At 39.1% G+C, this 72,089-nt stretch overlaps 1 pseudogene across 1 annotated transcript; it reads right to left on the reverse strand.

Moving 5' to 3' along the window:
* Positions 1-38,306: 38,306 nt before the first annotated feature.
* LOC148019240 (putative glycosyltransferase STELLO1) lies at positions 38,307-41,998 on the reverse strand (annotated as a pseudogene). The gene is made up of 4 exons (XR_015687552.1): positions 41,394-41,998; positions 41,083-41,211; positions 40,714-40,806; positions 38,307-40,083 (listed from the first exon to the last, which is right to left on the reverse strand). The product of XR_015687552.1 is annotated as a putative glycosyltransferase STELLO1 (transcript).
* Between the last annotated feature and the right edge of the window lie 30,091 nt (positions 41,999-72,089).

The following is a 72,089-nucleotide window of genomic DNA, read 5'->3' on the forward strand; positions in this document are numbered from 1 at the left end:
TCACTTTATTCTTCTTATCATTGACACAGCATGCAGCTCATCTTGTGGCATGTGAGATCTCAAACCTCAAAATCATGAGGAAATTCAATATTATATTTCCTTGAATGTCTTTTTACTAATTGATTATTTCATTGATATCAATTGGAAAACACCTTATAAACCTTTTCATACTTGCATACCAAAAACCTTTGCGAGGTTCATATGACACTATTCTTCAAACTAATGTCAAAACCATTCATACTCACCAACAATTTCCATAAACTAATGTGAGTACAAAGTTTTTGCTAAATGAAGACTTAAAATTGTGGGTAGATGCATGGTATATGTGCAAAAAAATGCCATGTCTAGGACATATAGCTTATTAGTGCCTAGTGTTAATTGAAAATATAATTTTAATTTTATTATTTCATAAAATTAAGGTGGTTGATTGCATCACTACAAGTGATGAAGAAAATTCCAATTCGAGTTTTCAAAAAAAAGTGCAACATCAATATAGGTGCTAATGTGAGCATCGAAACATGCATCGGTATTATCATTGGTATTTTAGCATGTAAGTACAAGTAATTATACCTTCGCAAAATTTAAAATAATTCTCGATAGAGAAATCAATGAACATACCAATGCTTATTCCAATAATGGAAAAAAAACACCTACACCCAATAATTTCCCATTTTTCTTCATTTTGGCACTACCAAGTTTCAATGTAAGTGCCTAAACCCTACTTTGTTTGCTTTACCCACTTCTTTATCTAATTAGAGCTAGATTAATGTATATCCATAATGTAGATTGTAGAAAGTAGAAATATTACAATTTTTTGTGCTTTTCTGGTAGAGAGAGAGAGGGAGAGGCATGGAAGGAGGGAGAGGAGAGAGAGAGAGAGAGAGAGAAGAGGGGGAGTGAGAGGAGGAGGGACAAAGAAGAGGGAGAGAGAACATAGGAGAGACAAGAGAAGTGAGAAGAGAGACAAGAGACAAGAGGAGAGGAGAGAGAAAGAGAGGAAAAGAGAAGGAGAGAGAAGTAAGAATAGAGAGGAAAGAGAAGAGGGAGAGAGAGAGAGAGAGAGAGAGAGAGCATTTGTTGTAGAAACTAAAGAGAGAGTACAATAGGATAGAGTAGAGTGTGTGTGTGTGTGTGTGTGTATATATATATATAGTGTATGTGTGTGTGTGTGTGTGTGTGTGTGTCCCGAGGGGCTTCAGCTTATAGAATGCGAAAGATACCACATGAGAGAGTGTGTGTATGTGTGTGTGTGTGCGTGTGTCCTGAGGAGATTCACATTATAGAACATGTAAGATACCACGTGAGTTCAAATTTAGAAAGAGTATTATATTTGGTAAAATTAATAGGATTATATTTATAAAAGGGGTTTTTAAATTGCAATTAGAAAAAAAATTGTAAGTTTAGTAAAGTAAAAGGGTTCATTTTAAGGCTTTATAGCATGTAAAAAAGGGTATTTCTTAATATCCTTGGAATGCACGTTATATAAATGATTCCTTATAGGTGGACATCTTAGGGGAGATGTGTGTGTGCACGTGTGTGTGTGTGTGTGTGAGTGCACGTGTGTGTGTGTGTGTGAGAAATAGAAACTAAAGAGCGAGTATAATAGAATAGAGTAGATTTTACACACACACACACACATTACTATGGACTTCATTACCGGCCTACCGTGACAAAAAAAGGATGGAACATCATTTATGTAGTTGTGGATAGACTCACCAAGGCAGCCCATTTCATTCCTACAAAGACTCAATATAATGCTTCTCAAGTAGCCAGTCAATTCATGGAACATGTTTTTAGGTTGCATGGCTTACCATAGGTCACAGTGCATGGCTGGGATGCTAAGTTCATGAGTAACTTTTGGTAGGTAGTTTTCAGCTCTATGGGCACTCAATTAGCCTTTTCCACTGCTTACCATCCACAGACTGATATGGCCAGACAAAGAGAGTTAACAAGTGGCTGGAAACTTACTTGAGACATTTTTGTCATGATGTCTAGCATGCTTGGGACTCATGGTTGCATTTGGCTGAGTTTTCCTATAATAACTCTACACACTCTAGCATTGGAGTTTCACCTTTTGACGCATTGTATGACTATAGGATGGCCCTTCCCATGGTTATCTTCAATGATAAGATAAACCCACAAAGCAAGGAGGAGTTGGATAGAATGCAAGCCTTACTTCAGCAGTGTAAAGTCTACTTGAAAGCTCGGGATCAAATGAAGCTTTATACTGATGAATAAAAGAAGGGATGCTGAGTTCCAAGAAGGGGATTTGGTGCTTTAAAAGGTGTCCAAGTCCAGATATGCCACCCTTAAGGATGGGTTCATCAACAAGTTAGCTCACAGGTTCTATGGGCCATACCGAATTGTCAAAAGAGTGGGAGACTTGGCATATCAGTTGGCATTGCCCCATCCATGAAGATTTATAATGTCTTCCATGTGAGTCAATTGAAGCCCTTGATTGGATCATCAGTGGATTATGTTGAGGAGCTACCACCGATAGATGAAGAAGGCATCATTCAATACATACCCGAGCAATTCATAGGACAAAGGGAAAAGTAGCTTCGCTCTCGCTCCATCATTGAATACTTGATTAAGTTGAGGTTTACCACTTGAGAAAGCTTAATTACAAGATATAGGCCTTATACTGATGTTAAAAGTGACAAAAATGTAAATAACAAAATTTTCCCCTGTCGTCGCAAAAAGAGTTCTTATTGGCGACGCCATAGAACAGTCGCTATCAACGTTGTTATTTGCATCGATATCAGTGTCGCAAATGCGACGTTGATATCGACGCAATATTTGCAACGTTGACACCGACACAAATAACGATGCTCATATCGATGCAAATAACGACACTGATACCGGCGCTCTGCACGCAAATAACGATTCAAACAATGATGCGTGCAGTAAATTTGCGATGCTAATAGCGACCGTAATGGGAATTTTTTTTTGTGGCAAGCTGTCCTGCCACCACATATGGCACTGTGTGCTTTATTTGGGCCATACAAAATAGTTTCTGCATTGTGTATAATGCTCATGTGAAAAAAAACAAAGTATACTGAAATCATAACATTGATACATGAAATGAATACATAATCGCATAATGAAAGTGACTGGTACAATCATGACAAGATATCACTACTACATAGAAAATGTCTACACAGATTAGGCGACCAAAAAAGAAAGGTGTATGAGCTCCAGGGATCCAAGGGCAAGCTACATATCCTCGCCATCTGAAAGCTCATCCCGTCGCAAAGAAGCATTGAACGGACTCTGCAAAAAAAGAAACAACAACACGTTAGTCCACTATATAATAATGCATTCTAATTAAACATGGTAACTATGGACAATAAAGATGAGTGACTTACAGGGCCGCCGCATCTATACAACCGGTCGATCAATGAATGGGACCGTGCCTCTCTGTATATCGAGTCTCAAGGCCGGTCGAATCGCGATTTGTAATGGAGTGTTGCAAAGAAAACAAAATACTAACTGTTAGAAACATGATTTTCAGTACAAATGATATTGCAAAAAAATAAGTAAACAAAACAAAAGAAAAACTTACAAAGTCCTCCAGATATGTCTTGTGGCCGCCACTCCCAAGATGATGGATCACTCTGACCTCTAGTCGTACCCTCACCGCCTCGCGTTACTGACTCCAATGTCCTAGAGAATCTGTAGCCTCCTCCCTCAGTCAGCGCCAGTCGTTCGCGCCTAGCCACTCGAGCTTTGCAGCCCCACTCTTGAGTACCTTGCGTGCGTTCGATCGTCTGTGTGACATATATGCATGCATGAAGTCCATCATTCAGCCCGTAAAAATCTATCTACTGAGGTTGGAACTAGAAACTCCTCATGCAAGGGTGCTACTATGTAGTCCTTACTCTCCTCCGGTATGTTTTTCCAATTATCTAAGACATTGTGCCGAAAAACTTGTTGGCACAACTCTCTCATGTGAGCCATCACCCTCCTCTCATCATTCATGATGATGGCTCCTGATCTATCATCGACAAGATATGCATATCCCCTGGGGTATGCCTAAGATGGGTCCTCTCCCACTTGTGTCCACGCTCCTGGGCATATCCAGGAGACCCCTGTGCATTCAGTGTATCTACTGGGGTAATATCTATCGGAATGACACCCATAGGGGTGCCACCTGTAGACGGCTGAGCAAAAGTCAGAGTAACTAGAGTAGACGTCCCCACAGGTGATAAATCCTGGAGATGATGCAACTCCAGCAGAATGACGAGATGGAGACATCGCGTCCGTGCCTCCACAGCATCCACCTAAGCCACGCTCCCTAGAACCGCCACGAGAGTGAGGAGTCGCACCTATATCCCATGTCGACCGTGGGTTCACTGCCTCCATATCTCTATAGCATCCCCCTGAGCTTGAAGCACTCTCTTCCTCTGGCCCAAGTTTGGAGCGTTGACCTCGTCTACTCGAAGCTGAAGCATCTGATCGCGCCGAAGTGGATCTATAGAGCGGCTTGACAATGCCCGAGACAGATCCTAGTCTACTATGTCTCTAAATCTCACGATCTGATCTGGAGACATGTGCGTGAAGATATCCTGCAACTCCTCATCGCTCATCCCTCGACTCACCTTAAAAATGTCACTTGTACAAACAAAAAATGATGTCAGCATAATCAATTTAAATCATACAAAGCACGATAATATAAATCCTAAAAAAATGATCTCACTTAAAATGCATATTTTATGTACTCTTATAAGCGATTAGTCAATGAATTGAGTAAATGTCACTTGCACAAACAAAAAATGATGTTAGCATAATCAATTTAAATCATACAAAGCACGATAATATAAATCCTTAAAAAATGATCTCACTTAAAATGCATATTTTATGTACCCTTATAAGCGATTCGTCAATGAATTGGGTAAATGGATGTTCCAAGTATGAAGTATCCTATGGTCCCATGTCAATCTCCTGACACAACTCCGCATACATTGGAAGGTCGATAGACATGTCACCACAAAAGGATGAGTCCACCTCGTTCTCAAAGAATTATTGGACTCCTGTATTTCCATCATTGTTAGCCAATGCTGGCTCCTCTACATGCTCCAAGTTTTCGGTGGCCTCTACCCCTTGCAATATCGACCCTTCTGTTTGCATATTATCCTTATCTATGCTCAGAACATATTTTTTATCATATATTCTCACACTTTGGGGAGTTGAAGGTATAACATACCATCATCGAGGTTGTCAAGGGTTTGGATAGAAGATTACATGTTCCAACACCATGTACAAGAGAGATTAAACTATTGTGACATGTACCATATCGTAATACAATTAACAAACAAATGAGTTCATGCACCTGTTTACAATGGGCAGGCAATAAAAAGGTGTCGCGCAAATTCGTCCATTTTTTTTCAGAATCTATTTCGAGAAATCCAGATGGACCTCGTCGAACTATTGCTCCAACTCCTTCAAGTACCACTTTGAACCATTGCATATCGAATAATATCATGGAGAGGCTAGGTAATCCACCGTAACAATACTTTGCAAGTTCCCAAAATACTCAATCTCATCTATAACCGTATTTGGATCCGTTGCTCGTCGCGTCACTAGCTCTCCTGCTCGAACCTTGCCATGATACCACAGTCCATTGTGGAGTGCATTTTTTCAATACGCTCCATGCGAAATGCCGTCCGCGTGACCATGCTGCACTATATATTTTGTACTGTACATTGAAACACTCAAATTAGTTGTCGCATATAAAATATATATACGACAAATCCTAAACACCTTATCACCTTTGGACTACATCCCCTCAAGAATAGATTGGGTAGTGCCTTACAAGTGGTCTGAAAGGCTGCATGTCTCCTCTAGTATTGACGGTATAGATTGGGTAGTGCCTTGCAAGTGGTGGATTGGCTCATGCACTCCATCCATTGTACGCCTATGAACTCTTCTAATTGACTGCAAAGGGTGCACTCCTCCTTGGGATGAGACGTCACCTCCTTGGATAGAAAATTTGCCAGCCACACCCAATCTTCTTGTATATGGTATTCAATTAGCTTGCGAGTACAATGCATGATTGATATTAACTTTTCTTACCATTTGCTAAAAATTCACAATTGCCTGATCAATGATCTCAGATTGAAACTCGCCGAATCGTCGTACGTGTTCTATAGACAATTGACGTTTTCATCTAATTGCCAGCTTGCATTGAGAGCAAGGACATGGGACACAATGATTAAGATACGCCTCACGATCTTGAACAACAAGACCTTCATCGTTTTCCATTTTTTCTACATTACGACAAACAATTTGTTTTTGTTATCATAAATTGTTCTCATCTCCTTCCATCTCTCTCTCTTTTTCTCTTTCTTTATTATGCTGTATGTATTTCCTCTCCCTCTCTCTCGTTCCTTCTTCTTTTTTCTCTTCCTCCCCCTCTCTTATTTTCTTTAATGATTACGGATACGACTATGATAAAGACTACGACCATGACCATGACCATGACCACGACCACGACCACGACCACGACCACGACCACAACTACCACGACTATGACTATGATGACCACGACTACGACTACGACCACGACCACGACTACGACTACTTATATAGAGATAAAGAGAGAGACAAGAGTTAGGGAGAGAGTAAAGTTAGAGAAGAAGAGGAGAGAAGTGAGAGAGGTAGAAATAGAAAGAGAGATAGAGAGAGAAAAGAGATAGGGGGAGAGAGAAGGATTTAGGGAGAGTATAGGAAGAGAGAAAGAGGGAAGATTGAGGGAGAGAGAAGGGTTGAGAGAAGAGAGAGGAGAAAGAGAGAGAGATCCGACTACAGCATTTGACATCCATAGTCAACACACCGTGAAAAACACAAGCACAAATTGACATTGAATTATGGCAAGAAAATCCACCACAAAACAATAGTTATAATACTCGAGGTAGGATTTCAAAGTCTTACTGATTTCAATCGGTCATGGATGCCATACTATGGGTAGGTTGCACTCACTAAGAATAGAATTGGCGATTTATCTCATCTTATCTCCATCATCAATAGAATTCTCCTTTACCATTTACAACTCACCCACCTTCTCTCCACCCTATTGCACACTACAATCTCTATGAGGGCATGAGGTTGGGATCTCCACAAATACCAAAGCATGATCTCTAGCTTGATAGTTGCATATATACTACTACTACTCATGGAATAAACATTAAAATAGTTATTATGCTCAAATATATGCTTGTTAGAGCAGAAATTTGTTTCTAAGACTATTCTAAGGAAGAAAGAGGGTTAATGATAAAAGAGTATCATTCCTTACAAGTGATTTTATATTATATTTTTTAATTAAAATTGATAGTTGAAGATGAATTTCCTAAGAGATCTTGTGGTGATGCTGTTTTAGTTTTGCAAAGTATATGAATGATGCTGTTTTAGTTTTTTGTATTTGTCTTTTTAAGAAGAGATTGATTTTTATGGAATATCCAAAGTTATTTTTGGATTTTCGTTATGAAAAATAAATGTTTTTCTAGCTGATAGGTTGATTGCCTTCGTTGTATACTTGCGTGGTGGAGGCTAGGACAAGCCCCATGTATGAGAGGTCTCTTTGTAAGAAGAACATTATGTTAGGAGGTGCAAGTGTGCTAGGGTTCTTTAGCCATATATCCCTTAGGTTTGTTGAGGATCGGCCTAACCCCTATGAGCCTAAGATAAGCTTATTGTAAGGTCTTATTTCATTTTCTCCCTTTCTCTCCCTCTCTCATTTCCCCTCCCTCCCTCACCCTCACCCTCTCTTTCCCTATTAGGTTTAATGATTTTTCTCTTTTTCTCTCTCCTCTCTCTCTCTCATTTCTTTCTCTCTCCTCTCCCTCTCTCATTTCCTTTTCTCTCTTCCTCTCCCTCTCTCATTTCCTCTCCCTCCCTTACCCTCATCCTCACCCTCTCTTTCTCTCTTTCCCTATTATGTTTAACATCTTTTCTCTCTTTTTCTCTCTCCTCTCATTCTCTTATTTTTTCTCTCCTCTCTCTCTCTCTCATTTTCTTTTGCTCTCTTCCTCTCCCTCTCTCATTTCTTCTCCCTCTCCCTCCCTCTCCCTCTCCCTCTCTCATTTCCCTATTATGTTTAATGTCTCCCTCCCTCTCCCTCTCCTTCTCTCATTTCCTCTCCCTCTCTCATTTTCCTATTATGTTTAATGTCTCACTTTTCCTCTCCCTCCCTCTCCCTCTCCCTCTCCCTCCCCCTCTCTTTCTCTCTCGCTCCCTCTCCCTCACTCTTTTTTTCCCATTTCCTCCCCCTCTCCCTCTCCCTCGCTTTCTCTCTCTCTCCCTCCCTCTTCCTCTCCCATTTCCTCCCTCTCCCTCTCCCTCTCTCTCATTTTCCTATTATGTTTAATGTCTCCCTCCCTCTTTTTTTCCCATTTTCTCCCCCTCTTCCTCTCCATCTCTTTCTCTCTCTCTCCCTCCCTCTCCCTCTCTCATTTCCTCCCTCTCTCATTTTCCTATTATGTTTAATGTCTCCCTCTCCCTCTCCCTCTCCCTCTCTCATTTCCTCTCCCTCCCTCCCCTCTCTTTCTCTCCCTCTCCCTCTCCCTCTCCCTCTCCCTCTCCCTCTCTCTTCCTTTCCCATTTCCTCCCCCTCCCACTCTCCCTCTCTTTCTCTTTCTCTTTCTCTCCCTCCCTCTCTCTCTCTCATTTTCTCCCCCTCCCTCTCCCATTTCCTCCCTCTCCCTCTCTCATTTCCTCTCCCTCCCTCTCCCTCTCCCTCTCTTTCTCTCTCATTTTCTCTCCCTCTCTCAATATACACAAATTATATAAAAAAAAAGTAAATGAGAGAGACAATGCACTCACCGTAAAGACTCGAAGAGGGGTTTGGCGGCTCCTCTTTGTGATGGTGGCTCCTCTTCGCCCTCCGTACACCTCCTCCTCTTCTTCGCGAATGGTGGCAATGGCGGTGAGAAGCCTTCTTTCTCTCCCTCTCAGCAAGACGGTCGCTCTCCCTCTCACTCTCCCTCTCACTCTCTTTCGTGAATGCATGAAATGTAACACGCTCGGGTTTCAGCCCGCATTTTTTTACTCTGGGTACTATCGCTATTTGCGTCGTATTTGCGACAGTAATAGCGACGCAAATAGCGATATCGCTATTTATCGTCGCTAATCGGTGTCGCTATGGCCTAATATCCTTGTAGTTCTTCTTGGAAGCTAACTTCAGTTTTGAAAGAATTTTCATACCTACTAGAAGCAAACTTGGCTGAAATCTAGCTAACTATGGCCTTGATTTCTCTCAGATTGACTGCAGACAGCTCTCTATTTCAAAGCAGATTTTATTATGTACTATGGACATCAATGGACATCATACAGGGGCTGAAAGTATTCCTCGAGATCTCCATTTTGACATATGGCACACCCCGATCGGAGTCTCCTACAGAAAGTTATGACAGATTTACTATAGCAAGGCCTTATAGTAAACAGCTTGCTATCCACTGTCTATAGCTCACATTTACTTAAGATATTTGAATACAAAATTCTCCAATAAGTCCCATGTATAGTACATACCCCAATAACCCATCATATGCAATAATACCTCTTCATTCATTAGTATACCCCTGTAATAATGCAATAGAGTAGTACTCTGATATGCTCCTGCCCAGTTATCATAAGTGCCCAAATTGTTTTTGAGGGCAAAAACCTTCAGGTGGAGATGGAATGTAAGAGAGGGGGATTTAATAATGGGAAAATACTAGCTACATTGGCTAGTATATAAGGTGTTAGGGACTTGCGTTTTGACCATCAGATAATAATACAAGTCTCCTTTCATCTTCAGCTCTCTCTCCAAGATTTCATGGCTTCTTTCTCTCTCCTTTTCTAGTATTTCTCTCTCCTCGTCACTCTCTTCCTATAGTCTTTCTCTCTCTTCTGCTCTCTCTCTCTCTCTTCTCTTCTTCTCTCTCTGTCTCTGTCTCTGTCTCTCTCTCTCTCATATCCTCTTCTTGACACAAACTCTCCAAGCAGAAAACAAAGTGCGTACAACACCTAAACATTCTTTTGACCAACCAATACATCGACTATAATTATAGAAGGCATGTATAATATCTATGAGTAACAAACCCAGGTCAAAAATTGACTTTGGTATCTCATCAACTATACATAAAATATATGGTAGGCACCATTGGATGAACTTTTGGTTCTCTTCGGCCTTAAAGCTTTCATAGTACTTATTTGGGTTACGAGGCCACCGTCCATGACAAATAGAGGGTGGAGAGAGCTTATAAGCCTTTTCACAACAAAAATCTAACATCTTTTTCTTCTCATTGGACATGGCTCTCATGAGCACTCGTATGTATTTTTGAAATATATTTAGAGATAACACATGCATGGCATCATATACCAAGTCTATTGACAAGTTAAAACCATACAAATCATATAGTTTTCATAGAATAGACTCTCCATCTATTCTTGCAACCTTTAGTTTTTCGTCCTTTTCGGCTTGTGTGGATGCCCTCTTTGAACTTGATAAGGCATCAATCATTTCACCTATGGACCATTGGGCTGAAGGATATCTTGCTTGATAGCGACTACCATCGTAAAGTAACGTCCTTGGAATGAGGGATTACTAGTATCAAGAGTTGCTGGGCTTTGTCTCTACGACAAAAGAATTGCCCACCATCTTTGAAGGATCCTATTTTGCATTGTGAGGGATGATCCCCTGTAACCATCATTAGCATCGATCTAACAACACAAAATTTTGATTGTCCCATTGGATTTTCAAAAATCTTTTCTACAGGGTAGTTGTATGACACTTGCATACCATTTATGTAAAGGTCTTGTAGCTCACTAATAAGCGGTCTTAAAATTTTTTGAAATACATCAGGAGTATTACGAATAAGTTTAGAGCAACTAAAAGGTATGAATAAAACAAGAATAATGCCTAACATGGAACCCTTCCCACGATTAAGGACTTTAATTTTGACCACACCATAGTCTTTTTGAGTAGTACGAGAGGCTTGGAAGCCATCCCAATGTAAAAGAAGTGCCAAGTTCCAAGGATCACCTCTACACATTTTCTTTTTACATTTGTTGAGATGTCGACATTTTTTTACAAACAAAATTATACTCTTGCATCTCTTGGTCAAAACCTTGTTCTAGGACTATTGAAAAACTAGACCTTGGAAAATTTGTATATACTTTCCCACATGTAGGGTCATTGCATACAACAACCATCTCATACTCAACATCAAGATTCCAAAAATCTTGATACTCATGACACTTAGATTCATCCCAAAACTCGTTTATGAATTCTGGTTGCATATGGATATCGTTCCCTAGCCATCTTGTTTTATAACGCCACATGCTTAGGAAATCATGACAAAGTGTCTTGGATCGCACTAAAAGATCTAATTTTTTCTTAAGAGGCAGATAATCAATAGCTAACATTTCTCTCCTTGGTTTATTGCATTTTTTACACTTTTCACAACATTCAATACAATCACGCTTTAGTACTCTTTTTTGCATATTTTGTTTACAAGAACACAAGGCTACATCTTTGGCATAAGAATCTTCTTTACTAGGTGTAAGAAGTTCAATTTCATGCTTATTATTATTATTTCCCATGCAAAACCTATAGCGTTAAGGTTGGACCCTGCCAAGACCATGATACATAGAGTCAAGTTGCTCCCAAGATGTCAGGACTCTCACTCCATCAAGGTTTCCATCCCATGTATTAGGTAGTTGCACTAATAGCTTACTTGAACTTGGCTTGCACTCTTTAACTCTTTGAGTTCTAGCCCTTGGATTGCCCATGTCTCCGAAAAATAATTGGAGCATCTTCTCTTGTGCATTAATTGATATTTGGTTCTCATCCCAAAGAGCTTGAAGCTCAATTATTTTTTGTATATTTGTTGATATAATGATGGCCTAATAATAGATATGTGATTGTCTATAGAAGGATCAATATGAGGAGACTCAGCATGGTTAATTGAGTTGTTCTCATGATCGAAGGGGGGACTTATAGAAGTATTGATAGTTTGATCATTGCCCTATTCATATTGCCTTTCATTAGAAGTAGTAAGACCAATTTGCTGACTTAGTCCATCATATTTGGCCTTCAACTCCTGGTGCCTAAGAAAAGTTTGTGGACCAACACTCCTCCCACCATTACAATATGCAAGGCAATCACACCACGTACTATGTCTATTTAAATCATCTGTGTTAGTTTCACCATCCACTGGAGATGATTCTTCGTGCCTTCGGTTCTCAAGATGACATTTGAGTCGCTTGGCTTACTAGGATGGGATATTTCGGGAGAAGAATGCGTAATCCCAAGCATGTCATTTTTAACATATCTAAAATAAGTACTACAATTCACTAATTGCCAACCTTCAGTACTATGTGCACATTTATAGTTACATATACATTTTCTTAATGTGCCTGTTGTAGAAGAAGACATTCCTTACTTGAGTATCTTCAATCTTCAATCCAAGGTTGATGAAATTATGAGCTCCACAATTAATTCTCCAAGACTGCAAAAAAAATCAGGCCCATAACATATTTTAGTTGCGTAGACCATATCATAGTCTATACTAGTTTAGCAATAGAGCTACATTTAAAACCATAGTCTGTAGTACTTTAGCAATAGAGCTCATAAGTACTTTAGCAATAGTTATCTAAACCATACGTAAACAAAATTTTAGAAAGCGCAATTAAAGGTGGGCCCATGGGTGCGATTTCAGTGGCATGGGACTAATCAAATCAGAAGCTACATGTAGAGTCCACTGCATGTAGCTCTGACAGACTATCCTCCTCCTCTTGCTCTCTACGAGACATTTGCAATCTCAGTTTTCATGAATACTATTGCTCTATTTTCATTAGCTTCATAGTGCTACTCTAATCTGCAGGTCATTTGAGGATATGTTGTTGATCTACATGTATTTGGGAAGGGGCATCTTTAGAGCCGCCATCTTCAATCAGAAGGCAAGTTAATGTGAAAAGAGATTGACAGCTCTGCCTAGCTATAGTATTGCAGCAGCTTATATATGATATAAAGAGATCGACCTCTGCATGATGCAAATGATGATCAATCCAGAGAACTCTTGCACATTAAATGCTATAAGCAAGGTGGTCCTCCCCAGCTCGGTCATCTCCTTGCTCTACATGTTCCTCATGGGCTGTGTCAACCACATAGTAATTGAAAAGGGGGATGCAAAGACATTAATGCGCTTCTTCTAGGGCATGATGCCATCCCTCTCCACAAGGGCAATCATTGCATCTCTCACTTCTCTCATGATTCTAGTCTACTAGGGAGAGGGGATTGGAGTTGCCTACGGGAGATTTAGGAACTATTGATCCAAATACCTGTGTCAATCAATCATGCTGAGCACACAGGAGTTCCAAATAATACCTGATCTGGTCAAGAAGTGTGCCCACCATCCTCTCAGTACATAGTTATTGAAATTACTTGCATAGCATGGATCCAAGCACAAGTCCTAGCCCCTAATCCCCGACGGGTGAGGATCTACAAGTCGTTTGAGGATATGCTATTAATCTACATATAACTGGGAAGGGGCATCTTTAGATCCACCATCTTTGACTAGAAAAGGTAGGTTGCAAAATGAGCTTGACAGCTCTGCCCAGCTGCAATACTGTAGTACCTTATGATACAAACACATTGACCTTTGCATGATGCAGATCATGATGATCAATCCAGAGAAATTTTGCACAAATATTGTACCATGAAGGAGTGCCAGGATGCACCAAGGAGCTCCTCCCCAGCTCCGTTATCTCTTGCTCTACATTTATTGTCTTTGAACTCCATTAATCCCCAAGGGGTGCACTCTATATCGGCTCCATTCTTCATGTACTATGCTGCGTGCCCATGTAGATGGATCAAGGATCAGTGACTGTACTACCTCTACCACAAGTTGTATTAATCTGCATCATCCCGATGTACCACAGGGTCATCAAATCAGTTGGGATGAGGATCAAGAGGAGCATGTGGTTCTAGCGGACTTTGATTGCCCTGTGTCTGGATGATCTAGGCATGGATTAGTATGGTATTTAGATCTACATCAGCTCCTTATGCATGGATCAAGTCCACCCAAGGCCACCCAACACCAGAGAGGGGTGTAGAGGAAAAGACCATGGGGAAATTTTGCTTGTCTGCTTGGCCGAATCTCTTTCAAGCTCTAATGCCACTCCCAAGGCCACCCATCACCGCAGAGGGGTGCAGAGGCTAGAGAGGTGGAGATCAAGATGCAGAAGGGCCATCTTCAACGTGAAATCATGGATAATTACAAGCTTGAAGTCCACTACACAAGTGGCCCTATCTTCCTCAAGATAAGAAAGCATGATGTCTGGGGGTGTACATACATTAAATATTCTCTTCCAAATTTGTTTTCATAGCTAGCATGATGTGTGGATACATTAAACATGCAGCTCCAAATTTGTTTTCATGACTAGCATGATATCAATGAAGTTTGATGATGCAACTCATGTGGACAACCTTAACGTATATCAAAAGCCTGAATTGTTGAATCTGTGGTCTTGTAGCTCAGTAACAACACATATCTAGCAATAGAGGCTACGGTAGCACTTACTGGATTGTAGAAAATATGTAACCACAAAATCTTGATTGGGTAGTCTTAGTCTCCGATGGAGATCAAGATGCAGAAGCATCATCTCCAACATGACATCATGGACAATTACAAGCTTGAAGTCCACTACACAAGTGCCCTGCCTTCCTTAAGATAAGAAAGCATGATGTATGGGCATGTGCATACATTAAATATACTCTTCCAAATTTATTTTCATAGCTAGCATGATGTGTGGATACATTAAACATGTAGTTCCAAATTTTTTTTCATGATTAGCACGATGTCAATGAAGTTTGATGATGTAGCTCATGTGGAAAACCTTAACGTAGATCAAAAGTCTCTTGATCATGTGGCTAATCTCCATCAAAATTTCTCTTGATCATGCGGCACACCTTCAATACTTGGGAGAAGCACACCTTTAGAGCAGCACACCAGGTTCAAGCTCTGATTCTGGTTTGAATTGTTCAATCTGTGTTCTTGTATCTCACTTTAGTAACAACACATAGCTAGGAATAGATTACAGTAGTACTTACTGCATTGCAGTAAATATATAATCACAAAATCTTATCACACTCGGCTTTTATTGGCTAATTGTACTAATGGACATTGTCTCAATTATAAGGGCTTATAGTTAGACCATCTTGTTTGAATTATAATTCGAGCTTATGTTTTATCAAGCATCTTAGATTGATAAACTTTGACCAACGCTAAGAGGATAGGAAACCTAAGCTGTAGGTTTAGACGGGTGCTTCCGTTGGGGAAATTTTTGTGAGACAAATCAAAATCTCATGGAACGCTGAATTATGAAAGAGTGGAGTTTGTACGAATTTTATATGTGTTAGCGACGCATCTTGGGGCCAATCCCCGAGGTGTAGGAGAGTCGTAGTGGAGCCGCAGCAATCAGCCGAGAGGTGCTTCCCTATGTATGTATTACGAGGCATTATGTCTATATATTATGGGATCTCCCTCTGAGGAGAAGAGAATGTGAACATTGGACTACATATTGGATACAAACACAAAATCATCATAAGCATTTAGTGCAAAGTGAGTTTTAGATGCTCTTGGCCCACAAGGCTATGTGGTGGGGTTGTTTGTCGTATGCATGAGGTCCAGCTAGTGCCATAGTCAATGCCGGTCCATTTTAGATCCCATCAAAGAGCAAAGAGCCATGATGAAAGCCTCACTTGAAAAAAAAATCAATCCTAAAAAAACCACACAGTACATTTGAGCATGGCCCAAAGCATAGTCATTGGCTACTCCTTCTTTCTTTGCCAAACTCTACATCTGGGTAGGAGCCATGCTCTCAACAACAATAGTTTCTTCATCAAGTAGGATTCAATTTACCAAATGCTCTATCCCTTGTCCATGCACAGCTCACTTCAGTTGCTACCTCAATTGGTCTGATGTCTCACATGTTATGAAGAGGTTTAAAAAATCTCAAGTTTATCTCTTCATCTCAACAATTGTTTCTCCAGCATCGAGGATCGTCCTTGTAATATCCATTTTTCATAGCCTTTGGATCTCGACATGTCTCAATCCAAATGCAAGGCTAATAGCCTCAATGTATTGCAATGGTTATATTCATTTTACCCAAAAAAAATAGAGAAAACAAAAAATGAGAAAAAAAAAACACCCATGATCATAGCACAGCATAGCACCTAGGGGTCCTCAAATTAAGTACGTCCAGTGATCTTGGTCGGTTGGCTCCATCTCTAGTCCCCTAGCCCTTGATACATCCCCTACAATTGTTCATGGCACATCAAGGGCAGGACATACCTAGGAAGCTTTAGACCTATCACCCTGACCCATTTGCACGATTCTTTTTTGCATTCCATCTCAGTACCATTGCAATCAATAGTGGTGAGCAAGGCATGAAAGACCATGGAAAGTACACTGTACTCTTCAAATTATACACGTAGCCACTAGCTACCAAAAGCTCAAGCGTCAATGAGCTCAATTATGCTACATTGTGTTGTCAAAATCACAAATGATATCTCAAGAAGCCTTCGAGTGTACTTCTCAACATCGATAATTTCTTCCACCCCATTGAACCCTTTCTTCATATACACATTGCTACGAGGAACCAAACCAGCAATCTTCTAACTACGTAATATCTAAGTATGCACGTGCACTCACATAATATCTGCACCACAATCTATACACAGTTTGGGTCCTCAAGTGCAGGACATTACTCTCGGCTTGCCTAGAGTTTGTCACTTGTCTCCCCAAACTAATCAAACTACGTCATGCACTATAAAAAGACTAGCACTAACCCCTAGGGAGAGACCATGTGAAAAGTTTTCAATTGCAGGTACTAAAGACTCCAACAAAAGTATCGTCAGCTCTTCATCAACACTCAACTCTAAATTCTTATTCTTTATCATCATGCAAGCCCACCAAAGAATCGTCCAAGCAGAATCCCCAAAACATCAACACATGTGCCAGTCATGTATGCAACTCCCAACAAAAGACGGCATTATCACCAACTTTGAATTCTTATTCTTTATCACCATGCAAGCCCACCAAAGAATCGTCCAAGCAGAATCCCCAGAACATCAACACATATGCCAACCATGAGTGCAACTCCCAACAAAAAACAGTCTTATCACCAGCTCCAACAATCTTATCACCAACCAATTAAGCCAACAACATGCCCCCAACGACCTTCATCTGCACCACCACCAAAACTCCACAGCAAACCACAATAGTCCCTTCCATCCACGACTTCAATGCACGCCAAAGCATGCTACCTATGACGGAGAGTGCCATGGGACTGGCACTCATCTAAGAGGAGATAATGTTAACCCTCAAACGAATAGGGTGGAAAATCCGAAAAATCTAAAGCATAAGACAAGGGCAAGGCAAAAGTAAAATGGAAGACAAAGACATGCCAATAAAAATATGAAAACACAAGAAGTGTAAAAAAGTCCTAAATCAATGAGAAAGTCGCACAAGAAAAAGTGCAAGTTAATACTTTTGTAAAAGAGCCCAAGGCGCACCATGATTTATTTTAAGAGCGTTGGGCTCACACTCGTGCAAATTGTAAAGGTAGAGGGGCCGTAGAAAGGAAGCTAGGAAGATGGGAGGACAATGGAAAAAAAAGCCGATTGGCTATGTAAAATAGGGGATAAGGGGATGACCGCCCAAAAGGGATTTAGGGTTTTGTATATAAAGTTGAAAACTGAATGAGAAGCTCATTCTTGTGTGTGGCCAAAATTAGCTCTCTTCTTCTTCTTTTTCTTGTTCTTGCTTACTTAATCTTATGCTTGAGAGAGGGAGTGTGAGTGTGAGGAAATGTGTGAGAGTGAGGAACTGTGGTGGAGAAGCTCTCCATCTTCTCCTCTCCTCTCCTCTTCTCTTCTCTTCTCTTCTCTTCTCGCGACAATGGAGCTTGGAGCGTGGAGCTTGAGGATCAAGCTCGCTTAAAGCTTGCACTTGGATTATGGAAATACCGGAGTGCTTGATGGAGGAGGCAATTCGATCGGGCATGAAGGTAAGCTCACTACACTCATAGAGATGGATAGCTTATCGACGATGTGAGGAGTAGCCATTAGTGCTCAGCTTGAAACGCTTGAACAATAAGCGGTCCGTGGGTCTTGGCGATGAGCTTGAGCTCACCTCTATACCTTCCACTTCGCAGATGAAGGGCCCATAGACTGCTTCTAGGTATAGATCTGACTCCTTTAAGGGAGTGACCTCCTCGTCTAATACTCCACTAGAAGTGACTTCTTGATTCCATGGGGACTAGCGTGGCTCTTTGGGGTGCTAAAATGGTATCATGGTGGTTTTGAATTTTGTTTGAGAGCTAATTACTTCCTAATTTGAAGACTCATCTTCTGAGGATGCCTCAAAGAACATCACAAAACAAGAACTATCTGAGTCCTCTTTGGGCTATAGAATTGGTTTTTGTTGGCAAGGTACATCATCATCATCATCCTTTCTTGAGAAGAGTAAATTAGGGCAAGAAGAGTCGCTATTAAAAAAAGGCTTATTCTTCGTAATCTGTTTCTTATGGAGGTTGTGCATATGCTATGATTCATTTACTAATCCAAAGGGTACTAAAGTCATTCAGTCCAACAACATGGAATCTATAGCTTTTGTAGCCTCCGAGACTTCCTCCTTGTTCCTATCCTCTTCTATTGAATAGATTCATCTACCTCACTACCATAATCTTCATCTTGACTTTTATCATCGTCCTCTTTAGACTTTGGCTCTATCTCTGTAGTAGGGACTCTATAGGAGAAAAACAAACTCTCTGTTGTATCTTTTGCCTCTGCCTCTACCTCTAGCTCTCCTTCTATGTCTGTCTCTGACTTTGTTGTGGCCATATAATAGGGAGAACAGTACATTCATACCTCTATCTCACTGTTAGAGGTAATTTCAAAAGTCATTCCTGGTTCTTCAGATAGCACGTATTCATCCATTAACAAGGACTTTGGTTCTTTTAGGAGTTAGCTTACAATGCCCATTATTAGGGGACTGTGCCTCTATTTTTTTGGGAAAGATCTATTTCACAGCTTCTTCATCTACTAATGTATCATCTATAACTTCGTTGGAGGAGTCTATTAAGACTTCGATAGAGATGGATTCATTAACTTTTTGCGAGCCATGCAACTTTACTACCACCTTGTTGGATTCTCTACCCAAGGTTAGGTCTCCCTTAAACCAATCTGTGCATGCTCTTGCTTGAAAAAGCCATGGTTTTCCCAGCAATAGAGCATATGAGGTTCCATATGAATTTAGTTTTACAACCAAATAGGTCAGGCAATAGTCTCTTCTTTTAAGAGTTGTTTTCACGTATGAGAGAATGCTCAAAGGCCTAATTCTACTCTAGTCTACTAGTCTAATAAGGAATTGTATTGGTTGCATGCCTTATAGGCCTAGATCCTTCATTGTCACATCCGTCATTATGTTCACTAATGAACATCCATCAAAATCAATGCATGTGCAATAAAACATCTTTCAATCCAAATGCCAATCTATGGGATACTAAGATCCAAGAAGGCGTTAGTCACATCCACTTCTTTTACAAGTTCTAGGGCTTTATTGGACTTAGTGGCCAATGTGGGGGAAAACTTTAGGCCACGCCTTCTTGTCAATATGCTTTTAAATTTTTTTCAAACAACAGTTGGGAGACAACATCAGCAACTATCGGAATGTTAAGTTTGGTTTGAATGTGTCTAAGTCTTTGACCAAGTCATACTCTTTGATAGGATCCATGGGCTTCTCCAACCAGCTAGGAAATGGGGTAACACTCACTCTCCTCTTTCTTCTAGCAGTGGCAATACCTGAACTTCTTCTATCGCTGCGGGTACTTCTACATCCTGGTCTTGCTTCTACAAACTGCCTCTATATCCTTCTGTGGCACTGGACTGCTCTATATTGTTGCACTGTTTTGTTCTATATTGTTATGTTTCTCTTTTGATAAATTGAACTTCATACTTTGGGCAGAGGAAACTTTCTCTTTTGGAACTGTGGGTTCTCTTTTCTTAGCACATGTTATTATGAAAACTTTCAATTTCACCAAATTGGAGGTAGGTTCTTAGGTCTTCTGTTGGTTATCAGTGGTGTTGGCTTTCATAGGAGCTGGTGGACTAGGACAGTCTTTTGCAATGTGGTCTTCTCCTTTGCCTCGACTACATAAGGGCTTGTAATCCATTGACCTTCTAGGATCTGGATAATTTTGTGAGATTGTTCACTTTTCTCCACATCTGTAACACTACTTCCGATCTCTGGTCATCGTTGGACTGTCATCCTTTGTAACTTTGAGAGGGAAATCTCCTTCAACCGAAATAAGGACCAAAATCTCTAAGATTTGGTCTGATATCTTAGGTAGTCATCTTGGATTCCAATAAGTCAAATCTTGCTTCTTTATTTTGCTTCCTTCATCCATACGTCTTGCTTCCTTCATCCATGCATCTCCTTTAAAGAGCAGATGTTTTCTATATGGTCCTTTCTTAAATAGTATGAACAAAAGGCTCCAGAAATAGTTTTTGGATACATTAAGTGGCTAAATGTCTACTGACGATACTATTCACACCATGTATTCAATCACATCACATCTCTTCCACCACTTGCAGTACTAGATACACTAGTGATATTCACCTTCAGTGTCTATATAGCTATTATGTAATCACATCCATAAACTCAACTAAATTGAACAAATAGTCCTTCAAATTTTCTCCTCATGGAGTACTCATAGTAGGATTGTGAAAAGTATATAATCATAGTATGGACTAGTTGGGTTGATCTATAGGGTCCTCTATTATGATTTTGATTCAAAGCTCCTATTGAGACTAGTGGTTGTTAGTTCTAGTTGGTAGAATTCCACTATTGTTGTTGAGTTGCCATTGGGGGGATTATTTGAGGGTATTGTTGTTGTGATTGAGCTATCATTTGAGGTACTGTTGTCTGCAGCAACCACTATGGATTTAGTGCGTTGTACTATGGCATTGTTTGCATCTAAGAGTATGGGTAGGAAATAGTCCTTAGACTATATTTGGTGGGTATACCCTTCTTAGCATGGGAGGAGGTAAGACTCCTCTTCTTGAGATCATTGACAACATTGCTTCAACTTCATCATACAACCTTATACCTTCCACTGCAGCTTGCAAGCTAGCTAGTCTTCTCAACTCCACAAACTTACAAACTTCTAGTTATAGGCCTCTAAGAAAAACTCCCTTCTAGATACATTGCCCAAGTAATGGTTGGTCAATCTCTTCAGTATAGATTCTATTCTAGAGACATATGCTTCCAAAGTTTTCTAGAGGAATGTCTTAGCTTTATGAACTTCTCTCACATATACTCTTCAAAACCTTCACCCATGAATTTGGTGAGGAAAGCCACCTTTAAGTTGTTCCATGTGCCCAAAGTTTATGCTGCTTGTCTCTCATGCCACTAAAATGTTGCACCTTCTTTGAAAGTGGCAGGGAATATTGCCAATCAATGCTCAAGGGTTCTGGCATTATTGGCTATACATGCTACTGCGAACTCAGCTACATGAAGATCACAGTCTTCATCGTACTCCCCCTTAAAGATTGGTGATGGGACTACATTCTCTAGTCTATCATCAATATTTTAAAGATAAATCTAGCTAAGAATGAGACCTTGATTTGCCATGGGAACTTCTTTAAAGAGTGCCGCAAGGGCGTCAAAGGAGGCTTCTATTGCTAACTTGTTCTCAAGTTTGATTTTTTCCTTTTGCCTTCTCATGTATCTATGGATTCGTACTAGTGCTTGCCTCTTGCTCGCATCATTCATCAAGAAGTTAGCTCCACCCACCAATTTGTCTATACTCAATATAACAAAATCAGAAGCACTTCAGTCTATAAAGAACTCTCTCGCCAACATTCTTCTACTTTCTTCTTTTCCAAGTCTCTAAATTCAGCTCTCATTCCACTACTACTACAAAGGAAAAGAAATTCAGTTCTAAAGGCATCAAAATTCATTCTTTTGAGAATCGGCATAATGTCATTGTCCTCATAATACTAATTTTGGAGGTTTCAATAGCATAGGTTTTGAATAACACTTTGTCTACTAGCTTCCAATGGGTTGTCAATTGGACAAACAAAAGGTTATCAGTGCACCAAGCATTCCACATATCTTGCTGTTGAGCATCCACGAACAAAATTCTAACTCTTTTCTTTCTTATTCTTGTGAACTTCAACTAACCACAACTCTTGAAGATTCTCCACAATCTTTCGCTTGACAATGTCTGGAAATTCTTCAATGAAGGCCGAAACACCCATGGATAGTCATTCTCTTTGTTTTTTATTCAGTCTTCAATTTTGTGGAAAATAAGTGGCTATTGTGATATAACTTTTTGTAGCGTCAGATGACAGTGGATCAATCTATCACATAGAGACTGTATCAAGATAATAACATGCTTTTTCCATTGAGAAATGCACTTCTTGTAGAAAGTGGTTGTGGAAACAATGAAAATCTCCAATTTTTCAACAATAGTAAGAATTCTACAATCTTCCATTGCTTTCTTCCTCTTCAACCACTCCACTTCTTCTATTTTCATTCTCTGTTGATGCTTATTGATGGTAGTATTCCCTAGCCACGTACCAAAAACATGGAGCCCCAAGATGAACACCAAGAAAAATGAGGAATCTACTACAAGATAATCTATCTTGACACATCAACAAGCATGTTCTTTATATTTTAATCAATCATCAGAAGAAAAACAACACCAATCTTCACATATCATCATACAACAATTCTCTCATAAATTTATTCACACCAAATCTTCAATGTATCCTTTATAGAAATCATCAAAGAACCACAGTGATACAAAAGAAAAATTAACTTTGAATGGAATTCATCACATAGTTTTCATCTTTCATCATCTTCATAGTCTTCATAGTCTCTCTCATGTAAATACAATGCTTCTCATAAAAAATTGGCTACCTCTCATACTCTATCTCTCTCACATATGCTTTCTCTCAATAGTACATTGGAATTATAATGAATAATCCTCAATAATACTCTCTTGGTCGTGGATGCCTCTCCCAAGAGATAGGTCTGATACGAAAAGTCCCCACCACTACAGTGTCCCTTAAGAGCTCACTATTGTCACTATCACTGTAGTCTTCACTTCAAGTTTTCTTTAACTACTTCTTCGAGCTATTTCAAGCATGTATTCTTTCTTCTCCAAGATTATAAAACATTCACCAATCCAAACATCCATCCATCAAAATAGATATAGAAGCAAACAGAGGCTTACAAAACAAAGATAAAGGCTCTACATAACACTATAGATGATCAACATAAGATATAAAAATCATACAACTCAAACCAAAACCACTTCAAACCATCCAACACACTCTCAATAATTTCTTAAAAGAGTAATTCACAACCCCAACCTCTCAAATAGAAAGAAAACGAACCAAAACAAACCCTATCATAACCAAACAAACACATTACAAAACTTATCAAAACATCATATCTCAACCCAAACTATCACGAGCAAACGAAGATATATATAGATGAGAAGAGATGACCTTTAGAGTTCCAAGAAGGAGAATTAGTTTTGTTGAAAGTATCCAAGTCTCGTTACTCTACCTTGAAGGATGGATCTAGTAACAAGCTTACTCATAGGTTTTATGGACCCTACAGGATTCTAAAGTGCATTGGAGATTTTGCGCATAGATTGAAACTACCCTCTTCTACTAAGAATCATAATGTATTCCATGTTAGTCAACTCAAGCCCTTCTATGGTACTATTGTGTATATAGTTGATGAGCAACCACCTAAAGATGAAGAAGATCTTATTCAATACATCCCTGAGGAGATCATAGGTCAGCATGAGACGAAGCTTATTGGAGGCTTGAAGCTATATTAGATGAGCTTCCTTACCTACATGATACATTAGTGGCTAAGATATAACTACAATGGAGCCAATTATGGAGTAGACAAGGTTCAAACAATAGTCTATTTTAGAACAGTTTTTATTCATTTTGGACACTTCTGTCAGAAGTTATGGTAGATTTTGTCCAATAGGGTGTGTTCTTACAGCAAGCTATCTCTTCATTCTTGAGCTTGTTTCTTAAAGACTGAAACGTTCCAATCTCTTTTGAAGACATTGGGATAATATATACACTTGAGGCTTACCTTCATGTCTTCAATCTTCATTCATTTTTCATACTTTGTATAGTTGAAATCATAGTAGTTCTTTGTTTCATCCATCCTTTCTAGCCATTATAAGTTTGTTTTTTTGGGCAAAAACCTTTGGAAAGGAATTGATTGCAAGAAGCTGGAAAGAAAAAATATCTTAGTGTGGAATTATTAGCAATACCTTGTCACACTAACATAGGTATAAAAGGGGTGAGATGTAAATTTTCACATCTTTTGGACAATAATGCATTTATACCTCTTACCTCACCTCCTTGTTCACAGCTTCTATGGCTTCTCTCTCTTCTTTTTTACTTTTCTAGTCTTTCTCTCTCATCGTCACTATTTTCTCTTCTCTACTCTTCTTCTCTCACTCTCAATTCTCTTCTTGTTGACAGAGACAATAATTGGACAAAGTGCCTTTCTATTTTTCTCTTTTGCCATGGATCCAACACCTATTTAGGTCAAAGAATTTGGTGACTCTTATGTCATGGCACTCAAAAAATCGATCTTCAGATACTGTGCTATGCTTTCCCACAAATTTCAAAGCTTGGAAACATATTGAGGAGAAATGGATTGACTTTGAGAAGAAGCCATCACACATGAGACTCAACCTTGTGATGGATGGGGTCAACCCTTTTGGTCAACGGGTAATCACATATAGTGTTTGGCCTATGGTCTTGGTAAACTATAATATTCCTCCATGGGCATCGCCTATGATGGCTCTATTATTCAAACTTTGTTGTCACATCACAACTAAAGGTTTTTTATTTTTGGACTACACCCTCCACTAAAAAAGGTTTCCTATAAAAGAAGATGTTTGATTATCACACATGCATGCATCTAAAAAATTTCCCTTCCTCCATGCTTATGTTTCTCCTTAGTAGCTCTTGTAACTCTTAATACAACCACTTGGGACCTGTGAAGGTGGGTAATGCCTCCAAATGCTTTGGATAATGTGCATGTTATGTTTTGTGAGATGCCTTGAAGGCATATCTTGCCAACCATCATTCCCCTCCATTGCAATCTCTTATAGATTCCCTCACTTCTCCATGGCTAGATGTGATTATATACAAACCCTTTTTCTTTTCTGCAAGGGAGTTACCCATCCTCTTTTTCTTTGCCCTTGGAGTTGGGCCACATCTCCAATAATCTAAGCATCCTTCTATAGATACCATAGGGATCACTAACTTGATTCTTAGAATATTCTATAATATAGATCAATGACACTTTGATCACCACCATTCCATGGAACCTCATACAAAGTCTTTCATTGTCTTTATTTAAGTGTACAAGGAAGAACAACTACTTATTGTGTATCATGTCTATTATAGATACCTCATCCACAAGGTGTACTAGTAATCGTACTTGGATGGTAAGAATGGAGGTAGGATAATACTTCTCCAATAGGGTGACTATTTCAATGGAGTTTTTCTTTGTTGCATCTATGGAAGCTATATGGATTTCTTTCTATGATATCCATTATACGTGCTAGATAACCTTATTTTCCATTTAGCAATATCTCGATATCTTGCATCTACAAGGTCTTCTAGTCCACTGTTGCCATGTGCATTGGTGGTCTTCCAAGAAAGATGGAGCAAGGATGAAATTCATGCATGATCCTCATTAAGATTCCTCAAATCAATATATTGATAGGGATTAAAGACTGCATGCATACTTACTATCCATACACATGTAGACTGTAGGTGGTAGCCACTCATCACTACCAATTTATTATTTATTCTTGTCATGGCAATATAGTAGGAAAGGTATGTCACATATTATGACTGTTGGAGTTTCCATGTATCATCTTGCTCTCTCTTGCTTAGACCTCCCTAGCTCTTACATCTACTTGTGCTTCCACTCTTACTCCACCTTTCAACTAGTATCAAAGCTAGCATTCAAGGAAATTCACTGGCATTGCATTTAGCTTGAGAAGAGAGCTTGACTTACAACTTTCATGGCATCCCTATTTCAGTCCATTTGAAATACACATTGGCTTCTCTACCTTCAACACTTGTTATAGGTTAGTTGAGGAGCTTCAAAGAGCTTAGTTGAGCCTTGTTAAGTGTTTACTAAGCTAAGAAGGAGCCATTCTATCCATTCTGAGTGGAAACAAAGCATGCTACAAAAGTTGTGGACAACTATGGCAACTTGATAGCACTTTTATATTTTAACCATAACTTTTGCATACGATATCGGATTGAGGTGTCTATAGCTCAAAATGAAGAGTGCAATGAGAACTACATATTGAGCATTCATAGTGTTGAATCTATGAAAATTTTAGATCTCTATTTTACATAGAAAAAATAGTTCTGGTTTGGATAGCAAGCATTCACAATCAATATATATGCATCGAATACTTACAAGCTATTCGAGTATGCTACATGGTTATGTTGATATTTGATATTGTTGTTTATGATTGGATATGATTATGTTGAGTTCTACATATTAGATTTTTAGCTCATTTGGTTTTGTTTAGAAAGTGGTTTTTTACTTCAATGATTTCTACTTATGGACTTGAAGAATTGAGGGTTGGTACTCCTAAATGTATAGATGTTGTACTTTGGGCACTTGGATGCTATGAGCTCTATGCATTGAGTTTCTTTTGCTACTTTGGATACTCTAGATTTTCTCAAGTGAGAGTACTTGGTATTTTTTTAATATAACTTAGTTCATTTAAGTTAATGGGAGACTCTCTTATGCTTGATTGGTTTATGCATATACTATCAATGCAAAGGTTTGTGATTGTGGACTAATCTACATTTGATTGGTCATCTTATGCTGCTTATTGTTAGTGGATTGTTAGTGATGGATACATGCTTGGCATACATTTTGGTATGCATGTGTACTTGATACCTTGGATATTTTGATAGTCTTTGGTACTCAATGGTTTATGCTTTGTCTTTACACTACTAGTTGCATTCTACAATTTGGATTGCTACCATATCTTCTTAGCAATGGAATCTTTCTCTTTATCATGTTTTTCCTATAGGCTAATTTATTACATTTATATGGACAACCATGCTAAAAATCAATTTTGAGCAATCCTTTGAAGAGTAGATACTTTATTCATTACTTTAATACTTCTTGCTCGCAGTGGACAACAATGTTATCACTTAGTATTCTTCTTATTACATGCTTTTTTGGCTTAGTTTTGGAGCTAATTTTCTATCATTACATCATCACACACATTGTTTGTTTGGTAGACATAATGGTAGGTGCTTCAAATGCTTTCAATGGCACCGCTATCTTCAATATAGAGAAATAACTTCTAGTATTAGAAGACTTAGATTTAGCAAGTATTGGTACAAAAGAAGCAAGTCAAGCCATTGAAATTAGAGGGCGTAAAGCCAGACATTGGTCTGTAATTTCTATGTTAAGTAGCTTAGTTGTATTGACTTAAGCAACTCATGGGTCTTTGCATAAAGGAAGGTACATCTATGGCCTCTCATTTAAATGAGTTGCATTCCATTTTTAGTCAACTTACTTTGCAAGGTCTTAAGTTTGAGGAGAATCTCAAGTCTATTGTTTTGCTTGTTACACTACTTGAGTCCTAGGATACTTTCCACATTACTATAAGTGTAAACCCTACTGAAGGTGGATTTCAACTTAAGGATATAGAGGTCTCTTTTCATTTTACTAAGAAAGTAAACAAGAAGAATGTTGATGCAACTTGTACTTCTCATGCACTCACAGGGAGAGGCAAACAAGATGGTAATGAGAATAATAATTGTAGTAAGGTGTTAACCCTCAAACAAACAAAGGTGGAAAATCCGAAAAAGCTAAAGCAAAAGACAAGGCCAAGGCAAAAGTGAAACGGAAGACGAAGGCGAGCCAAGAAAAATCTAGAAACACAAGAAGCGCAGAAAAGTCCTAAATAAGGAAAAAATGCGCACAAGGAAAAGCGCAAGTCAATACTTTTTTAAAAGAGCACAAGCGCATCATGATTTAATTTAAGGAGCGCCAGGATCTCACCCGTGCAATTTGTAAATGCAGACGGGCGGTGGAAAGGAAGCTAGGAAGATAGAAGGACAATGGGAAAAAGGGCCTAGGCCACGGCTGGCCATGTAAAAAAGGGGATAAGGGGATGACCGCCCAAAAGGGATTTAGGATTTTTTATATAAAGTTGAAAAGTGAATAAGAAGCTTATTCTTGTGTGTGGCCAAAAGTGGCTCTCCTCTTCTTCTTCTTCTTGCTTGCTTGAGCTTATGCTTGAGAGAGGGAGTGTGAGAGTGTGAGGGAGTGTATGTGAGGATGAGAGACCAGGGAGGAGAAGCTCTCCATCTTCTCCTCTCTTCTTCTCTTCTCTTCTCTTCTCTTCTCTTCTCTTCTCTTCTCTTCTCTTCTCTTGCTCGTAGTGATGGAGCTTGGAGAGTCAAGCTTAAGGATGGAGCTTGCTTGAAGCTTACACTTGCACGGGAGAGGAGGTAACTCAATTGGCATGGAGGTAAGCTCACTACACCCATATATATGGATGGCGCATCGACTATGTGAGAGATAGCCATTAGTGCTCGGCTTGGAACGCTTGAAACAATAAGCGGTCCGTGGGTCTTAGCGGTTGAGCGAAAGCTCCCACATAGGGATTCATAGTCTAATAAAGGCAAGTCTAAGTCTCGTGGGTAATCATGTATAAGTCATGTGGCCATAAGTCCTCTCTTACTTGTCATTATTGTGAGCAATAGGGTCATATTAGGTCGCAATTCCATAAGATGCACAATGATAGGTGCAAAAAAGGCAAAGGAAAAGTACAAGATAATGCTAAATCTTATTATGATCACAACATTGTTCCTAAGTCCATTGTTAAGATAAGCTAAATAAATGCCATGAAATACACCTCAAATGAATAAATATGTATTACTTCATCACTTCATGCTACTCATTTGATCAATGTTCTATCTTTCCACTCTTAGTGTTGGCTTCTTGATTCAAGGACTTCATTTTATATTACCCTACATCATCCTCAATTTTATATCTATCATATTGTCACAGGTTTGGTTCGACTAGGAGATGACACAACATTTGATATTATTGGCATAGCTGATGTGAGATTAAAGTATAAGTGCTCCATTTGTGCTTCATGATATATGTCATATCCCAACTTTGATTAAAAGACTTATCTCTGCTTGATAGTTGGATAATGAAAGGTACCACGTCTCTTTTGGTGATTCTATATGGAAGATTACTCGTGCCAATCTTTTATTTTCTTGAGGCATCAAGGTTGATAGTCTCTATCATTTCCTTACACTTAGATTTGTTAATCACCTCTTGGCTATGATATATCTCTTTAACATCACCCTCTTTGGTATATATCTCTTAAAGGAATGAAAATACTCACTTGTTTGCTGTATTTTTCGCCTCTTGATTAACCATGTTTTGACTCTTATGATCATTGTTTACATGGCAAGCAAACATGTAACTCTCATAAAATTAGGCCCTATGTATGCACATGGATGAGCCTTTGGCTCTTGTACACTCAAATGTTTGTGGTTCTATGCCCTATCAAGCATTAGGTGGTACTAAGTCATTTTTTATATTCATTAATGATTATTTGCCCAAACTTTGGTCCTATCCTATTAAGCAAAAATCAAAGACATTAGCTACATTTTAGTGCTTTCTTGCTATGGTTGAGAGCCAGTCAAAGTACATAGGTTGAAATATCTACAATCTGATAATGGGCTGAATATGTCTCTAAGTCATTTGAGTAATTTTGTGATGAGAGGCATATTAAGTATCTATTGACCACCTTGTACATCCCACCCTAGAATAGTGTTGCTGATGCGAGGCTCAAAAGGCTATGCATGTTGTATTCAATGAGAAAAAGATATATGAGACTAGAGCAGGTAGTTAAGATACGTATGGTGATCTTTCTAGAGAAGCCTCTTGTTATAGTATAGCCAGCCTAGTTAGAGAGCCTGTTATATTTGTGCTGATAATAGAGTGGCCCAGGATCACTGTGTTGTATAGGATCATGATGTTGGATAGAGAGGACCTATCATATAGGTCTCAAAGCTAGTCTTTATATGCTCCACTAGAGACTCGCATTCTCCTTATCATTTTGAGCCCTTTATGAACTATGTGATGGTGCAAATTCTAGTGATCCCCTTACTTATGAGGAGATTATGCACACAAGTAGTAGTCACTCTTGGAAGAGAGTCATGTAGTCTAGATATGATTCATTTTTGTAGAAAAATCATACATGGGATTCGATTCTTTTGCCCAATGGAAAACAAGCATTTCCATACAAATGGGTATACAAGTTGAAAAGTACCCCTTGTGGTCACTCTAAGCTAGCATATAAGGCTACATTGGTAGCTCAGGATATTATGCAAGAAAAGGGAGTTGGCTCAAATGTGATATTATCTCGTGGTCAAGATGATTACTCTATTATTGATATTGGGCTTGGTTGCACAGATGGATCTGGACTTATACGAGATGGTTATTAAAACAGATTTTCTTCATAGGAACTTTCATAAGGATATCTATAGCTGAGTGACATGAGGGCTCTGATAAAAAGGGTAGAACACCTATCATAAGTTTAATTCCTTTATGCATTCACAAGTTTATTCCAAAGGAATATGGATCTATGTCTTTACATGAAGGACCATGATGGTGGCCTTATCATTTCAATGCTATATGTTGATGGCATGCTGATTGGTATGAGTGCTCATGATGAGCTTAATTCTTTGAGCACTCAATTCAAGAAGACATTTGAGATGGACATGGGATATACCTCTCGCGTACTTGGGATGCACATTACACAAACACTTTAAAGACTCCTCTACTTGAAGAAGTACATTCATAAAGTCATTGAGCAATTCCAAATGTAAGTGGTAAGCCTATTGGCACCCATTACCTTCTCATGTGAAAATCATTGAGAAAGATTTTTTGTCCCCAATCAAGTGATGAGAAGGCCAAGTTGTCCAAGATCCCATATGCATTTGTGGTGGCCAGCTGGATGTATATCATGATAGCCACTAGGCCTAACATAGAATTTGCAAGAGGAGTTGTGGTGCCTATTATATGGTGATACTTAGTAGACAACATTGGGACACTATAAAGGGTATCATGAGATACCTTAAGAACATTGAAGATATGTGCATTTGTTATGGTGGCTAGGATATTAGAGTCATGGAGCTATGTAGACTTTAACTATCTAAGACATACAGATAGTTGGAAGTCCACCTCTCTAGCTATATCTTCACTTTTGCTAGAGGGGCTATTTCTCATATATCTAGGTTATAGAAATGCACGGTCTTGTCTACTACCAAAACTAAGTACATTGGAGCCACTAAGGCTAATAAGAAGGTCCTATGGTTAGATCGTCTAGTGGTAGACCTTGATATGACTATGACTCCTACATTAGATTCAAACTCTATGAGTGCCATTTATTGGTACATAGTCCAATCTTTCATAGAAGACCAAGTGTATTAAGGTCCATTATCACTTCATCGAAGAGGTAATTGAGGATGACCAGATAGAGCTTATTAAGATCTTGATTAACAAGAATCCAACAAATTTGCTTACAAAGAGTCTCCTAATTGAACGTCATGTCTTCCTTAAGAATATGATGGATGTAAGATGAGATGACGACTATTTCTCATCATGTTGTGATACACTTTGTACTTTGTCACTTTTTTTCATTTTCTCCACATTCAAACTCATTTTCCTTTAAGTCGAAGATTATGGAGGTTTAAAGTTTACCTTTGTCTAGCCACCTACATTTACTTGTACTTACTATCCACACACTCGTACACTGCAAGTGTGGTGGTGGCTGGTGGCCACCCGTCACACTATTACTTTGTTTTTTATTCTTTACATAACAATAGAATAAGGGAAGGGAGGTCACACATTGTGACCATTGGAGTTTCCACATGCCATCTTGCTCTCTCTTGCTTGAACCTCCACAAGTCTTGCTTCTTTCTTGTTTCCACTTGTGCTTTTACTCTTACTCCACCTTTCATATATTTCTCTATCCATCAATATGCATGCTCATATCATTTATTGGAACACCTATGCATAATAGTTAAAGCTACTTAACTAGAGAGTGGATATAGACATCCATATTCTTCACTTTGTGCCAATCAAGAGTCTAATTAATATGAAATATTATCCATGAGGCATGTGATATGTACATGACCATTCTTTGTATACCCAAAAAAGTCATGCATGGTCCATATAAAGATCTCTTAGACCAATATATTTCTCTATCAATCACCACGCATGGTCATATTACTTATTGAGAACGCCTATCCATAATAGTTAAACTTGCTTAACTAGAGATTGGAGATAGATGTCCATATTCTTCATATTGTACCAATGAGAATCACCTTGTAGTCAACTTGTACTTAGGATGGAAAACACCTTGTATCATGGCCTTGGCAAACTATAATATTCCTCCATGGAGATAGACGTCCATATTCTCAATTGATACAAGGTAAATATAACCAAGAAGGGTCAAATGAAAAATAAGTGTGTCCAACATGTGTAATGGATATCATAGAAGGAAATCCATACAGTCTCCATAGATGGAAAACACCTTGTATGATGGCCTTGGTAAACTATAATATTCCTCCATGGAGATAGACATCCATATTATTGATTGATACAATGTGAATATAATCAAGAAGGATCAAATGAAAAATAAGCTTGTCCAACACGTGTAATGGATATCATAGAAGGAAATCCATACAGTCTCCATAGATGAAAATAATAAAAACTCCATTGAAGTGGTCATGCTATAAGAGAAGTATTATGCTACCTCCATCCTTATCATCCAAGTATTATGCTACCTCCATTCTCACCATCCAAGTTCATTTGCTATTACACCTTATGGATGAGATATCTATAATAGGGATGGTACACAATAGGTGGATGTTCTTCCTTGAGCACTTCATGAAGACAATGAAAGGCTTTGTGCAGCAAAAAGGAAAGGCTTGAGGGTTCCATTGTATACAAGTAGTTGGTTCATGAGTTATTGGTCTATATTACAAAATATGTTGAAAATCAAGTCATTTATATGTGATCCCTATGCTATCTACAAAAGGATCCTTAGATTGTTGGAGAGATGGCCCAAGGCCAAGGGCAAGAAAAGCATGGATAACTCCCTTGCAAAAAAGTTAAATAGATACTTTGTATTACATCATCCAATCATGGAGAAGTGATGGAGTTTATAAGAGACTACAAAGAAGTAAGAAAGGCTAACAAGACAAGCCTTCAAGTCATCTCACAAAACATGGCATGTCCATAATCTAGAGCATTTGGAGACATTATCCACCCTGATGGCTCTCAAGTGGTTGTATGAAGAGTTAACAAGAGCAAGGGTCAATGTAAGCATGGAGAAATGGGAGTTTTCTAGAGGTTTCCCACTCAAGGTAAACAATTGGTGGGGTAACTTGCTTTGTTATACATGCCTACATGATAGTCAGACATCTATCTTTGCTTGTACTTTTTAATACAAGTCATATTCTACATTGTGATCTAATAGGCAACCTTTTTTAGCTTTAGTGGAAGGCATAGCAGCCAAAAATGGCACATATTTATTTTTGGTATAATGGCAAAGTTGGAATAAGAAAGCCATTAGAGGACCATAGATGTAAACACTGTGGTAGTTGAACTGGAGTACTTCATGAAGATCCAATATATTTTTGGGGTCACTTACCATCATTTTAACATGTTCAAGTTAGATGCACAATGGTATAAATTGGTGATGAATGGCTCAAGCGAAACTATTTGAAGGAACATTTGGGATTTGTAGAGATGGATGCTACAAAATTCTAGATGGACCTCTATAACACTTTTGTGATTTCTAAGCATTGTGAGTAGGCTTGCAATTCTCATGTTGTTTGCTTTTTTTAGCAACACTCACTCTAACTTTATTATATAAATCCTTTTGTCTAAAATTCTAGACAGACCTCTACAACACTTTTTTGATGCCTAAGAATTGTGAGTGGGTTTACAATTCTCAGTATCATCCACTTGTTTTAGCAAGACTCGCTCTATGCAACTTTATCACATAAACTATTCTGTATGTAGTTTTGTATCCATTGCTTGCTTATATGGATGAGAATAAGCACCTCCATTAGAAGCTTGAGGTTGTCACTGGTATATAAATCCTATATATCACGTGTGTTCATGGCATGCTATGCATATCCCTCTGTAACCTACTTTGCGATATTTTCTTGACCCTTCTGTGACTTTTACCATAATTTATAAATCCCTTACTGTAGGTTTATTTTTTTCATAAAAGATTTTCATAAACCCTTATGTAATAGATATTAAACACTAGCTCTATCATAAAATTGATCATAAACTAGTTGAGGCACGACTTCAAGCTATTCTGTGGAAGGGTACAAGCATATTAATGGTTCTCACCACTAAACACCATATGAAGGGGCGCATCCAAAGAAGATATGACAAGCGGACACAATGTGCAACCAAATGTTTGCTGAGCTAAAAATGCATTCTAAACTTGATCAACTCATTAAAACAGCCCCATAACATGTAAAATCCCAAAACTTGTCTGCCTGCAATCCTTTGGGCAACTACCCAATTTGAATTATCATTTCTTTGTATATCTCCATCCCATAGCTTGTGTTCGCCAATGGATAATGAGTTATAAACCATTGCAACATGATTGAGTGTAATCCAAACTTTACCAATCGCAAGTTGTCGAATAGGACTATCAAGTGGACTACTAAGGTTTTTTTTCACAATCTACAAAGTCTTGATCATGTACACATGCCCTTCCACAATTCTCCCTTTTAATTTCCATCCACACCAATTAATAAAGAGTTGGTCTCTATGCTCTCCAAGATAAACTTCAAGCATGAGCTTACGCCGTCTACTATCCAATTATTGGACCTATTGTATCCTTTACCTTTGCACTCCATAAATGCTCCAAAAGATTCCATTGATTTCTAATAAAAACACTATCAAAGTGATTACATGTGACTTGCACTACCAAAGCTAGTCATGGAAGACTCTCATGAAGAGGGTTTACTATCAAAACTCTTGCCTAAATTCCCACCACATCATTTTTAAAGGCATCCACTATCTTATTATAACCCTGTGATTCCTCTCCCACAATAATTGTGTCGTTTGTAAGGCATTGCTGATGTTCTCATTTACTTCCATAAAATTCAATAAGAGTATTATCCTTTGCATTCCACCTACATAAATAAAAGTTCACTTTAACTTTCAATATCTTACACACTTCCTTTACATGATTGAAAGTAAAAAATGTTGTAAACTACAAGGCATTAGATCTAGTAAGCTCACCTCATCTGACGTTTGATGGCTATCTCATCTTCAACAATGATAATTGACACCATTGACATTACTCCATGTTTACTTTTTGCATCCATGTATATCTTACCCACTACCTCAAAGATAAACTCGTACTCTCCAGGCATGAAGTGAATTGCTTTCTCCCCTTGTTTTCTTATAGTGCACATGGACAACCCTCCAAGGTTAATACTCATAAATTCATACAAGCATGCCCCACCCCAAAGCTTAACGAGCTCAAACATGGCCTTTGTGGACTCACTAAATCGTTGTGCTTGTTTTGTTTGTACAATATTCTTTGCTACATCTTGAAAAAAGTCTCACAAAGCTTGTTTATCTCCAAATTTACCTTATCAATGAGCCTCAACTATATTATTACAAAAGTGCCACACATCCTTCCTATTAAAGCATTCAAAGTTTGCTTCTTTCAAGGACCTAATCCTCATAGAAAGCACGACAATTCTTGCTTCTAACCACCATAGCTTTCTCTTGGCTTCTTTCAAGTTTGTCTTGGACTTCACTGTCACATTTTTCAACTCTTCACTGCTAAGATAATCTAATTGCTTCCTCCTATATTCCTAGCCCTTCTCTTCTCAATAGCAATACTCTCCCTATATACTCTCATGCAAAAATCATCACGAGTGGGAATTTTTTTACAATACTCACAAGTAAAACCTTCAAAGAGATTTCCACCACATGAAATATGAGGGCAATTTATGTGCCTGTAGCATCCATCTACCTTGATTTCAAGAGATCTTTCATATAAGATAGCTTTTGTATATGGCTCTAGATACCATTTATTTCCTATTTTAAGGTCATATAGAATAGATTTTATGTTTTGATGTCACATGCTTTGAAAGCCACGGTCCTTTGCCATAGTCCCCAACAAAGCAAATTTAAATCACAAGAAGAAGGCATATTTGGATCACCTGTACAAGTAGGTCCTTCTGAATCTATTAGTATGGTACTTTCTTTGGTAGGCTGAAGAAAAGAGCTCATTGACTTTTGTTGTGGATCTACATGAAAGAGCTTCTTTGGTTTGCCCTCTAGCATTTGTCAAAACTACATGGTTGGTAGTTTTTTTTTTTAATGCAGCCATGATGTGAGACTTTGACTTGATATGCTCTATGAGAACCGTATGCAAGTCTAATCTTGAAGGGCACAAATGCAACCATTTCTAATCATACTTGCATACAACTCTTACTCTCCCTTTATCTTTATAGTCATTCAATGTTACCTCAATAAGCTCAAAATCAAATCTTATATGATTTCAAGTCAAGACTCTCACAAATTAATCTCCAAAATGATTAGAAATAAACTCTAAGATACATATACAAAAGTGATTTTAAAACAAACCCAAACCTTACTAAAGCTTAACTCTTTCATAAACCAGTACTTGTCATATATGAAAATAACATTTTACTTGAGGTTTCAATAGTTAAAAATATGTCACTTGCCTTCATGAGTGCTATTATAAATATCCATCTCCTCTACTACAACTAAAACCACAACCATATTATCTTCATTGCTTTCTTCTACATCTTTTGAGCTAGATGTCACTCCCACCTTGAACCCTCGATTTGTCAAATATCTTATTTGATGCACTTAACCTTCCAATATATGGGTTCTCATGAAATTAGAAAGACACAAGCCAATTGCTTGCCAATGACTCCAAATCCATAAGAAGCTTCACATTCATGGCACCATACTCAAGCCAAGGGTGCACCATTAAGATCTTTTGTGGCACGCTCAAACCTATAATCTTAGTGGATTTCACTCCCTCAACTTCTTGCAAGTCTTCTCACATTAGTTGAGCCAACTTTCAAGAGTAGACATTGAAGTCAATGTGCTCTTGGGCATGCTTTTAACATGCATTAGACTGTTACTTGACTTGTGCAAACTATGATCACCTTCGTCGCTTGCATTGAATGTAGTGTCCTTGAGAGTATCCTTCAAGCCTTCACACATGCATTTTTTAGGCCCACCACCCTCATCCCCAACCTTATCTACCATGCTTGAATCTCTCTTTATACCAATAAACTTGACATTTTCTACGTGCCAACATTCTTCTTGTATTGGGTTTCTTCATTATCATAATCTTCATCTTCAATTATGAATTTAAAGGGACCAAATATAAGCTCATCTTGTGTAATCTCGTCGTATTACACTACGTAGAATCAATCATAACTCGAACATAACCCAAAATTTTATGTTCGTCGTGTTTACACAGTCCCTGTGTATTCTTTGCAAACCTATATTTCCTCACAAAAAACCTAAAAGCCATTCCATCCACCACGCACACATCCCATAGTCTATGCAACAACATCAAGTTTTTTTCTATCCTACATGTAGCAATTTTTGCAATAATTACTTGTTTATAATCAAAGGTATTCTACTTCTCATTGTCCAACATGCTTACCACTAGGTTTGCAATTGAAAAGTAAGTCCTCCAAAGTGAGAAAATTCTTGTGAACAACTACCAACATTGTGTGTCTTAACCATTGGAATTTAAAAAAAGGCTTAATGAGATCATTCCATCTATATACTGTGCACTAGCCTGGACCCCACACCAAACTCTTGATCCTCACATAAAATCTACATTAAATGAAATTAAATACCAGAAACATGATCTTTTTAAGCCAAATTTACAAAGGAGTTAATTTTCAAGGTACAAAGTTGACAAACTAACCTACAAATTCCAAAATTTAGTTTTATTGGCTTGTAGTAAGTTCCAATAATTCAAAACAACATAATCTTTAATAAACAAGAAACCCTCTGCTTTTTAGATAACCCTCTAAGATCTGAGAAAGTCATCTGCAAAAGAAAAATGATGGTTAATAAACAAAACTCCAATGTGCATTAAAATAGAATCATCCATCCAATTAGCTATTTGATATTGGTTTTGTGACAACATCTAGAGGGAATGTTTGGGATATATAGATCATGTATTTCAATTTATATTAATCCCTTGGTGACTAAAGAGTTGAATGCTAATAATTGGTTCTACAAAATTTGGCAATCACAACAAAGGTAAAAGTTTAAAGAAGGGCCTATTTGATAGTGCTTAAAGCACTTTTGTCTCCAAGTCTCATCGTTTCCACAAGACTTGAAGCTGTATTGGCATGCTATAATAATGGCAAGAGTATATGGCTAATGGGTTTTTTTCCTCATCTACAACATCATCCAAGCATGCTTGCATGGCTCATGGGTCAACAACTCTGTGGTAATGAAGTCATTCTCCTCTAATTGTCCTATATTCAACATCATCAAAGCAAGTTTCTATCACTCCACTCTTTGGCGATTCGTAAAAGAAACTAGTTTTGTATGCTTGCCATTCTTCAACTGCTTCAACTCCAAAAGCTGGATCACTTTGTTTGGAATGTATAACCACAGTTTTGAAAATTTTGCCATAAAGCATTCTCCATCCAAGTGCTGTCTTATTAACTGGCCACTCACAGAACATGATTAACACAACATCCCCATAAAACTTTCTCCATCTGAGCAAATTTCCAACTTCAAATCCTACTGTTGAAGCTTCAACCACACCAAGGTGTGTGGAGGGGAGTGCCAGAGGCATGAACTCCCAACTACTGACGGATCTGTCAGAGATTTCCTCCTGTCAATTTCAAGAGAACATTCTTGGTTGGGTATACCCCACTGAAACAAGATCCTGAAGCCAAGCCACAGTATAAACCACATCTTGAGCTGTCCAAAAACCTGCTTGAGCCATAGAATAGCTTAAATCAACAACTCGTTTAGAGAAGGTTGCCTTCTTTGATCTCCAAGAGACCAAAAAGTCAGTCAGCGTGTCAACACTGTCATGTAATTCCTTCTCATCTTCAAAGAAATGTGGCTTCAAGGTATCTTGCCAGTCAATCGATGGTGGATATAGTGTCATATAACCCCCAATCTCCCATAAGAGTCTTTGCGCCTAATATCCCCTCATTATGTCTGAAACTCGAGGGTTTACTGATACAGGAAGCATGAACGCCCAGAAAGCCTGAGAATGGAACACTGTATTGAGATGATTAATGGGAGCCATCGTACCTTGTGGAAGTGCAACAGGAAGGGCATGTGTATCAAACTTGATATCAAACAACTCAAATTCTAATTTTCGAGTATTATAAAAAGAAGCGTCAACGTCAGGGAACCCATTGGCTAATCCTTGCTGAATAAATTGTTTTCCACTTGGCACATGTCCATAACAAATCTCTGCATTTATGTTGCTTACAGATTCCAGAGGGAAGCCCCTAGGCCACACAGATCTCTGGCCAAAGTGAATGTAAGGGTTGACAATTGTTCTGTTATGAAACGACAAATATTGTAATAAATTATTGCTCCTGTTATTTGATAGCTCCAAGTCAAAGTGGTTGCTCAGATCCCCCCTATTACAGATGCATTCTTGTCTACATCATAGATCACCTTTTCACCATGCTGGTTTGCAAATAAATATCCAACACTCTTCCTCACATATGAAACATATGGAAGGTGGGTAAGGATCCTAAAACCAAGAGCTGCTTGCTACTCAACTGACAAGAAAATGGCTCCTCTCACTTTCCAATCACTTGGGTGTGTCTGTATCTCCAACGGCAACAACTTGCCCTCCCTGCATTTTCACCATAGCCTGAACTTGCTCCGTGAAAGAGTTAAAGGCTATAAAAACAAAAATCAAAATAACCAGTGAAAGATCTAGTTTAAAACACCATGGAAGCACTCCTTCTCAACCAGTCCATCTTCAATTCTCCTGACAGCAGCACGTGCAGACTCAATCTCTACCAGGGCGACTGCTCAAGCCTCTTCCACCATTCTTTTAGCATCTGAATCAGATGCCTAAAAAATATATGGACATGAAATATTTCTCAAAAACTGCAATAAAAACCCAAATTTGAAAAAACCAGCACTGTGATTTCAGCCTCTCGACAAACCTATTCAAGTTTAACAGCAACGTGATGTAAAACATGTTGAAAGGCCAGAAAAAGATGTCTGATTTTTTCAACAGAGATGATTAGTTAAAAGCAATTTATAGGAGAGGCATGTTCATTTAAGGCAGAAGACAAAACAATGTCTTCACTTGTGGAATAAAAGCCAAAAATTAACATATTCAACCCTAAACCACAATATCTATTGCTTCTCTTTGCACTATTACATAGAGGTAATGCCGGAATAATAAGCAAAGAAAGTAGAGTTTTGGCTTCCTTCTAGCATGATTGACAGAAACAGTATCCGGTTTGCTATAATTGGAGATGTAACATACTTGTTTAAAAAGGGCAGCTAGTTTTCTAACTTCCGATTTCTCTTGAGCCAGCTCTGCCTCGCTTTGACCCATTTGCCCCGTTAAGGCTTCCACCTACAAATATGCACATTGCACAATTATGTCAATCAGGTTGCTGCAAGTCAAAACATTATAGAGCACTTCTGAAGCATAACATCCCAAGAAAATAGGATTCTATACATGTAAACAAGGGGATTGACAAGTACTTCATGCAGTTGTGAATTAACTGTGAAATGATTAATCTTTGGATGTGGCATAAAGGTTTGAAAGCAGGACTCAGAGTTTGATTATTTGTGTCCCTTGCAGTATCATGTTGCACAATCACATTGATCATGGAGCATATGCACTCACAGCAGTTAGAGCTTCTTCTGCATCATCTTTGTCACGCCCTGCAACTCGACCCTGCAATGCCTCAATAACTTCGCGAAGCCTCTGAAGGAGAGCTTGCTGGCCCAATGAAGTCGCCTCTCTGATCCACACCTGGAGAAAGGACATTCAAAAATTTTGTCGCATGTAAGAGACAACAATAATGCACCTCTGATAGATGTTTACACAAATTTCCAAGGCTCGTCCTATAAATTCCCAAGGTGAACTCTCACAACATATGAAGCTAATAAGCAGTATAGTTGCCATACATCTTCACACAGCTTAGCTACAACAACCTGTGCGGCAGCCTGCCCTCTTTCAAATTTGCTGGCAAGGTCACGGACGGAGAACTCCCTCTGCTGCTCCACAAGTTGGGCTGCTTCCTTGGTGGCGAGGTCGTGGTGGGCGGACAAAGGGGAGGGAGGCTCTTCCTCATCGTCCATGGTGTCGCTGTGGAGCCCAACTTTGCCATAGCTTGGGAATCGATTGAGCACAAAGGAGACATCGGCCGCGACACCCTGTGTGCAACTGCGGTGCATTGTTCTTCCTGTGTCGTTGTCGCTCTTGTCGTGTTTGCTATTGTATTCTATCAAAAAATAAACCAGTACTTGTACTTGGGTTGTTTTGAGGGGATGGATGGCACGGTTGGGAGGTCTGAGAAGGGTCTGGAAGCTGCACAGGGAACTTGAGCCAGCATGATAGGGCTTGATGGGAGTGGGCGTACAAAGATTGGTAGGTAGGAGCCAGGCATGGCGATCAGAGAAACAGCCCGAAATTGGCTCGCAAGCAAGCAAGCCAGAAGCAAGAGCTGGTATAGACGAAGACACTCTACGCTATGTACCAAAGCTTAAGGAAGGGCAAGAGAGAGCGAAAGAGAGAGAGAGCGCGCGCGTCTGAGTGTGCTTGCCTTGGGGAGTAGGAGTTCGTAGCGCTCTAGAAGAGAAATGTTTGTTTTTTTCCAAATTTATTTTTTTTAAAATTCTTTTTTTGTCCCCACACGTCAGTCATGGACCCCACATTTTGAATTGAATCTCAGGCACGGCCATTCACAAGCGACCTCAAATGTCTCAGATTGTGAATGGCCCAAATATATACCTATTGGTCCCCATGTATGCTATTGGGCGTACCCATTTTTGGCCTATGGCCCCGCTCTTCAAGAATCTGCTATTGGGCACAACCACTTTTTGACTATGGCCTCCCTCTTAAAGCATCTGCTCTAGAAGTAGGTTTTATTAGTTGATGAGAGTCTAGCACACACAAACCGGGTGTTGGGTGCTGGGTGCCTACACTTAAGGCTCCCTTTGGATGAAAGTAAAAGGTACGTTCCCAAAATGACTAAAGTGACTACATCTTCATCATAGTTGTGTTGTATCCATAAACTTTATGTTGCTCTAATAACCACAACACATCTACACTATGATAATTTCATTACCAATGCTTTCCAATTTGAAGCATGCATCAACTATTTAGAGTTGCTTGTATTGTGAATTCAATTTAATCGCATAACTAGTGACTCTTTAAATAGATTGTACTTTTAATAAATTCAACAAGAGTTGAGGTTGTGTGTATGTGTGTCCTAGATGTATAACGAATGTCGTTTGAGTACAAGGTAGTGGTTTTAAGTTTTGCTATGATTTTGTTTTTAAAAGAACACATGTCTGTGTATATTGTTGGGAGCCTTAATGCATAGTGGTAATCATGTCTTAACAATGTGCAAGTAGCCCTTAACTTTGGTTTTATTCTTCCTCAGGTTTTCTAGTGTTCCAACATCTCTTCCCTTACACAAGGGAAATAGCCTTGGATGTGCAAGGGAAATAGCATTGGATACATAGAAAAATATGATAATTGAAGGTAAACAGTAATCGATGTAAGGCAAGAGTTTCATTGGGTTAGTTGAGTATCCAGAGAACAACCATGGTTGAACTATGTAGAGGGAGGCATGTTAAAGCATAGGATGAGGGATTCACTCATTATGCACAATGGAAGTAAGAGCATGGGGAAATCTATGGAAAGGATTGGGAATTCCTCAATTTTTTCGTAAAGTTTCTCTACACCTTTTGCAAACTCGAGTTATGTGGTTGAATCAAGTAATGGGTTTGTTGAAGAAATTTCTTATTCTTTTCATACTTTATTAAACATTACATCCATGATTTCAATGTACTCCCTTAGAATTTCTTTGGTTGCCAAAGCCATGTACATTGGTGTTGCTTTTCCTGTTTAGAATGCCACTTTTTTTTGTTTTAAAAGAGAGAGGTCTTCATGATTGCTCACTACATCTAGGCGTCCCATAAGGATCATGTGTCTGTGTGCATGAGAGAGAGAGAGAGAGAGAGAGAGAGAGACAAACAGACAGACAGAATTCATGAAGACAAAGAGAAGAAGAAGAAAAGCATTAACTGTAGCACATGCGGTGTTATTAAATTGTAACACATGCACAACACCCATTGGGGAGAGAGAGTGTATCAATTAGTTAGAATTATTTGTATTTTTTCTAAGTTTTTTTCTCCACTTACCACATAGGTTTGGCTGTCATTTCGTGCTTCAGGGATCAACTTCGGTGTACTTCTGTTAAAAGATAAGAAAGATGCTTACCTCAAGTTAGATTAGAGCCATGCCACACCTAGGTCAATTGACCTAGGCATGATCGACGTGGTTCAAGTTATGCAGGTGTGACTCCATGACTTTAACTCCAACCCAAAATCAACAGAACTTCTCTCAGTCCATGAAGTTGGACTAAAAATGGAGAGACTGCATTTGCTTGGGCAACTTCATTGCCACATAGCCAAAAAGTGGTAGTACAAGCTTGCGTGTCAAAACCGAGGAGTGAGAGAGAGAAAGAGACCTTGTTTCCCACAAGTGTTGCATAAGATTAGATTTATTGCATTAGGTTTATTTCCAACACCCTTGCTTTGAGCCAACACTCATGTTACCTTGGGGTAGTTCTCACTTAAATCTTGATTGCTTCTAGAAACCCAAGATGCACACCTCTATCTTACGTAAATTTTTAGGGACTTAGACCCTAAGCTTGAATATAGTTGCCTTACTTTAGTGTTGCTATACCTCAATAATAATCAAGAACGATACATAGTGGCTGACCCAGGATACTCAGTGACTTGCGTGATATACATTTTTGAACCCCCTCCCTTATTTGTATAGATGGGAATTAAAATTAATAGGGGCCAACCCCAAATATGGGCGGGTATGGGCCTAATATATAGACTTTTGTACTATTTGAGAAAAGCCCACACCCTTGGACTAATGTGATTCCGTAAGTATCCCATAATGAATCCCCTAAGGACTCTATAAGATCATGACTTGAAAAAGTGACTTTTGTACCCTAAAAAACAAAAGTACTATGTTTACTTATTCAGGCTCATCATACCCTTTTGTAAAATAATCCAGGTTAGTTTTGTAAATTAACAATACCCTTTTGTAAAAATCATGTATATGAAGTATAAAAACCCCTTATGTAGATAAATTTATACATCTTAAAATATTTCCTTCAGTGAATGTATATATGTAAGCTTATCTTTTTTTATATTCCCCTTTTTTGAACTCACATGATACACATTTTTGTACACAGTGACAACCCCAAGATTAGAAGGAATTGGAGCTTTCTTTAGGAGAAGAGCTACATATAGATCTAGATATTTTTAATGATTTATGTAAAGATGAAGTAGAAAATAATCTTTAGAGCCCTAAACCATTCTACATGATAGAATTTCAAGCAAGCTATGTACTTAAAGACAATTTGCATATTTGAATATAGTGTGACAAATTATGTGAGTCAATTTTAGAAACCTTACATTTTTTTGTAATAATATGTCTTAATCATCAGTATGATGAAAAGAGAGAGGATTTTGAATGTGAAAAAAGAGAAAAAGAGAGAGGAAGAGAGGAAGAGGAATGAAGCAAGAAATAATACTATATACTAATTTACTTGACATTTGTCATAGATAGCTACTACACTCCTTAGGATGGCATGTTGTTATAGAGATGAGGAGATACAGTGCTTCATGGCTAGCATGGACCCTAACTCCATGCAATGATTGCTTGTGATGGCGCAAGAGTAGTTGTCACATCTACTTTGTACATAGAAACTAAGAAGTCAGTGCATAGCAATGTGGATAGTCAATGCACTCATCATTACGACTCATCTTCTCATAGCCATTATGGCTATAACCCTAGTGGAGGCAACCATGTTGCCTCATTGGTGCTTAGCCCAATGCTACCCCCATCCCTCGACCTCACGGGCCAGAATGCCTCTAATGGTCATTCTCTCCCCTAATTAGCTAGCCCAATATATTGACCTTGTATCATTACTTCTTTATCTACCCTAAGAGGATTGACACCATATCATCAAGATTGCATTTTTATGGATTTTGGTATTGATGGTATTTTCTTAGATTTGCTACCTGCTACACCAATTCTAGCCCTCCTCCAAACCCTCTACCAACCCATTGATTACATTCTTGTATCCACTCAATCAGAACAAGGTATCCCTAATTTGGGGGCCACCCCTGCTGTTGCTGCTCAAAGATGGAGTCCATTTATGGATGGTGATCACTGCCCTCACTCCAAGACTATCACACAATCTCAACATCCCTACGACTCCTTCTAAAGGGTCATATATGATCATTGAACAAACAAGTCAATAAGTCATGAATGACAAAGGAAAAAGGCTCATGTGAGGTTGGATGAGCTCTTAGTACAAGCATACAACCATACTATAGTTGAAAAATAGAGAAACTGGGACCTCACCACAAAAGATTATTTTGCACATAAATTGCAAACTGAGTTCTCATCGCCATCTACCACTGACCAGTTTTCTAGTGCTTACATATGCACCTATATTTATATTACCTAGCCCATTAGAGATGTGTGATGCTTATTACAATGGGTTATAGTGACTTAGCTTGCTTCATAAGGAGAAATGGAAGAAGATCAAGGATGAGATAGGGGAAACCTTGACAAGTGGAAGCAACAAAAGGAGGCAACATGAGCTCATGTTAAGCAAGCTCATTCATCACATCTTGGGAGTGGTGGCTAGGCCCCATTTGAGATAGACTTTGTAAATTTTATGCTTTGATAATATTATTTATGTTCTAGGTTTTGGATTCAATATGTCATTTCAATGTCTATCTATTTCAGCTAACATTCAATACTAGGTGTCTATGTTTTTATAGCATGACTTCACTAGTCATTCAGTGACCAAGTTGGAGAAAGAGTATTTGGGTTGACAAGCTATTTTGTGAGGAGAAGAGGTAGCCAATCATCACGTGCTAACATGCTTGCTTCATTCTACATTTATGATTATGTATGTCTATTTTCTCTTATAGCATTGAACCAATGAGGGATTGCATGATGATGAGATCTCTCATTAAGGATTTCTTTCAATATTAGGAGTTATGACTCTAGGGAGATATCTTTTTGTGTCTTTTTGTACTTATGTCATTTGGACATATACTTTCATTTGCTATTATATAATGAGAATATCATTGTATTTTCTCATTGCTTTTGCATATTTTGTAGTGTATTTCTTGCATATTTTGTAGTGTATTTTGTAGTGCATTTAAGTGTTATATCATAGTTACTCATACTTGGGTTTTTATACAGGTTTCAATAGTAATACATGTCTAACAAGGTAGCAAATATGGATTGCAAAACTTTTTTTCCTCTATCAAATTCGATATAAGGATTGGTATTTTCTTTTGCAAAATTGTTGGTATAAATGTTTTTATATGCTCAGTAAATAAATGTGTAGTTGTCAAAATATACATTGATATAGGCATTGATAAATTTCGTGATTATTGTCATCTCATTTGGATGTGCATTTTAGTGCATGTACTGATGCCTTTATTGGTGTAGTCAGTCCCTAGCTTATATCAACATTTATTCCAATGGCAAGTCAACATTTGTATCAAGATTTTTCTTGTATTTATGTCAAAAACATATTTGATGTACACCTTATTTATTGTTATTCATCTATCATGAATGGAAATTTCTAGATGAATAGCAATCTGTTGCATCATATGTATATTACAACTTTCAAACCCATCAATTCATCATGGGCCATTAATTTTTTTAATAATTCATTTCATGTTGTCTAGTAACCTTTAGTCCTTCACTTATGTTTATTGTTGTCATTTTTGTTGCCACAAGCACGATTCTAGTTATTTTCATCAAAACTCGCCTATATAGCCACACATCTTATGGTTTCCACCTAGACCTATCACAATTATGAAGGAAGATATATTATGAATCAAATAAAGAAATATGTGCATTAGATCCTTCAAGATTGTAAGCAATACCATATCTTTGCAAAACTAGAAAGTGCCCATCTTACAAAATAGATTAATTCATGTAGCCTCTGACCCAATATTATCCTCACTTTGAAAAAGGAAAGTATCAATTGTTAACATTTAATTATTATTTGAAAATGAGGTATTAAATGGTGTTTGAAGTTTCTTAGACCAACCATTTCATTTATCTTAGATGATTCACTCCTAATGTGTAATTTTGATGATGACTTGGTAGCAATATTGATGACACTCAAAGAAGCCCGAAAACAATGTGGAAAAATATCCCTGCACACACCATCTCTCAATCTTTTCTAAACACAATAATAATTCTAACATTACAAAAGCACCAAAATATATCCTATATGAGGGGCCACATCCATCAGAGTGAATGGTATGCGTAAAAATTTGTGTAAGTGTATTTCTAAGAAGTTTGAACTTATCAAAACATAACACGTAAAGCCTTACAAAAATGTATCAAATTTGAAAAGAATAATAAAAATATTGAAAGGTTATGTGTCTTTTTTGAAAAGGGTGGGATGAAGTGCATGACTGATTATGTGCATCTCTCTCTCTCTCTCTCTCTCTCTCTCTCTCTCTCTCTCTCTCTCTCTCTCTCTCTCTCTCTCTCTCTCTCTCTCTCTCTCTCTCTCTCTCTCTCTCTCTCTCTCTCTCTCTCTCTCTCTCTCTCTCTCCGAAGACTCACATTCACTTTTGTATGGTGCCAAAAGTTCTCTCTTCTCTGTGCAAAAAGCTCTCTTTCCCTCTTTTCCCTTTCTTCTTTCCTTTTTGCAATGGAGATGGGCATGTCTAATGAAGATGATGAAGAGCATGAGTCTATTCATTATTGAGAGAGAGATTTGTGGTTTCTTTCATGTTATGAGATTAATAGTAGAGCCATACACATAGATTTTTTGTGTTGTTTCCTCAGTTTTGTGTTTGTTTCTTACTATAGGAGGGATACCTTGATTTTGGTGCACAACTTGGGAAAAAGCTTATCTTAACAACTAGAGCTTGAGATAGGTTACATCTTGACTGGAAATGTTGATGCAACACAAAAATGAGAAGTTGTTAGCACACAATAGTGCCAAGAAGAAGAAGAAGGGAAAAATAAAGAAAGAGAAGGAGGGATAAAGAGAGCTAATAGCAACACCAATATTGGTTGGAATTTCTTTGTGACTCATACTAGAAACTAGATTGACATAAAAAGAAAGAAGATGATGATGATAACAAAGACTCTTGCATCATGACTTCCAAATCTCATGTGACCTAAATTGGATTCCTCATTCTCTACCAATCTTCCCTCCTCACTACTAGCAATCCTATATCCCACATGATTACTAGGAAAGTGAGAAGGAAGAAGGTCAGCATGGCAACAAGCAACACTAGAGGAATTTGGCAAGTAATGAAGAAATAGAAGAAGGAGAATGAAGAAAATGAAAAAGAAGAAATGACATCAAGGGAGAAGTGCGGCAATGCTACTAATGGCAAAGAATAGGGGAATTGAGGTAGAGGAATATGGATCACATAGAGGAGGCAGACATGTAGTACATGATATAGAGAGATAGATAAGGATGTTTACAAGGAAATTCAATCTACCCATGCACATCAACCTAGACTCCATCTTCGTGGTTTACCATGACAACATCCTCATCATCATCATGAAAGACCTTTGACATTGAAGTTGGCTCCACCCACATGTGTATTATTAGTCAACCCAAATGGCATGACTATGTAGGCAAATACGCCCCATTCCGTGGCAAATGCCATTTGTGTCTATCTTTAGCATGAGTGCAATTGCTTCTAAGGGAGAGTCTTTGCATATTCATCTTGAACTAAGAGGATTTTTTGGAAGAGGTATTCACTCTCTTCCCAAGTGGGATGCCATTTAGAAGCAACTTCTATCACCTCTTGAGGAGGTTCAAGATAAATAGTGTTGCAAGAATCTATGTAAGCCATTTTGAAGAAGACCACTAAGGTAGTAGCAGTAGCAGTAGCAGTAGCAGTAGCAGTAGCAGTAGCAGTAGCAGTAGCAGTAGCAGTAGCAGGGATGTAAGAGTCCCATCAGTTACGATGATGACATCAAGACTAGTTCACAACTTGAGATGCCCTCTATGCAGGGTATTTTCCCTCACCCAATTGATGTGCACTTCGGCTGCTCCAACTTGATCTCCAGCAAATGAGCTTTTTGAAGATTCACATATTTTTTTGGCAGAATTTATGAACTAGAAGTAGCACTAGATACAACATTTAAAGAAAAAGAAGGACTACCACTTTACAAGCTTTTTCCCATTTTGTCATATTCTCATCTCCACAAGGACAAAAATCAACAAAGTTACCAAAAGAAGATTGGCAATTTCTATTGGCGACATCGATCAATTCCCCTACCATGCCCTCTAGCAAATCCCATTTTTTTGTTCAAAAGATAGAGAGAATGAGGAACAAAGAGAGCATGAGCATGAGGAGAGATTGCAATGAAGGAGAATGTGGGGGTGGAGGTTGAAGCAAATAGCATGCACAGAGGAGATGGAGGGTGGAGGGTGTAGGTTGAAGCAAGCAACATGCATAGAGGAGATGGATGCAAGGGGGTATAGTTGAAGCAAGAGTAACTGCACAAGTGAGCAATGGAGGAGTGGAAGGTGCTATATGTAGGTGGCAATAGCACTTGGAGATCCAAGTATCATGGATAGAGTGATGTGCATCCAAAAGGTATCTTAGGAGGCCATAGGCTTTGGGGCCAAAAACTCCATTTTTGGAGTGGATGATGAAGAAGCTACTTGGCTCAATGCAAAGAGGAAGAATATCCCATAGGGTTCAACAAGCTTTCTTGGCTTTCAACTTTTTATGGTACTCATTGAATGGTTCAGTACTTTGATTAGAAATCAAAAGAATTAGAAGAAGCAGAAGAAGAACATAATGAATATTTGAAGAAGGAGAAGAAGATAGAGGATTGAAAATTGCAGGGCCTTTCCTCTATGCCCTTCTCTTTGTCCCTCTTCATCATACAGAAAGAAGAAAAACAAGAAGAAAGGGGAAGGAGGAGAACAAGCATAGTAACACGACACCTACTTCCTACATTATTGTCTCTCATCTTAGGATCTTCTCTTCTTTTCCACCCCAATGACATCATCCCATTCTCTTCATCACCTTCTAAAGGGAGTGAGCTTGGAGTGGAAGCACGTGAGCAAAAGCAAGAGCTATGGTGGAGAGAGAGAGAGAGAGAGAGAGAGAGAGAGAGAGAGAGAGAGAGAGAGAGAGAGAGAGAGAGAGAGAGATGTGGAAGCTCCAATAATCACAATGTCATTGAAAGAATAAAGAATTAAGTGACAGTGATGTGCATCTACACATGCATTGTACATGTATGCAAGTACTATCAGTGTAGTAATACATGGGCAATTAGGCACAAGTGTTTTTACCCCCAACAACCTCTCACTTAAAGGCAAATGTGCTCCTAATGAGGAGAGAGCAAGAAAAAAGTGACTAAGTAAAAATGTACATAAGTACAATACAATAAGGAAAGACATCATCTTATCCAATGCCCACCAACTTTCTAAAAGGAAGGAAAAATGCTCAATTGAGAGACTTTTTATGAGCAGATATGCAGGATTTTGGTCATTTGTGGAGATCTTGACAAGGTCAATAGGCAATTCCTCATCAAGAACCTCTCTAATAAAGTGGTAATATACCTCAATGTGTTTTATATTCGCATGGAAGAATAGATTCTTTGCTAATTGGATAGCACTCGTAGAATATGAATGCAATGTAGGGACCACATTAGTAATACTTAGACAACTTAACCAAAGAGCCTCCTTGCAAGCCTTAGTGACTGCAACATATTCGATCTCGATAGTAGAGAGGGCCATGCATTTCTGCACCTTGGAAATCCAAGAAACAACACCTCCAATAAAGTTGAAGACATAGCCAGAGGTGGACTTTTTAATATTTTCATGTCCTGCATAGTCAGAGTCAGTGTACCCCATGACTTCTATATCCTAGCCACCATAACATATGCACATAGTTGTTGCACTGTTTTGGTACATCATAATACCGTTGATGGCATCCCAATGTCTACTAGGTGTATCCATATAGCATGCCACAACCCCCATTGCAAATGTTATGCCAAGGCGAGTGGATATGATGGCATACATCAAATTGTCCATCGCGGATTTATAAGGGATCTTAGCCATCTCAGCCTTATGCTCATCAAACTGCAGACATTCGGCCTGACTAACCTTCATATGAGAAGGTAGAGTATAGCTAATAGGCTTACCATCTTACATATGAAATTGCTTAAGGACCTTTTGGATATACTCCTTTTGTGACAAATAAAGGAGCCCCTTAGAGCAATCATGTGTGATGCACATCCCAAGAATGTGCAAGGCGTGTCCCATATCCTTCATCTCAAATCTCTTCTTAAGTTAAGCTTTCAAGGCATCTAGCTCATCGTAGCTCTCCTAGCAATAAGCATATCATCCACATAGAGTACCAAATTTATAAGGTTGCCATCATAAGCCTTCTTTATGTATAAACATGGATCCATAGCACTACGGCTATATCCATTTGAATGCATAAAAGCATCAAACTTGTTGTACCATTATCTAGGTGCTTGCTTAAGGCCATAAACTCTCTTTCTTAACTTGCACACTAGGTGTTCCCTACCTTTTCTTCAAAGCCCTTAGGGTATTACATATAGATCTCATCATGCAAGTTCCCATGTAAAAAAGTCATCTTTACATCCATCTGATAAAGGTCTAGATCTAGCTGAGCAACCAATACTAGTACCAAGCATAGGATCATCATTTTGACCACAAGAGTAAAAACTTCATTGAAGTCAAGACCATATTCCTGCTTGAGATCCTTGACTACCAATATCGCTTATAGGGGGATTGGGGCATCTAAGGATACTTTTTAGCTTATATATCCACTTGCATAGCAATGCCTACTTGCCACTAGGCAAAGGAACCAAATCCCACGTATGGTTAGTTTGTGTAAGGAGTATACCCAGGTAAACCATGCATAGAGATGATAGTAGTAACTACCTCGGTCTAAAAGTGATGGGGTAAGCATGCTTGGCTAAGCATATTGTAGAATCTCTCCTGAATCTTCATGTCCATACATTTTGCAATACCATTCTAGAAATGAGTGTAGGGGATAGTCAACTGATGCTTAATACTCTACTTATCACAAAACTACTCAAAATCTTTCAAGACATACTCACCCCCATTATTTGACCTGAGACATTTCAGTCTATACCCAAACTAGTTCTCAGTAAGTGCATGCCAATGCTAAAAGGTAGACAAGACATCCAATTTCTGCTTCATAAGGTAGGCCCGAACCTTTTGTGGGTATTAAGGTTTGGGCTTAATAGGGTAAGCCCAAACCTTAATACTTAGTCTCCCAGACCAAGGGCTCACTGTAGGTGTAGTACCAAATGATGTTTCTAGTCCACTAAGACTCCATGATTCTTGCTTTTCTTTCTACACATAGCTATCATGATCATTATCATAATCTAATACATCACCAGCAGGTGCATACAAAGTGTTCATCTCATAAAAAATAATGTCCTTGCTCACTCTAAACTCACCTATGACAAGATTATAACAATGATACCCTTTCTGCTCTAAAGAGTATCCAATAAAAATACATTTTTCAGCCTTTGGATCAAGCTTCTTCCGTAGCTCATTTGGCACATGAACATATGCAATGTAGCCAAATATCTTCAAGTGTGATACATCAGGCTTCTTGCCAGTAAAGCATTCTTCGGGAGTCATCCCATGAACTATAGCTATGGGGGTTCTGTTCATAATATAAACAGCAATATGGAAAACTTCAAACCAAAAATGTTTTGGCATATTCTTTTTAGCCATTAATGCCCGTGCAACTTCTGCAATATGCCTATTTTTTCTTTCTGCAACCCCATTTTAGTGTGGGGTATACCTGCAAATAAATTGCCTCTTTATCCCACAAGTCCTCAAGAAGCCACTAAACTCATTAGAGAGGTATTCTCCTCCTCCATCATCTGATCTAAAGCACTTCACTTTCAATCATGTTTCTGTTTCAACAGCTGTCTTGAAAGATTTGAAGTGCTCAAATACATCACTCTTTTCCTTCATAAAATATACCCATAGTTTCCTTGAACAATCATCAATAAATATGACAAAGTATTTACTCCCACCAAGAGATATATTCTATGTAGGCTCCCAAACATCTGCATGCACTACATCAAGTATATTTTTGCTTACTCCTCTGTCATCCGAGAAGGGTCATCTTGCCTGCTTACCAAACTGGCATGCTTCATAGACTTTATAAAATTCTACAACTCTAAAAGAAGGAAAACATGTAAACAATCCTCCGGACTGCATTAATTTCAGCCTTTGCACATTTGCACGTCCAATACGTTTATGCCATATTTCAATGTCTACAACCACTTCTTTTCCTTTAGCATACATAGCAACATCCATTGCAAGAATTCCAGCATCTAAAGTGAACATGCGGCCAACTCTACTTCCTTTTGCAACCAAGCTGCACTTATCATTATAAGTCTTCTATAAAACAACATTTTGCATTGAATTGAACTTGCAACCCTTGCTCTACCATTTGGCCAACAGACATTAGATTCTTTGTGATTGATGGCACATGTAATACATCTGTCAGAGTCTCTTTGTCTAGCCATCATACAAGGACAAGGGAACCTTTCCAATGTGTGAAATTGGGTGGCATGAATCATCACCCGTCTGCACATATCCTGGATTTTGTAAGTCTTGCATCTTTCTAAACCATTCAACATGACTAGTCATATGATTAGATGCACCTGAATCGATATACCATACATCATCATGTGTCCTCTTTCATGTAACTGCATTCATCATATGTTGCATAACAAACATATGCTCATTTTTTTCTTCATTCTATCATGAAGACGATGCATACTTTCCTTGCTGCAATTTACCACTGCGAATACCATCCTTCTTAGCATAACAATGGGCTACAATATGGCTTGTTTTGCCACAATAATGGTAAACAATAGTAGAATTTCCAGAACCTTTGTTTTGCCATCCACCTCTTTCTCTAGAGCTCCCCCTTCCTCTAAAGTTTTCTCGACCTCCTGAAACCTACATTTCACCATATTGCTAATTGAACATGTTTTGCTAGTTATTGCCAGCATGTCCCATACCACGACCTCTCAAAGAGGATCAACCACGTCTCCTTCCTGAACTTAAGTAAAATGCTTGGACCTATTCACCATTTTTTTCAGATAACTCACCCTGCATATTGATCTCTTCGGTAATAATGAGAGAGATCAGCTCATCAAAATCTGGAAATGGCTTATGTACTTATACTGAAATAACAAATGATTTCCATGCCTTCTCATTAATAAGGCTACTCAAAGTGGATGAAACCAAATCATCATTATCAAGCATTGCATCAATTACTGCTAAAGCATCTGCAATGCTTCTCACCTTCAAAACATACTCATTGACAAACATTTTCCCTTTCTTCAAGGTATTCAACTCTTGCTTGAGTTGAATCTTCTGTGCCTTTGTATTTACTGAAAACATCTTCTCAAAAATTGTCCAAGCTGCATGTGAAGTTTTTGCATTCCTGAGTAAATAAATTTCCCAATGTGTTTAAACTTGCCTAAGAGAATTAAACACATGCTTAATGCATCCTTTTCATGCGGGACTATTATCGGAACTTGGGCATTAAGATTTGAGGCGTTGTCTACTCGCGTACTTAGGGTGGAAGCTCCTACATGTGCTTCTCTCGTCTTTTGCTTGGGAGCAATTGGTGCAGCAAATTTTGATTCAGCGAACTTCCTCTTGGCTCTCTTACGCGTTACGAAGCCACTTCTGTCCGATATCTCCTCCTTCGCGCAGGACACAAGCCTTGCAGGACACGGTTTTAAAAATCGGGGAAGGCATGGGTAAACAAGGCTTATGGAAGCCTTATTAGAAGCTTCTAATTAGCTTCTAATTAGAAGCTTCCAAGCTTCTATTACAGGGAAATGACGTGGAGGTGGGAAGATGATTAGGGGGATGACGACGATGTTGATGATGATGTTGGTAATGATGATGAAGATGATGGTGAGGATGGTGGTGAAGGTGATGGCGCTAGCACGGTAGTCCTGGCGATGGCGTGGCAGCATGGTGGCCTACACGATGCACGATCCTCTTTTCCCCTCCCTCTCAAGATTGAGAGGGGGGGTCATATAGTTTGGGGATAGCCATATACGTGGCAAGTTGCATGCCTCCCCCCATGCTCTCCTACTCCACACTCAAGCTCCTCTCACACTCCCTCTCTCCCGCCATGCAACAGCTGAAGGGGAGGGGAGTTTATCCATAAAAAAAATTGCCAAAAATTTATCAATTATCCCTTTTCCCTTTTGAAGGGGTTTTCCCGCGTAGGCCTGCGGTGGCTCGCGATTTTCAAGCCACAGCTTCCTATACGCGACACGGATTTGGAGTTTGCTATTACACGAGGGTGGAGCACTTAGCCCAAGGTATTTTCATTGTGGGAGATTACTTTGAACCGCTTTTGCGCGAGATTTAGGATCTTCAATATTTCGTTGCGGAAATATTACATTATCTCCCCCTTAGAGGAATCGAGATGTCCTCATCTCGAGAAGAACTGGGGGTATTGTTGGTTGAGGGTACTTTCATCCATCCAAGTGGCATCCTCTTCGGGGTAATCTTTCCACTGGATAAGGTATTCTCTCAAGGTCCTAGATCTCAAATGCCTCTCCCTAACATCTAAGATCCTATCAGGCCGTAGCTCAAGGACTCCTTGGCTAGGAATTACAACTTGTTGATCATCAAGCACATGACTAGGGTTAGGCACATACTTTTTCAATAGACTGATATGGAGTACATTATGAACTTTTAGGTTCTCAAGGAGTTGAAGTTTATAAGCATTAGGCCCTAGGCACTTGAGAATCTTGTAGGGTCCACAATACCTTGGACTTAGCTTTTTGCATTCACCCAAGGATAGGGAACTCTTCTTTGGACGTACGCGAATGAAGACCATATCACCTTCAACGAAGGATCTATCTTGCCGTTTCAAGTCTGCATAAGCCTTCTGTCTATCCTTGGTGGCTTGGATGTCCTGTCTTATTGATTTGATTTGGTCATCCATGTCTTCTAGCATCTGCTTTGAGGCTTCAATCCTCAAGGTTGGATCCAAAAAGCTCAAAGGACTACGACAATCGTGCCCATATAATGCTTGAAAAGGGGTCATCTAAATGCTTTGTTGGTAGGAAGAATTGTAGGCAAACTCAACCAGTGGCAAATATCGAATCCACTTTTTGGGTTCGCGACAACAATGTGTCCTAAGCATATCCTCAATGACTTGGTTGACTCACTCCGTTTGAACATCAGTTTGGGGATGGTAAGCTGTACTGAAACAGAGTTGAGTCCCAATGGCCTCGAAGATAGCCCTCCAGAAGTGTGATATGAAGAGAGAGTCACGATCACTAAAGATTCTTCTGGGTAACCCATGCAATTCAAATATCTCCTTGATGAATAACCTTGCAATATCTGAGGCTTTATAGTTTGTCTTAACAGGGATAAGATGTGCAACCTTGGTGAGCATATCCACTACGACCATGATGGAGTTGTATCCTCCCTGAACTTGGGGCAGGCCAACAATAAAGTCCATGCTAATGAATTCCCATTTCATTTGGGAAATGTCAAGTCGTTGCACTTTCCTTGGCATTTTGACATGTTCGGCCTTAATACGTTGACAAGATTTGAACATTACGTGACATATTTGAGAACATCACCTTTGAGCCTATCCCAATAATAGCTCTTCTTGACCGCATTAAGGGTTTTGGCATAGCCAGGATGTCCTGAGAAAGGGGATTCATGGGCTTCCCAAAGTATCTTCTGCTCGAGTGATTGGCTCGCCGGTATACATAACCTCGTTCTATAGTAGACAAGTCCACTATTGATAGAGAATTCTTGATACTTTGCTTGTAGCTTCGGGTCTTGATCTTTAATGGGGATCTCCCTTAGCAAATTCTGATAGGTTGGGTCATGACATGCTTCATCTCTAGCTAGCTCAAGAATTGGGTTGTTTGGCATGGATACCTTTATGGCTAGAGATCTTGCTGTTGATGGATCTTGCAAAATTAGAGAATTCGGAAATGCCTTGCGACTGAGTGCATCGGCAACTACATTCTTCTTTCCAGGCCGGTATTTGATTTCAAAATCATATTCTTCCAGCACTTCAATCCATCGATGTTGCCTCATATTGAGCTCATTCTGGGTGAAAATTCATTTAAGACTCTTGTGGTCCGTCCACTAAGGTAAATTTGTTATCCAGCAAGTAGTGTCTCCAAAGTTTAAGATCATGGATGACAGCTAACAGCTCCAGATCATGGGTAGCATAGTTCCTTTCATGGCTCTTCAGTTTCCTTGAAGAGTATGCTACGGGATGGCCTTCTTGCATAAGCACACATCCTAAGGCAAGTGTGCTAGCATCAGTTATCACTTCAAACTTCTTACTAAGATCCGGAAGTTTCAGGATGGGTGCTGATATCAAGATTTGCTTTAGTTTGTCAAAGCTAGACTGTTCACCAGGTGACCATACAATTGATACTTGCTTCTTTAGTAGATTAGTCAGAGGTGCTGCAATCAAAGCATAGTTTTTTATAAAGACCCTGTACTATCCTGTCAATCCAAGAAAACTACGTATTTCTTTGACAGAAGTTGGTGTTAGCCACTCCAGAATGTCTCTGACCTTAGCTGGATCTATTGAAATTCCTTTCGTTGATACAATGAATTCCATATATTCAATCTATCGCTTGAAAAATGCACACTTCTTCTTCTTGGCATAAAGCTTGTGTGCCCTCATTGTTTCAAGAACAATGCGAAGCTAGGATTCATGATCTTCTTCTTGTTTGGAGTAGACTAGGATATTGCCAAAGAAGACGAGTACGAAGTCATTAAGATATGGCCTAAAGATATCCTACATTAGCCTGTTGAAGGTACCAGGAGCATTTGTCAGCCCGAATGACATGACTAGGAATTCAAAGTGTCCATACCTTGTGTTGAATGCCATCTTTGGGATATCTTCTTCCTTGATCCTTATCTGATAATATCCAGACCTGAGATCTATCTTAGAGAAGATCTTCGCACCTTGAAGACGGTCAAGAAGTTCATCTATTCTTGGAATGGGGTATTTGTTCTTAATGGTTGATTAATTCAACCCTCTGTAGTCAACGCATAGTCGAAGCGTTCCATCTTTCTTCTTTTGGAACAGCATTGGAGCTCCCCATGGTGAATTGCTAGGACGGATGTAGCCTTGGTCTAACAGTTGCTTGAGTTGCTCCTTCAGCTCAATCGCTTCCGAGATGGACATCCTATATGGTCTCTTTGCGATTGGTGCAGCTCCTGGCGCTAGCTTGATTTCGTGATCGACTTCCCTTTGAGGAGGAAGATCTGTCAGCTCTTCAGGAAATACATTTGCGTATTCCTTTAACCATGAAGGTTCTTCCCTAGATTCTTGATTCTGATCTAGCTTATTTAGCTTAATCAAATAGACATGAAGCCCCTTTCTAACTCCTTTTATTATTTGTGTTGCTTTGGCCAGTTGAATTTTTGGCTTCCCAGCCTCTCCTTGAGTTGTGACTAGTTTCCCTTCAGAATTCTGAAAGGAGACTTGGCCCTTTCCACAGTGAATGTGGGCATTATTGGTATTAGCCAATCCATTCCGAGCAAACATTCATGGACACCTAGGTTCATTACCCTGAATCTGACAGAAGTCGACTTTCCACCCAGTAGGAATTTCACCTTAGCAGTTTGCCTGGTACAAGAGACCTCACGACCATTTGCTAATTCCACAAGTAAGGTAGGTGCATCTTTTGTGGCTATTCCTAATCTTTTTGCACAGACTAGTGAAATGAAGGAATGTGTACTGCCACAATCAATCAAGGTTTTGAATCTTTTACCTTGATAACCCGATGGAGTTTAAATCATTGAGAATTGGCTATTCGGGCCTTTCTTGTGAAGAGCAGCATGAACCGTCGCCCTCTCAATGTCAGCTTCCATGGTTGGATCTTCCTCATCACCCAGCTCCTTGTTGGCAACACTGGAGTTTCTCCCTCTAGCCATGACGGTGGCTCTTTGGCCATGGACGGCACCTTGGGATGGCCCTTGACGTTGTCCTTTGCTAAGCTGGGGACACTGCCTTTTAAAGTAACCAGGCTCGTTGCAATGGAAACAATGGAGATTGCGGCCAGTACCTTGGGTAGGAATGTAATTGTTGACAGTGTTGGCCCTAACTTTCTTCCTTTGTGCCTAATTTTGACCATGCACTCGCTTATCCTGAGACCTATACACTCCCTTGTTCTGGTCCTTGTAAGACCAAGTCCTGCTATTTCTTGGCCTGGTCTACACCTCATGTATTATCGGTGTAGTAGCTCGAATGAGTGCATCTTGAAGGTCTGTTTGGCGCATTGATTCTAGGCGGGTGTTTATGGGTGGATTTAATCCGGCACAAAACTTTGACACATGTTGTGTCATATCCAATTGTGGCGTGTACTTTAAAAGAGAGACAAACTTTGAATAGTATGCACCGAGCTGCTTTAATTCATAGAATTCATTCATCTTCTATGTGCGGTAGGCAGGTGGTAGATATCTCCCTTGCACAGCTCTTTTAAGCTTCTCCCAAGTAACTGACCCTTCCGAGATCCCTTGGTCTCTGCACCATTGCTTCCACCAAATTCTTGCTTCACCGGTAAGCTTTAGTTGGTGAGCATTGCTTGGTTAGCGGGTGTAGTACCTGCTGCTTCGAAATAATCCTCCATGGATTCGATCCAGATCTCGGCATCAGTTTGGACGGTCCTTCCCTTACCATCGAATTCTAGTGGCTTGATTTGTTTGATAAGGAACTTCTTCTCCTGAATTACAGCCGTACTTGGTGTAGGGGTCAGACTAGGAGTCTACACTTGAGATTGCGCCTGGGCAATAAGATTTTTTACGTTAAAAACGTGCTAAGCGTTTCTCACATTACATTAACATACCTAGTTCAGCTTTTAGCCAAGTGACCTAATCACTTAATTCCTTTACCAACACTTACATCCATGACAGTCATTGATAAAAAAGTCTATTTTATTCATATGGGCATAGCCCTTTCGAGTATAATTATTTTTGGGAAGGTAGAACAAGGTGATTGGCACATCAATTTGGGGAGAATAAGATTGTGTTACATTCGGCCACGGGAACTAAATAATAATATGGAATGGGGTCATGGATTTTCAGGAATCGATAGGTCATAGGAAGCTTGGGGTATCCCTTCCTTTGATACCCATTCTTCTCATAACGTCCCAACACCTTGATTCTGTCGGCATGGATTATTCGAGTCACTTCCTCGTACACATACTTGTTCTGCTTGACCTTTCAATCGCCAACATGTAGCATTGCGTTTGCGTGAGCCTCGACAAAGATGTACAGCTTCACGATCTTTAAATTCTCCATCCACTTGATTCTCTTCAAGATGGTCCGAAGGTATGCAAGTCAGTGGGCAGCTATGTAATAAATTCCTAAATCACCCATCCATCTCGGTTCCATGTATAGGGGTGAAGGATTTTAGATGTGGTTTATGATATTCATTATGCCTAGGCTCCATCGATAATCCGAAGCACCCATTACAGTCATAAACATAACCTGGAACTCCAAGAATTTGTTCCATGCTTCGCGACTCTGCAGGCCACCATCCATAGGTAAGTAAGGAAATGTTCTCAACGACAACATTGCTCTATTTTTCATCATTAAGTTCCCTTGTAAATATTAGATTCCATTGGTTCGCTCTGATACCAACTGTAACGTGTCCCCCTATCCACTTGTAGGACACATCTTAGCAGTCCATCGGGAAGAGAGTCCAGAAACCGCCACCCGGCACTCAAGGAATGTCACGGGGTTTGCGATCTAGGTCTTCCCGAGTCTGCCACGAAGCGGAAGCATTCTGGCCGTTCCCACTTAGGACCGACCTGAATCAGGGTTTCCCCAATTGTCAAAATCCTATGAGGTAACTAGCCTGGAGCCCCAGACGAACTACTTTGCGCAGAAACGTCAGGGTCGAAGCGGATTTATATTGCACTTGGTTCAAAGAGAATGGGAAATGAGAGGTATGCGAAGCTCGACCTCTCTGCCTGTAAGGCATAGTCCCATTCTGTTCCCCTAAAACTGTATAAATCGGGATTCTAGCTTTCTAAATTCTAGGTCATTGCTACCTCGCTGTCAATTCCTTTGAGAAAAGTTCCCGGCCAACCGGGACCACCCTTCCATAGGACGGACCCAGAGTCACATCCACTGCACTTTCCTCTGGTTGCTTTAGTTATCTAATTACCTACCATATTTAGTTTGACAAGCAAAAATAGCTTCTTTAATTAACCAATTAATCATTGGTTCCTTCACGTAACTTAGGCACTAACATAGAAAAACAATGTCAAGCAAGTTCCTTTTCAACATTTGATCTTTATTTATCAGTCTTTGGAATACATCATATAATCCGCCCGAAGGCTATTCCAGCAATCCTCAGGGATCGCTATTCCAAGTTTCGCCCGTTGACTAGTATGTGGGTCTCGAGATCCCATCTTGAGTCACGTTGGTCTCTTATGCAGGATCCGGAGGCAAGGGATTTATGACCAGAGCCTCCCCTGGCACCCAAGTGTCCTCTTGTTCCAAGCAGCACCCACGGAGAGACCTCTCGCGGCGGGTTCGGTCCACGTACCGGGCGCGGCTAACAACCCCCTTGGATAGGGTCAGGGACAAAGTCGGAGGTAATTGATGATGTATCTCCCTCCAGGCTTTCAACCTGAAGCATTAGTTATTTGTCTGGCATTAGTTCCTTGAGCAAAGAAGTACAAACAGTGCTCCTAAGTGTACAAATACAAGCACTCCAGTGGTCGTTTATACGGCGAACTGCTAAGGTGTGAATCCTTCTCTCCGAATACATCCAGCATTCAATCCGGATCAATCGCGACTTGGCAAGATCCCAAGGGTTTCGTAAGCTAAGTTGCTTGTTTACCCCTTTTTCCTTGGGTTAGGGTTTATACCCTGTTAACCCAAATTGTCAATACCTTAGGTTTCCATATATTATGGTCAATAAACCCTCGACAACCCCGTTGTCCTCACTTGATTGGTCAAGCCTGCTAGGCAATTCATATTTACCCTAACTTGGCAAATCAACCCCAAGGAAGGGTGATGTAGCAAAGTGACTACTCATCCTCTAGAAAATTAGACTTGTTCTAAGAACTCACCAAACCTTGTTCTAAGGAGTAGCAATACTATTTTGTGATTTAAACACAAAACCATGCGACGTTGCAACTTGTTGCACAAGATAGGTGCCAACACCTAACTTGTGGGATTATTTCTCCCATCACATGGTATTCCTTGGTCAAGAATACTTTTGGTCAAGATGTAGGGTTTGGGAGTCCTCTTGACCCAATCCAACCCTAACCGTACTAGGCCGATAACGCTTTGGCCCTAGGGTTCCTAATTTCATACGAAAGTCTAGTATTTGGTCATCCGATCACTAGGGTGAGAACCCTAGATCATTCTTGCATGGCCGATTTGACAACCCTAACATTTTCGAGAATGTGGGTAGGATCTTTGGGATCATAAATATTAGATCAGCAACCTAAGTGCAATACTAGGCAGAATTTTAGCGTAACTTAACCCTACCTAGTACTTTGAGGTGATCGTCATTTGCAATCTAATCGTACCTTTATGATTTTCATGCGGATTACTTAGTTGCTCTAACTAACCCACAATTTAATATGATCTTTCTATTAAAGATGCAAATACATTCTTCTAAATTTGAAAGTACTTTCCCCCAAAAGATGTAAGTAACTGGAAGATAGGTGAGATGCATCATTCCGTCAATAATGGTCTCAGCTTTGAATTGGGCAACATCTAGTTTGCCAACACTATTTGCTTCTTGCTCAGGGTCCAAACATTCCTCTGCATTGTTGTCATTTGCTACCTCATCCAAAAGGCAAAAGTTGGAACATTTTGGACCTTCTAATTGTTTTTCATCAAATTTCATAGGATATTTAACAAGAGAAAACATAATGAATGCAGCTGTTTTGGACATAAGCTTGCATTTCCTAGAATGAGCAGAACAAAACAAATCTGAGGTACAAAACCCGTCAAGAGAATGAGATGTACACTTTCTTGAAAACGAAGCCTTCTCTGAAGGTGAGCTCCCAATAGGTATGTGAACATATTCCTTTGCATCCTTTTCAACCATTGGTAGGTGAGCTCCCAATAGGTATGTGAACATATTCCTTTGCATCCTTTTCAACCACTGGAAATGCAAGACTTTCAAACTCAGCAAACTCCTCCAAGAAAAACTTCTTACATGAGTTCAATACATGGTCAATATCCCAGTCAGGGTTGAAAATATCCTTTGCAGTTTCGTTATAAGATAACTCCATGCCATTCTGAAGAAGAAAGTCTAGGAGCCTTTTAGATGGAGAAACCTCTATGATCTGAGATAATCTAGAAACCCTCAATGGTGACTTGCCTTTGATTGGAGACTTCTTAGGCATTCCCACACTTGCTGCTAAACAAGGGGAGGAAGCTGTGGGAATTTCAGGGGAGAAGGTAGCACAACCAAAAGCTCTTGTTGACCCTGATGACAATCTTCTTCTTTTTTTAGAAGGGGTTACCTGCTCTTGGGAGCCTACAACATCCTTAGGTTCAAACATGAGTGAAAGTACAATACCACATGAAGTGTGCAACCACTTCACGAGTGATGCCTTCTTGCTTCGTATTTGCTAATCGACGATACGATGCGAATTTGGCCAAGTGACCTCAAGAACAATATCTCCTCGCTTCATATCAAGGGGTAAACAAAATCGCGCAATTTTACATAAGAAACATTGAAAGTGGGCCTCAACTCTAAAAAAGCTTTTGAATTTGCAAAAAAAGTCATAAATGCATGACCATCGTGTTTATATAGAGCGAAAAATATTTGCCACATGCAATGCCACGTAGACAGCCACGTGGATGGCCCGCGTAAAACCTAGCCAATTAAACACTGCCACATGTCACGAACCCCGCAGTTATGAAAGATCGATTGTAGCTTACGTGGCTCACTTTTCAAATCCAAAGTGCAAATACATAGCCACACCAAGATCAACTTCGCCCTATATCGATCACCTCAATTACGGTGCGAGGAGTTGTTTTTTTAACCTGCGCTTAAACATAGTCTCGCCATATCAGTCACCACAAATATGGCGCGAGCAGGTGCTTTTTAAACATGCGCTTTATTGTTTTCGTGCTGTATCGAACACTACAAATCCGCACTTCATTGTTTTCGTTGTTTTTACGTCGTATCTCGTTCACCACAAATACGGGGTGAGAGGTTTCTTTTAAAACTTCGTTTCACTACATTCGCATCGTATCAATTAAACCGTGCTTTAGCCTATCGCAAATACGATGCGAGCTACATTTTTGACCCACGGTTTTTTCCTATCACGCCGTATCGGTCATCCACAAATATGGTGCGAGGAGCTTCACTTCAAACTCGGGCTTTTTCTCCTATCGCGCCATATTTGTTATTTCTGTTTGGGTTACTTATGGTTTTTTAATATTCTAACTAGTCTCATTTTTTACTCATAGTTTTTAAATGTTCTAATAAGTCTCATTTTTTTGCAGGTTCATGGCTAGGACAAAGCAGATTGCAAGGAAGGTGTATATAGACAGCAAAGAGAGCGAGGAGGAGACAACGCTTTCAGCTTCTCAATCTTTCCATCTTGAGATCCCACCTGAGATCCCACCTACCCCCTGGTTACCCTCAGATCCCACCTACCCCTGGTTGCCCTTAGTCTCCTGCCATGGAATCTAAACAATCTAGTGTAGAGACAGTGTCTTCTCCTGCCAAGAGTAAGCTTCATCATGTACAATCCTACCCTACAACAATTGCTAAGTTTCCAACCTCCCTTAGAGCCCCTATTCAATAGACAGAGCAACCTGGACCCTCTTATCCCCATGGAGAAGAAGACCCTTCCAAGCCGAAGAGAAAGAGTCTAGATTTTTTTATGTTCAGAAATGTTTTAGTAAGATAAGGAAGGCACAAAGAGCTACACAGCATGTGATTCCAAAGACATCATTTATTAGGGTTGTCAAAGATATTTATTTTAGATTATCAAGGGTGTTCACTGAAGTTGGCATGCAAAAAAAAAAAGGCAGCTTACAGCCATTCTTTGCCTTCAGAAGGCTGCTGAAGACTTCGTTATTGATTTTATGAATGATGCTTACATTGATGCTTCCCACGCTCATAGAATGACTTTGATGAACAAAGACTTTAGTATGGTTAGTAGAATCAAGTATAGGTTCGACAAGGTATTGAGGCCCTTGCCCACTAAAAAAGCATTTGAGATCCTTAACGTTCCTCCAAAATTGTCTAGGAGAGCGAAATGGCTAGTGATTGAGGACGTGACACATTTACACCCTGCAAAGACCACCTCCGAACAAGTCTCTGCCTATCAAGAACCTAAAGAAGTCGCCCATCAAGAATGATCACAAGAGACTATAGAGTCAGAGAATGAAGTTTGCAAGAGAAAAATTGATGTCCTTGGTCCTGTCAATCTGAAGAGAATGGATGAGGTATACGTGCAAATGGTTGTGAACGTCTCTTGCACTTCTTCAGAAGACTATCTTAGTATTTCCCTTGAGGACAAAGGAATGTTTGTTAAGAAAGATATTTAGTTGTCAAATTCAGTAGTCTTTTGTTGCATAAGGCAAGGATTTTTGGCTCAAATTTTTTTAATTGAATGATAGTGTTGTTTTGTTCATTGCAATTGACATTCATTTAGTTTTGCTTTTGGTTTTAGGGCGTTGATTTCTTCTCTTAGCCAAGAAATCTCTAAAACTATATTTATCGTTGATCCACTGTTATTAGTGGAATTGTTTTCAAAATCTTGTTCAAACATAGAATTATTTTGCAGATCGTTTGATCCAATTACAAACTACCATATTTTTTTTCCTTACTTTGAAAGGTATGCAATTTTGCAAAGGGTTTAATGTATACTTCTTTATAGTATGCATTTCTTACTAACATTTTACTTTGCAGAGGACATTGGAGCTTAATATATATTGATATTTTCACTCGAGAAATTATCCTTATGAACTCTCTTAGGGGTATCCACGGTCAAGCAAAAATGTGCGTTGAATACAAATCCTCACTTTTTGGTTTATTGTTTATTTTATTTATTGTCATTTTTTTATAACATGTTTCCATTGATAGTGCTGGGAGGTTGGTGGTAACCATTTTGGACACTACATATAAGGATATTGCTGATCCTCAAAAACCATATAGTTTTCTCTTACAAGAAGTGCCCTTACAAAATGATTCATATTCTTGTGGATGGAGAGTAATTTCAAATGTTTGTAGGACAATAGATTCAAAGATTCTCAAGATAGATGGGGCTAATGTATATTTCACATTCTATTTTGAGCAACGTTATTAGATTTTGAGCAACAACATTATTATCAAATTTTATAATCATTACATTTCTTTGTTTTTACTCCCTACAAGTATGAACTATCACTCACCTTACAACTTATTACAATTTTCCTTGCAGTGCAAAGATTACCCCGATTCATACATATGGTGGATAAGAGAGAGATGTATTGAGTTAATTTTAGATAGGGCAATCACACCAGTCGACCCGACTCTCCTCCACATAAATCCTTAACTAAGAGTAAGGCAAAAGATAAGTCATCTGGAAAGACAAGTAAGGCAAGCTCCACAAAGACAGAAATGCCAACACTTTCTCATCCATCTTCTCATCTACCCCCTCAAGAGAAGAGGGCCCCTGTCCAAGTTAAATTCTTCAACCAGCAAAAAAAAAAGCCACTGCAACTGCAAGATCTATCTTTTCAAAAAGTAACGAAGAAGTTATAATGATGAAAGAAGACAAATAGATACAAATGGCAAGATCTTTGTATATCTATACTTCGATTTTGTAACTCTTCATTCAATGAAAAGCTTTTTGTCCAATGTAATGTTTTCAATTTTATGGCTCGAAGCTTACAATTGAAGGAGGCAAGCAACTCATACAAGAGAAAAAGTGTTTAGCTCTTTTTCCTACTACTTTACCATTTACTTTGAACTTATATTCTGGGGATGTACAGTCTAGCATCTCCAAGGTATCCCTTACATCTTTAAGATTCCAATTGGAAGTGATATTTATCTTATTTTCTATAACTTGCAACTTAAGATTGAAGGGCATGAAATCTATATCTAAATCCAAGGGAATCCACATGCCTAGTTTAAGTTTGTATCTCCTATAATCAAAACCCAAAGCAAGAGTTTGTCGTGCTATATATATAACACAGAGACAAGGATTGGGGGCATACAATACACCTCATGGTGTCACCCTTATGGTCAACATCTCTAGATTTCCAAAGCTTCCCTATAATGTTATCTAGTTCTATGCTTGCAAAATTTCTACTTAGCCAAGATAATTTTGTTCTATATAAGTTTGCTATTTTGAAGCAACCCACAAAGATATGTAAGGGGATAAAACATGAAAGGGGTATTCTTCTTGAGATCCTTCCAGCTGTCATGGACTTTTGAATATCTTGACATATTTTGAATTTAAAACTATGCATGGTTGCCTTATCAGGAACCTCCCAAATAAGAGAGAAGAGACTTGGCAATGGCAAATCCTTGATATGTCCATATGTACCCTCTTTAGATGGAACCACATATTGTGCATAGTATATAAAAATTCTTCTCTCATTGAAAGAACCGATGGTCTCATCAGCATATATAATGTCTGCAAACGCCTTATGGATCGCATTCAAAGTTCCACTCAAACTCTCCACAGGTTGCCATTCAATACTTGTTGATGGAAATATATATACAACGAAGAATTCAATATTAATACTTGCTTAATTTTTTAAAAAAATCAAATACGTTATCAACTTAAGACTTACAATGTGTTTGCTGGCAAACACGTTTATTAGGAGATAAGTGCATATCCTTGGCCATGTAAACATGTTACACTTTAACTAACCACCCTTCATGCGTAATTTTGAAAGCAATGATACACCCTTTCCAGTAATGTTTTATATCCTCTCTTTTTCTTCTTTTGACCTTGTGAGAGCCTTTGCAAGAGGGCAACATAGTCACCCAATTGTTTATGCAAAAGGTTTGGGGCTCCCATTTTCCGTCTACTCCTTGGCCATAGACAGTGCACGAGTTTACTAAACGAGATGGGCACCTTTTGGATGCCATACTTAAATTGAAATCGCAGAGAAAAGCGCTCACTGAGAAAGGAAAATGAGCAAAGAAAGAAGCTCACCGAGAAAGATGAAAGAAGAAATAGTGAAAAGACTAATGAAAATATAGTCGGGGCGCCAAAAGCTCCCGACTTTCAAAAAATTTAGTATTAACTTCACAACATCATTATCATAAACGGTTCTGTCAGATTTTATAATTAAATAAGGACTTCGGGACCATCAAAACATGTCAAAGTTTGGAGACTTTGGCTAAAAGAGAGAAGAGAACCACGGAGTCGACTCTACTATCTCCAAAAAGGAGGAGACAAGAATACCATATTCTTGCACACGTGGCAAACTCTCTTTGGCCCTTTCTTTAATCTCGTGATTAACAAAAGTGCATTTTGAAGCATTTTTGGCCCTAATGAGAGAGAAAAAACATTAAACATAGTAGGGAAAGAGAGAAAGAGAGGGTGATGGTGAGAGAGGGAGAAGAAATGAGAGAGGGAGAGGAAGAGAGCAAAAGGAAATGAGAGAGGGAGAGGAGAGAGAAAAAAAATGAGAGAAAGAGAGGAGAGAGAAAAAGAGAGAAAAGATGTTAAACATAATAGGGAAAGAGAGAAAGAGAGGGAGAGGGTGAGAGTGTGTAATATTTTTGCAACGAAATATTGAAGATCCTAAATCTCGCGTAAAAACAGTTCAAAGTAATCTCCCGCAATGAAGATACCCTGGGCTAAGTGCTCCACCCTCGCACAATAGCAAACTCCAACTCCGTGTCGTGTATAGGAAGCCATGGCTTGAAAATCGTGAGCCACCGCAGGCCTACGAAAGAACACCCCTTCAAAGGAGAAAAGGGATAATGGATAAATTTTTGGCAATTTTTTTTATGGATAAACTCCCCTCCCCTTCAGCTGTTGCATGGCGGGGGAGAGGGAGTGTGAAAGGAGCTTGAGTGTGGAGTAGGCGAGCATGGGGGGAGGAGGCATGCAACTTGCCATATGTGTGGCTATCCCCCCTCCTTCAAACTATATGACCCCCCCTCTCAAGCTTGAGAGGGAGGGGAGAAGAGGATCATGCACGTGCAGGCCGCCACACTGCCACGCCATCACCAAGACGGCCATGCTGTCGCCACGCTGCCGCCGCCATCGCCTTCACCACCATCATCTTCATCATCATTACCAACATCATCATCAACATCATCATCGTTGTCATCCTCCCAATCATCTTCCCACCTCCACATCATTTCCATGTAACAGAAGCTTCTAATAAGGCTTCCATAAGCCTTGTTTACCCGTGCCTTCCCCGGTTTTCAAAACCGTGTCCTGCAAGGCTTGTGTCCTGTGTGGAGGAGGAGATATTGGACAGAAGTGGCTTCATAATGTGTAAGAGAGCCAAGAGGAAGTTCGCTGAATCGAAATCTGTTGCACCAATGGCTCCCAAGCAAAAGACGAGAAGAGCACACGCAGAGCTTCCACCCCGAGTACGTGAGTGGACAACACCCCAAATCTTAATGCCCAGGTTCCGATAATAGTTCCGCATGAAAAGGATGCATTAAGCATGTGTTTAATTCTCATAGGCAAGTTTAAACACATTAAAATTTATTTACTTGTTTGATCTACAAAATTTAGTTGCATGTCAAGTATTTGCAATTGCTTGCACTTCCGTGGTTAAGGGTAGATGAAATTCTGAACGCATGATGCATAAGTTGAAAGACGGAATTGTGCAAAGGCATCTTTTGTTGCATCGCACATAGGACAGAGCATATAACACATAATGCATAGTTGTGATTCGTGTATAAAATAATCATAAACACCCATTAAATGATGTCCGAATAGTTGCAATGAATGGAAAGGATTTATGTACTTTGCAAATCGCATGTGATGATAATTATATTCTAGGTTGGGTTAAGTGCTAAAAGAAGGATTAAGTCAATGATAGACTCATGGCATTCACTCAAGCATAGAGTTCTTTATCAAAGTTTGAATGCATCTTCATTAAAAGTATTAAAACCTTAACTTCGTTGCATCAACGTAGGATTTATAGGAGTCAGCTCTTATCATTTCTGATCTCTTATCTAGATTAGTCCTTTGGAGCCTATTTGTGGGCAAGTTTGCACACTCTCATAGTATTCATAAGTTATTGTTGGGTATTTCACTCATGCCTCACTTACGCCTACGCTCACATAGGAGTGTCGATGATCAATAGGACACTGGGGCACTTTTTACTCTTGGTAGGAGAGGCTTTTTACCCCAAACTTGCGGTATTATATCATATGTGCTTATGACACACACTTACAGGCACTTACCGTATTTGGGTGTGAACACCCCCCACAACCCTAAGGTTTAAGCGTTGTACCTTGTACTTTCAGTTTACACTCTTTCAACTATTGCATTGGATGTCGTGCTTCACTCTAAAAAAACCATGCAAATGCAGATCTTGTTTGTGACTCTTATTTTTATACTGTTGTTTCACTTCCAACTTTCCCTATCAAGGACAAAGAATACATACTACTCTTCAAAGGCTCTTCAATCTTAGGGAGGATTATTGTTTAGCCATCATTGCAGAGGCTTTTGATGCTACAAATGGCATTGTTGACATAAAAAATGAATCGAAAGAAGAGTTACTTAAACTTGACACTGAAATTACGGACAACAAGTTTATTGAAGCAGGGGGGGATGTCCTTTCTCTTTGTTTTCGTAAGGCAAAGAATGCTGAGGAAGAGTATGGGCCTTCAAGACCGACTTGGAATTTTCCATTTTGGAAGAGAAGAGTCGCAATATGTTAAAGAATTGGAAGATACCAATGAGGCACAATCATCAATTAACATATGGAATTCAACTAAACTAGAAAATGATGAAAATCAATCGGTACTATTATCTCAAATTTTGTAAGATGTATATACATTAATATATTTGATTTCAACATTCATTTGACATTTATCTTTTTTTACAGTTGGAGATTGAAGATTTTGATAACTTCTTGGGACGGGGTAAAGGGACAAGAGTTGGTATTAGTTCACATAAAGATGTTGCACTTGGCCATTACTTAGCAAGGATTGATCTGCATGTTTTCTTGGTATTTTATAACATCTTCTCAGAGGAAGCAACATGGCATATACTATGTATTAAGGCACTTACAAGGCTACTTGGTTTCTCTGGGTTACAATACAATGCACACAAGGTGATGCTTTTGGAGAAGAATGCGGCAATTAGGATTTTTGGTTATGGTCATGGTTTCTTTGCTTCTAGAGCAGGATACTTTCTGGCCCTCTCATCTTATGCTTTGGTAGCAAATCGAACTGATATAAAATCAATAGTTGGCTACAAGAGAAGAAAATTTCTGCGTTATAGAGGAATATTCCGGAAAGGGAGGATGATGTAAAGGTTCCTGAGAGCTAGCTTTGTACTTTCCTTTCTTGAATTCTCAAGTTGAAGTATTCATTCTTTGAAGTTATCAT

Source organism: Lygodium microphyllum, chromosome 20 (genome assembly GCF_053477565.2).
Source record: "Lygodium microphyllum isolate KBCC chromosome 20, Lygodium_microphyllum_v1.1.10, whole genome shotgun sequence".
Lineage (NCBI taxonomy): Eukaryota > Viridiplantae > Streptophyta > Polypodiopsida > Schizaeales > Lygodiaceae > Lygodium > Lygodium microphyllum.